Source organism: Hypomesus transpacificus, unplaced genomic scaffold (genome assembly GCF_021917145.1).
Source record: "Hypomesus transpacificus isolate Combined female unplaced genomic scaffold, fHypTra1 scaffold_91, whole genome shotgun sequence".
NCBI classification, from domain to species: Eukaryota; Metazoa; Chordata; class Actinopteri; order Osmeriformes; family Osmeridae; genus Hypomesus; species Hypomesus transpacificus.
In genome coordinates, this window is record NW_025814042.1 from 652,236 (window position 1) to 724,324 (window position 72,089).

At 40.9% G+C, this 72,089-nt stretch overlaps 1 protein-coding gene across 7 annotated transcripts; it reads left to right on the forward strand.

Annotated features, from left to right (window-relative positions):
• Positions 1-3,428: 3,428 nt before the first annotated feature.
• nktr (natural killer cell triggering receptor) lies at positions 3,429-59,122 on the forward strand. 7 transcript variants are annotated; one of them, XM_047018114.1, is made up of 17 exons: positions 3,429-3,564; positions 5,705-5,784; positions 14,447-14,521; positions 29,875-29,982; positions 41,725-41,769; positions 42,638-42,725; positions 48,405-48,434; positions 48,560-48,705; positions 49,667-49,880; positions 50,001-50,174; positions 50,364-50,451; positions 51,262-51,410; positions 51,517-54,216; positions 54,393-54,476; positions 57,826-57,885; positions 58,076-58,186; positions 58,442-59,122. In XM_047018114.1, exons 2-17 carry the CDS (start codon positions 5,727-5,729, stop codon positions 58,509-58,511), a joined length of 4,200 nt encoding a protein of 1,399 aa, XP_046874070.1. In that variant the 5' UTR covers positions 3,429-3,564; positions 5,705-5,726; the 3' UTR covers positions 58,512-59,122. The 7 variants fall into 7 exon arrangements, with proteins under 7 accessions (XP_046874070.1, XP_046874068.1, XP_046874072.1 ...); XM_047018112.1 differs by lacking the exon at positions 3,429-3,564 and adding an exon at positions 3,642-4,199; XM_047018116.1 differs by lacking the exon at positions 3,429-3,564 and adding an exon at positions 3,642-4,199 and having other exon boundaries at positions 48,644-48,705.
• The last annotated feature ends 12,967 nt before the right edge of the window (positions 59,123-72,089 follow it).

Genomic DNA, 72,089 nt, shown 5'->3' on the forward strand with positions numbered 1-72,089 from the left:
TCGAAGTTCCAAAATTAACTTACACAGCTACTGTAGGCTTATCAACATTCGTAAAAAATGTTCTGGAAACCTAAACCCAATGCAAACCTTAAAACTTACTTAATATTAGGCCCTTTTCAATCGCGAAAAGAGCGTGTGGAGCTGTGGAAATATTCTTTATTTTCTGCTGGCTGTTCTTATTCTTCTGTATCTCACAACAAATGTCTCTCATTGATTTGAATAATGCACCCCAACGCAGCAAAATAATTGCTTCTTTCAACAAGAGGTCAAATGAAATGTCAATCAGCATCAAATTTCCAGTAGCGAATTACATTTCGGGGTGGCACCCCTCTGGCTTCGCTACTGTCGACTGGGCTTCAAATATATGGAAAAAAGTATGGAAAAAAGTACAACAGATGGCTAATTCAGGTATTCTCTAAAGAAACATTGCAACATTCCACTTAAATGAGCATATTTGAGATATTATTGCGCTGCTATTAGTCATCAGAGCAAGTTAACAGTTAAGTGACAATTAAATGTGCAGAACATTGTTCAAATAAATGTACAGTATTGTTTTATGTGTGTGTTGCCTAAACATTTAATAACGACATGAATCAATGACATACATAATATAATTAGCCAATAGTAGGTATACCACATCAGTAACACTTATCAATACATATGGACATCTCTGCAAACTTGGAAAACAAACCTCATTAGCATAATACACGCATGTGCACAATTAATTGTATTGCTAGCAGTGTATTCAAGGCCACAACTAGTTGCAATCATGCTGTATGTATGTAGGTAGCAAACCAAAATAGTTACTCTGCTCATTTACTGAAGCTAGTTGGTCCAAGTTTGTTCAGAGTCCATTGCAATTGCAAAATGTTGACAGCAAGGAAAGCATTCTTGCAGAAAAATCAATGGAAAGATTCAACTAAAGTTCAGCACCTCAGAACCATATAGGTATTGCTGGATTTCACAGGGGTGTTACAGTAACTTCACCAACACAACAAATATAGCTAAAGCACGTAAGAGTGAAAATGCAGCTCTGGAGAAGGTTTTCTGTATTTTGTATGGCAAGATGTACAGTGGGGTCAGTGTATACAAACAACCTACAATCAAAGTGCACCACATTTTATTTGAAAATTAGTTGACAGACATTGCATGCTTAAAATTAAAAGATTAAAAACACAGACAGGACTGGCAGAGGAGAGGATGGGCAGGACAAAGAAGACGTATAATCTGATGTGGAATACCATGCCACTCTAGTCTTCCGAGTGTCTGCTCCCATGTTTTTTTTTCATACGATAAGGTAAACTATGCAAGATGCCTTTTATCTTACCGCCTGGAGATGAACAGTCTAGAGGACACACATTTTGCTATACCTACAGGTACAATATGGGGATTTTGTTGCTCAGAAACAACAGGAGTATGGTTTTGCAAACACTGCCTGCCTGTGATCAAGTCATAGAGCAAACAGCCAACAGACACTCCAAAACAAAAATTGGATGGACTGGATTCTCCCGAAACAAAGATGCAGTGCATAGATGCACCACATCACTCCAACACAGTGAACTGCATGAATCATGAAAAGATAAAAAGGATATTCAAAACAATCAAATGTATGATCAACCCATTTGACCAGACATTCGAGGGAGAAAGTATCATGAAAACTAGCTTCAGATGCTGTTGTCAGTGACCTTTTTGAGGCTGAAGAGAGGAGACAATGCCTTTGTAGAGTTTGTACAATAAAGGCTATAGAGTGAAGAGATTAAGTAAGTAAGACTTTATTTATATAGCACATTTCATACAAGAATTGTAGCTCAAGGTGCTTTACATAAAATCAATAAAAACAATAATACAAGTGACAAAAGTAATAATTAAAATAGCAAATCTATAAGAACAAATATAACTAATGAAAGTAGTAAAACCCCAAATATAACTAATGAAAGTAGTAAAACCCTTTTGAGATAAAAATTACTTGAATGCTTCGGTAAAAAGGTAGGTTTTAAGCTGTATTTTAAAAATTTCTAGCGTGTTTGCTTCCCTAATATTTATGGGTAATTTGTTCCATAGTTTTGGGGCGTAATTGGCAAAGGCCGAATCACTAATCTTCTTATGACTGGTTCTGGTGACCTCTAATAGAGCTGCATGTGATGATTGCGGTGTTCTAGCAGGTGTGTAGTTTATAAGGGAATTAGCAATGCAGCTAGGTCCTTGTCCGTGTAGAGCTTTGTATGTGAGGAACAGGACCTTAAAGTCAATTCTGAAGGTAACAGGGAGCCAGTGTAAAGTGGCTAGGACAGGACTAATGTGTTTTCTCCTTGTAGTTTTTGTTAATAATCTAGCTGCAGAATTTTTAATGAGCTGTAGTCTTTCAGTGGTTTTCTTGGGAAGACCAGTGAAAAGTGGGTTACAGTAGTCCAGCCGGCTGGATATAAAAGCATGAATGAACTTCTCTGCATAATTTTGGTTTATGAATGGTCGTACCTTTTCTATATTCCTCAGGTGAAAGAAAGCTGTTTTGGTCACTTTATTAAAGTGAGAGTTGAAATTCAAATCTGAGTCCAGGATTACACCGAGACTCGTCACCTCTGGGTTAAAACAGGGGGTTAAGCCTCCTAGATTCTTAGTAAGCATCTCTCTTTTGGATTTGGGGCCATATAGTAGGACTTTTTTTTCTTCTTCATTTAATTTAAAAAAATTATCATTCATCCATTTGTTTATTGCCAACAGGCAGTTGGTAATGGAATTGATGGCCGTTCCATCGTTGGGTTCAGTGGATATATATATAGTTGTGTGTCATCCGCATAGCTATGTAAATCTATGTTATGTTCTCTGATTATGTCGCCGAGTGGTAACATATAAAGAGAAAAAAGTAATGGACCCTGAGCAGCTTCCTTGAGCAACCCCATAGCTGTTTAATGTTTCTTGGACCTATGATCCCCTAAACTAACATAAAACTTCCTCCCTGTGACATATAATTTCATCCAGTTCAAACAAATTAAAAAACTATATTTAGATGTTTAAGGACAGAGCAAGAAAGACAATGACGAAGGTTAAAGGTCGGGAAATAACTTTTAGAGCAGACCAAGACCTATTGCTCGTTTGATTATGTTGACACAGCTCAGTCTCCCATCTTCAGCCAGCTCAGTCTACCATCTCCAGTCAGCTCAGGGTCCCATCACCAGCCAGCTCAGTCTACCATCTCCAGTCTGCTCAGTTTCCCATCTTCAGCCAGCTCAGTCTACCATCTCCAGTCAGCTCAGGGTCCCATCACCAGCCAGCTCAGTCTACCATCTCAAGTCAGTTCAGGGTCCCTTCACCAGCCAGCTCAGTTTACAGTACACTCAACAAGAGGTAGACACAAGACAGCTTACACCCTCTACCTGGAACACATAGCATCAGATGTTTAAAAACTGTCCAACTCGGATGTTGTGTATTACTTTTAACAGGGTTTTTGGGGATCACTTGCAAGGGCTACCTCATTCAGGGTCAGCCAGTGTCAATTTTAAGTCACCATTAAACACAAAAGGAAGAGCCAAGACTACATAATCACTTTCAACATGCTACATAATGGTATGTATAAAAACGTCTCAATAATGTTCTTATATTTATTTGTGTTTTTCTCCAAGTCAGTGAGTGCCCAACTGTTTTAATCACCGCCACTGATTTAAAAAATGAAGAAAATAAGGTAAATTAAAGACACACAGAAATGTAAGTATTTAATTAAAACTCAACCAGCTAGCTACCATTGTGGTGCCGACACTTAACTACTCGGCTGGCTACTTGACGCATGGTCACCTAGGTTGTTTTTACTATCAGCTGATACTGTTACGAACCATTCGATTAGCTAACAAGATGATACACGAGTTCTGGTTGGTTGGAGAGTTAGGTAGTTGAGCCGATTGCCTGATAAAGTTGCTAACTTTGAACTAAGCTACAGAAAAAATGGGCAAGAATTGGATGTGCCAACAAACGAAAATGTTTCAAGAAAAAAACGACGTTGATAATATCAAAAATCCAGCTCATCCATCGACGGGGACAGGTCATTTCAAAAACTAAAGCAGATACGCGAGATCGGCCCACCACCTATAAGGCGAGACGGACACAAAATATGTAAACATTCTCCAGATTGATTGTGCTAAAGGTGACTACCATCACTTGAAAGGCAATATAGGACACTAGCAACGTTGCGGCCTTCGCTGTCTTAGGTGGGTAAAACTAAGATCTATTAACGTCAGTTTAGCTTTAATTGGTTGATCAAACTGCAATATACATGTCAAATGTGTATTTTGACCGTCACATTTCTGTACTGTACTTGACTGTTGAGAGATACTCCTTATTAAAACGTGATTTCAAAGATTTTGCCAACTGAACTAGAGCTAGCTAGGCTAACAAGTCTGATCTAGTTTGCAATCAAGTGTTAATAGCTACAATCTTCGTATTCTATGAGAACAAATGGTCCTGTGGCTTTGCTTAGTTGGCCATCATAAATTATAATAACATGCTCTTATTTCTGTTAAACTCCCACGTAACATGTTCGGTCTATTGGCACGGTATTCTTTTAGAGCTAATTATATCCTCATCATTCATCTCTAGCCTACGTGAAATATGATTGGATGGATTACACCAGACTGAAGTTGGTTTCTTATTCGCAGTTTCTTATTTCAAGTTGAAGCATGGTTAAATAGTTGAAACTGCTTTGACGCGTTGGAAACGCATTTTTGTTGCTTAGTTTGTAGACCAGAGTAGTAGAGCTAGCTAGCCTAAATAATTTTGGATCACTGAACACTTGACATACGGAAGTTTACGGGCAATTTTTTTCCAGGCCAAGATTAAATTCCATGTTAAAATACAGTCCAAAAACGTGATTTACACCTGCGATGTTATGTATCAGTGGCTCAATATTACTGTAGCTAATAAGGGTGCCATTGTTCTGGCTCACTCCGATAAGCTGTGAGTATCTTTAATCTTTAGTGCTAGTATTCTGGCAAGCCACGACAGACATCATCACAATTATTGCAACATACATTTCTGCAACTAGACCGAGCCTACACTTAATAAACACACGTATGTTTTATATTATTAATATTAAAATAAATGAATATAAGTGTATAATGTTAAAGCGATGCTCACTTACTACTTGCATCGCAACACATTTTATAACAATTAAGTTACATCCCTACAGAGCAGCCTTGTTTTTGTACCTTAGACCCAAGTAAGATGTCTCTAAGAAGGCGAAAAAAACTTGTGTTAAAGGAGTCGTCATATTTGCAGCTGGGAACACTTTCACTTTCATTTTAAAACGTAGTCTTTCTGTAAAGCAAAATCTTTCTTTAGTTTTTCTTGCAATGTTGGGAAATTCAGCCTAGTGACATATGTCCAGATTGTGACAGGGTGGACAGATTAGAGAAAAGCCTGTGGTTAGTTGGCTTTGATTAGATTGGCCTATTTTCATTACATTTTAAATTGTTTAGATGCATTTATCCAAGTTGACATACAGAGGTTGCATGTAGAAAGTACAGCTGAAGATCAATGTTCAGAAGTACATAGTTCTAACAGTAGGCTATTTTGGTGGTCTGAGTCAAGGAAGTTTGTATTGACTAGACACAGTGTCACAGTAACCACATTTTAGCTACCAGGTGCATTTCAAGTTATGGACAATAAATGTTTTCAGAGTTTGATGTAAAGGTTTTTTATATTTTTCTTTTTCAAGGTGACCCATACTGTGATAAAGAATGGGAGTGAAAGACTGCCCTCAGTGTTACTTTGATGTGGAGCTCAACAGGGAGCCAGGTAAGACAAACCATGTTTTTAGTTATTGCAGAATACCTAGGATTGATTAAAAATCTGTATATTAGAGACTAGGATGGCACTCTCCATCTCTAGTTTTAAATCCAGGCTAAAGACCCACCTATTTTCTCTAGCTTTTTTTATGATTGCTCTGGGGTTTATGTTTGTTTATATTTTATGGTTTATATTTATATCGCTTTCTTTTTTTAATGAATCTTATTTTAGCTCTTTGAACTCTATTTTATGATGTATGTGTAATTGTCAAAGGCACTGTAAAGCACTTTGGCCAGCCGTGTGGCTGTTTGTAAATGTGCTATATAAATAAAGTTGCACTTGAACTATTATAGAGCAGTGTTTCCCCTAAGATTTTTTTTAGCAGTGGGGGCAGGTCTGTGAGAGTGTTTTAGACATAGAAATATTTTTACTTGGGTCCATAACTTATAAGTGTGGTCTATCAATACCAGGTGGTATTTTGTACAAATGTTGAACAACTTATGTATAATTTCAATTTGAACACACGTTGCACATTGTTACTTTCGACCCCATCAGTCGGGACGAAAGTAACACAGGAATGGGTCAAAAGTAGCTAACACAACGATACAAGCTAGATATTTTGTGTTACTCTGGTTTTTATTAAATATATCTGACTATGACCTTGTTAAAATGTAACTGCAAACATATTTTGTCCATTAGTTTAGCAAAAAAACTATGAATTTTACATTTCAGTTGCATCAAATATTTATTATCATTTTTTACTGAATCAGACCTCTGTCTTTCTGACCCTCACTCTTGGCATATTCTGTTGATATAATTTGACATAAACATGTTTTAATAAATGCTTTCCACAAACAGAAATTCACCACATACTATTGCATTAGCAGCGGGACAAAAGTAACAAGTGTTACTTTCGTCCCGACAGGAACTCCTGACATTTAAACCAGATTTCCTTTCATACTGAAAAACTCTGACAAGGCAACCTTCAGAATGTGTTACAGCACTAAATAACCTGTAGATTGATGAGTGACACATGTGACACATGAAACGGGAAACACAACTTGTAATTAGCAAAAAAGGACCACCTCAGTAATTTACTTTGCACACTCGAAAAGTGCTTTTCGCACCTAACCGCGGCAAACAATGACGACATCACGTGAAATTGGGCAGTTCCATCAATGGTTGCATGCTGAAGGTGCTGTCATAACTTGGAGAGCAAATGAAGTCAGGGCTCTGAGAAAATCGCTTTGTTACTTTCGTCCCGTGTTACTTTCGCCCCCGCTCTCCCCTAGCCTAGCCTATCGATCAAGGTACTCGAAAGCATGTAGCCTACACTGTCGGCTTCATTTGATCTTGATAGGCTAAGCATTCTGTAGCAAATAATAACAATATACCTACTAGGGGTGGGCGATATGGCCGAAATCTTCTATCACGGTATGAGTAATTTTATATCACGGTTACGGTATATATCACGGTTACGGTATATATCACGGTATAGTAATTGTTCTGTAAATTCAATTAAGAAATGGTACAAACAAAACACCGCACATCATCACACTTTATTATTTATTTATTACAAACAAAAACAACTGCCTCACATGAGACAACACTTGAGTTAAAAACAAAAGACTCAAAAAAGTTATGAGTACGAGCGTTCCGATTGGCTGATGCGCAGTCATGCCATCCGCGTGGTGACCTATTCACAGCTCAATACGGATCCGTAATGCCCTCCGACGAAAATTTCAAAATGAGCGAAAGCGATCAGTCTGACTTTTACTATCCATATAACTTCGGTTTCGGCGTACCTCGTTAAAGCTCGGTCGATACGTTTGTTTGATATTTCCCTGCATGACCTCACTCTCAGTAAGTAGTTAGCCTTCAATAGTCATCCTAGATCAAGAATGCTAGCAACGCCACAAGTGTAATTTTACAACAATAATTTTACAGCGCGAGACATAAAACTTGAACAACAAATCGAATTGGTTACCTGCAGAATGGGACATCAAATATATAAGTAATTAGCATCGGCATGAATGTGGTCCGCTAAGACAAAATACACTCCACATCGAAAATTCCGTCAGACCAACGCAAATTTGCTTCAGGTCAAACGAAAATAGCAAATCAAATAGAAGTTAAACTACAATTCTAAATATCGCAAGAATGTGATTTATATGATGGCTTATATACAATACAACAACCAGACATTTAATTGACACGTGTAATACAAAAATATAGTATAAAGTATACCGCGGTTGAAACGATATAGCCAAACCTCTCCCGGTAGACACATTTCTACCGTCGCACGGTATATACCGTCATACCGCCCAGCCCTAATACCTACTATTAATAAAAACTACTTCAGCATAATAATGCACCTAAAATACAAACGTGAGCAAGGGCAGCAATCGCTATCGAATCAACAGACATGCAATTATGCTAGCAGGGGAAGAATAGGCTACAAACAATGAAAATCACCAGTTAACTTAAATTTGCAATAACTGTAGACTAATACAATAACAGGCTTTAATGAACTGAAAACATAAGTTATACGACTTACAGTTCTCAAGGACGCACATGCGCGTTTCCGTGCTATTCTCCGACATGCACTCTAACAATCACTGCTGATAAACGGCCTATAATCTTGTACAGCCCTATTTCTGATACCGTGGTGGCAGAAATTTAACCGTGGCGGGCCGCCACAACAAAATCAACGTAGGTAAAACACTGTAGAGGCATGCACTGAGGGATTTTATAGAACAGTAGCAAACTATCAACCACTAGCTTGGGTGGGCAATTTATTTTCCCGAAGGGACACATGACAAATTGGGACCATTGTGGCGGGCCGAACCAATAAGCTGAACTTAATTCTGCTCAATATGGAACCACTATCAAAGCTCTGTCAATAAATACTGTGTTGGTTAAATGCTGTGCCACACCAACACTGGATGGCTCTCAATACTTTACGTAACATACTTTGGACGAGAAAGAGAGAGGTGCATTGCTGTAAGATAGAAACAGAAAAAAACTAAGTAATTGATTTAGGTAACAGTAAGGCCATAATATACATTTTATTACTTTATAAAAAAACAGTATATTATATTGTTTTGAGCTGCTACTGGTAATACATGTTTCAATAAGGCAATGAAAAATATGTTGTCATTTTTTTTTTTTTACATACCTTTAAACCTTCACTAAAATACATAAGATGCATGTTAAGACCAGTAATTGAATTTTACACAAAAGCAATAAGTGCTTTTTTGTCTTGTTAAAAACCCTACATTCTGTATCGACCATTCGTTTTTCACTGTGAGCAGACATTTTCTAGGGCTAACCAACAGCTAACTCAGGGTCTCCTGTCAGTGAGGCACATACGTAAATCGCCTGATCACTGTAGTCTTTCAGGACTACAGATTTCCTACTGCTTAACACAATTATTTATTTTTTATTTACCTCACACAGGCTGTAAAATTCCCAGGGGCGTGTTCTCTTTTATTCTCATCTGACAATAAAAGACTTGAACTTGTACACCTTCACAAAATCAACCACAAGCAAATAATTTCTGCATATGCAGGTAACAAATAGTTATTTAACTGTTTGGCTCCATGATGCCGGGTAAGTAGTTAGCTCCTGAGACTTCTCACCATAAGAACGAAGGTGAACCTTCGATTAAGACATGTTCGTAGGTACCTAGCGAAAAGTAGCCTGAACTTTCCTAGATATTTAGATACGGCACTAATGCTGAATGCCCTCTGTCTTACTAGAACGGCATATGTATGCATTGTTGCTAACGTGTGCTGACGTTGTGACTGTATGTGAGAAAGACACGTAAGTGACAGAGAGACGGAGGGAGAGCAGGGAAAGGAAATGCATCTGAAAGAATTTGCTGCATGTTTAACCTAAATAGTGTTAAAAACATATTTTTTACGAAACGCAATATGTGGCGGACGGTTTTGATTCTGTGGCGCACCGCCACGAATTAGTCTGTGTGAGAAACACTGAAAAATATACCGCGGTTGAAACGGTATAGCCAAATCTCTCCCTGTAGACACATTTCTACCGTCCAGCCCTACTAACCTTTTAAACCTATGCTAACTTAAGACAAGTGAAGTACAAAGTGCAATATTGCTGATAGTACAACCAATCACTGAAAGTGACAGTGTGTGAAGTGACTAGTAAGACGTTTATCAGTGTCCATTCAGAAGCCTGATGGCCCTTGGAAAGAAACTGTTGTCCAGTCTGTGTGTGCGAGATGGAATGCTACAGTATCGCCTGCCAGAAGGCAACAGGGTAAAAAGACTGAAGGATGGGTGGTAACAGTCTTTTAGAATCCTAACAGCTTTCTTGAGACATTGTGTGTGGTAGGTGTCCTGCAACCAGTCAGTATGCTCTCTATACTGCATCTGTAAAAGTTAGTGAGGATGACTATTAATTGTCCAGTTAGAATGTAGATCTTCACTGTACTATCTTTTGGATTAGTGCATTTCCGGTTCCGGTGCATTTCCGGTTTAGCCAGAATGTCTGTTTCAATTGTCTTCTGACCAACTGTCTCTTCCCCCCCCAGGTGACAATAACTTTTCCAGGTCACCCATACCCCTTTTCCACCAACGCATTTTGGGTGCCGGTTCGGAGCCGGTGCCTAATCGCGAACCAGTTCTTTCTCTTTCGACAGACTGGGAACCGGAAAAGTGGTTTGTACGTGGTTCGTACGAGGTTCGCAACGAGCACCACTTCGGAGCTGGTCTAGTTTACGAACCAATAAAGAACTGCTTGGGGCGGGGTTACCGTGACCAACAAAACGCTTTGGCCGCCATTGCTCTAAGTTTTTACAATTCATATTTCAGCTAAACGGTACTTGTAAATCAAAATGTGAATGAAAATGTATCGAGAAGTGGGCAGTGTAGTTGCTGAAAATGTGCTTATTTTATTGATTGAGTTGAACAAACACCTCGGATGTGCCGTGTTTGGATGCCGATGTAGGTTCGCGAAACCATGAACAGCAACGAAACGTCCGCCTATGTTGATGTTGTGTTTGTGTTTGGCGCTACCGCGCTAGTGTTGCTGGGAAATATGAGACGTATACAGTGACGTAATGACGTGGCTCTGGTGGCTCTCGCCCGTGGAAAAGCAAACCGGTTCTTAGTAAGCTCCGTTCTCGAACCAGCTCCAAACTAGCTCCCGGTTTACTTTGGTGGAAAGGGGGTACCAGACTTCCCGTCTCTAGACTTCACGTCTCCTAGTTAGTTGTTATAAAACTACAGGCGGCATCTCTACCAAATGGAGTTGAATCAACATACATTGTATCAAGCTTCTTAACCAACTGTAAACTTCTTTTAAAACACAGTGTTACCATTGTACCTAGGCCCAAAATGCATTTCACATTCATCATTCAATTCAATAGAGAACTGCCGAGAAGTCCCGCTGCTAAAATGTTAAATATTTAGGTGGATTTGTGCCATTTGTGCTATGTTTAACAATACACCCTTGCACTTGATGGCTTGAAAACAACTTTTAAGTGTTTATATTATTTTTTTGCCGGTCAGATTGCTGCCCAACGCTCTGCCATAAGGCATTACATTAGCCACAAACTTAAGATGTTTTGACAATTTCACTGCAGGGCATATGCATTTGCTATACTTTGTTTGAAAGCGTAGGTCTTCTTGAATTCAGTCAATTAATGTGTGATTAATTTTACAGTCAGTACATGTATTAGAGATTCCCCCACAAAACCGACCAGCTAACATTGTTAGCAGTAGAACGTTAGCTTCTTGTTTATCTACTTGAGGCTCTACTTTTTACATCAGGTCTCTGCTATTATAAACTGCAATGTATTTACATTTACATGTATTCATTTAGCAGACGCTTTTATCCAAAGTGACTTCCAAGAGAGAGCTTACAAAAGAGCATAGGTCACTGATCATAACAACGAGATAGTCCCAAACATTGCAAGTAGCCAAAACATGAAGCATACATTGTGAAAAGCTAAACAAGTGCCAAAGGGAAGACCCATAAGAGCACGCAGTTATACAAGTTACAAATTAAACCACATGAACCACAAAAGTGCAGGACTGTACCTGTAGAAGAACAATCAACAGTAAAATATTTCACAGCGAGTACAAGACTTAAATTCGTTATATCTAACCTAAAAGAGCAACAAGTCACTCAATAAGAGTCATTGTGATCCTGGAGGAAACTAACTAACAAGTCCAGCCAAGCATTCTTAAGTGCCGTTGTACTCCCGGAACAAGTGCGTCTTGAGCCTTTTCTTGAAGGTGGGGAGACAGTCAGTGTCCCTGATAGAGGTGGGGAGCTGGTTCCACCATTGGGGGGCCAGGCAGGAGAAGAGCTTGTGTTGGGACCGGGCAGTCTTGAGCGGTGGGACCACCAGGCGGTTGTCTGAAGAAGACCGTAGGTGACGGGTGGGGGTGTAAGCTTGCAGGAGAGACTTGATGTAGACGGGTGCAGTCCCGTTCACTGCTCGGAAGGTCAGGACCAGGGTCTTGAATCTGATACGGGCGTTGATGGGTAGCCAGTGGAGAGAGATGAGGAGCGGGGTAACGTGGTAGCGTCTGGGTAGATTGTAGACCAGGCGGGCCGCTGCGTTCTGAGTCCTCTGAAGAGGGCGGGTTGCACATGCTGGGAGACCAGCGAGCAGCGAGTTGCAGTAGTCCAACTTGGAGAGGACCAGTGCTTGGACTAGCAGCTGGGTGGAGTGCTCAGACAGGTATCTCCTGATCTTCCGGATGTTGTAGAGGGTGAATCTACAAGACCGGGAGACCGTGACAATGTGGGCCGTGAGGGAGAGCTCGTCATCCATGGTAACCCCAAGGTTCCTGGCAGAGGATGAGGGGGTCACCGTCGCAGATCCCAGGGTGATTGACAGATCGTGGGAGATTGAGGGTTTAGCCGGGATGATAAGTTCTGTTTTGGCGAGGTTCAGCTGGAGATGGTGCTCGGTCATCCAGTCGGAGATGTCTGTGAGGCAGGCCTCAATCCTAGCTGAGATCCCCGGATCAGTCGGGGGGAACGACAGGTACAGCTGCGTGTCGTTAGCGTAGCAGTGGTAGGAGAAGCCATGGGAGGTGACGAGTTATGTGAGAAGAGAAGGATTTAAGGAGGGAGTGATACTTATCAAGGTCCAGACCGTTTTTGACTTGCGCCATCTCCTCTCAGCTGCCCGAAGCGTGTACCGTTCTTCACGAATAACATCCGTAAGCCACGGGCAGGAGGGAAAAGATTGTGCAGGCCTGGTTGACAGAGAACAGAGAGAGTCAAGTGATTCAGTTAAAGTGGTTAACAGGGTGTTGGTGGCAATGTTCGTGGGGTGGGACGAGAACTCGTCAATGGGAGGGAGGGAGGATGTCACAATAGAGGAGAAATGGGAGGGAGATAGGGAGCGGAGGTTGCGCCGTAAAGTTACGAGGGGAGGGGAGGTAGGAGGAGTTGGAGTCAGAGAATTGGATAAAGTAGTGATAAAAAATGTGCCTATGCTGAAGTACTTACACTGCATTAAGGTAATGTAATTAATAGTGGGTTTATTGTTATTATTTGCCACAGAATGCTTAGCCTTTATGTCAAGATCAAATTAAGCAGACAGTTCTGTTTGATACGTAAAACATTTGTTGGCAGGGGGGGTTGTTTGGACAGACCTGCTCCCACTGCTATAAAAAAATCCTAGCGGAAACACTGCTCACAATAGAATAGCAATAGATCTGTAGCACGCAAACTTGGGGTTGATGAAAGGCGAATTTGCTAGTGGTGAAGTCAGCTGCCTTGCTATATTGTAGGCAACATGTCATTGTTTCAATAACATTATTATAATGTATAATTTGTTTTCAAACAATATCATAATTTAGAATTATATGATTGCATTCAATGTTAAGTGACTTTTTTTGGTAAGAGTACAGTGCCTTTATTTTGAAGGCCTTTTGAAACGCTTGTGAGTGAGAGTTGACAGGCTAACAGCAAGCGACGCTTAATTTAATTTAATGCTCCGATAAAAGTCTAAGGTTGTTATCGGATGTTAGCAATTTAAGGAAACCTCTATTCCCTTGCATGCAGCCAACGATGTATGTTGTTTTGTGTCTGTATTTTACTTTGGTGAACGTTATTTACATGCGGCGCATATCATTGTAAATATTAGGCTATTGTGGTCTTTATTTTATCGTTATACTGTGGGTTTAGTTTTCACGGTAGATTTGGAGAAGCTTCAAACCTGTAGCAAGAAAGCCACTTGTCCGCCAGAGCTTCGAGGGAATTATACACTTGTGATTTTCTTGTGTTCTACGGTTTTAATTTAACCAATTAAATAACCGCTTCCTGATATTCTTTTTTCGAGGGCGGCGTTTAATAGAAGAAATACGGTACTTAAAAAACAAGATAAACACGTGTAATGAAACAAAACACCTTAATCAACTTGTGTGTTCATAATGTGTTGAGATCAACATGTAAATGGTCTTAAATAAAACTAATACTAAACATTTCTGTAATTGACATGGAAAATGCAAAATATAAGAAATTCCTGAATATTTTCATCAATACCTAAAAATGACCATAGAAAAGTCCCCACCTTTTGAAAATACCAGTATTCTGTACTGTAATTTTCTAAATGTCCATTCAAAGTAGAATGTCTCAATGATGATCAACTGACTTTTTTTGTTGTTGTCTATTACAGTGGGACGCATAGTCTGTCAGCTTTTCTCTGACGTTTGTCCCAAGACAAGCAAAAACTTCCTCTCTTTGTGCACTGGTGAGTAATGACCAAGGTTATCCAGATTTTGGTTTAAAATCAGTATATTTTTTCAAGTCAAGTAGTAAACTGTTTATTTCTTCATAGCAATTAAAGTATATTTAACTAGAGAGCATACAATTTCAACGGCCCCAGCTGCCCATAGGCTTCTGGTGTTTACATATTTAAAAAAGCATTTTAGTGTATGACTGCAGTTCTGACCATTGTGTTCCCTTGATAATAATTTTTTTTAAATTACATGTATCACTCAGATGGTATCGCTCAGTAGGTAACTTAGTAAATTGTATTCAGATATAAACAACTTGTTGGTTGCCCAACAAGAGGAAGACACAGTATCTGCTTTTTCAACTCCTTAAACCTCTCGAGGCACCTGTTGCACCTGGTTATGAGGTTGTAGGCTATGGGAAGTCTAATATTGCGTTTGTCTAATTATGTGTAGGACAGTGTTTCTCAAGTGGTAGGACATATTGATTCATAAAAGCATCTTAATGTATCAACGTAAATATATTAATATTTTTTGTTATTTTAAAGCAAGCTCGGAGACGTATGAATGTAGAGTTGCTCGCTATATAGAGTAGGACACCGTGAGCTGAGCTCGCAATGTAGCCTACGTGACGCCGGTTTTTACGACACACTTCAAAGATGTAAAGATGGTACCATTTAACCCTGTAAGACCCCATGGTTGTAAAATTACAACGGCACTTTGAACGGTCTACTTGTTGTTTTTTTTACATTTTGGGTGGCTCTTAAGAGTCGTTGTTGTGTGTGCTGTGGCTAGCACAGGAGTCGTCGGAGACTGTCTTGGATGTTTCCCAAGAACACATTGTTTCCAACGTGATCAAGGTGGACACCGTCGGGTCGGTACATCCACACGAAACCGTGTGGTATTTGGGGGTGTTGAATGCTCCCCATCCCACGGTCGGCCAGGAAGCTAGACACCGCTGCGTTGACTCAACGTCTTGCCCTGTCGATACCAGAAGCGCTGGTGCTCCTCTGATACCACCAGACGCAGCGTTCCAGTATATCCGAAAACACCAGCAGTGTTTGGGAACATCTCCATGATGGCCCCCAGGTCTCGCTTCATCCGCATCGTCAGGTCTAGCCCGGTCACTTGGATGAGGTAGTTTACCCCGACGTGGAGCACCATTATGTCCGGGCTGGGAAGCATGCCACGCTTCTCACAGAGCTTAGGCACATGGTCTGCCCACCTCATGCCCCTCACCCCCACCCATTCAATATGGCACTCCAGTACAAGGTCGGGGTACAGTCCGACCTCCTCCGCGTATTGCACAAGCCAGTATACCAACAAGCTGCCAACGATCCAGACATGGGGACGACTTTGGTTTTCCATGGTGTGATATGATCCAACATCTGCCTCTTATATACTAGCTGGCTTCCCGCTTCTTCTTTTTCAAAAATGTAAGGCTAACATCTGCCTGTTTATTTGCCGTCTGTGTTGTTTTTATTCACAATATTCTCATTGGTTGGCCATGAAGACGAATAGCTCTATATTATTTCTGAGACACTCGCGTCCTATTTTGTAATAGCCCTGAACGGCATCATTTGAGTATGAGGGCAAGCGCAGGCTTATTGATTCAGGGCTCCAGACTGCGACCAAATGGTCACATTTTGCAACCAGTTTTTGAGACAATGCAAGCATTTTTTACAAACACTCGCGCATGTGCGACCGACTAATTTTGAATTAATCGAGTGTGCACAATGTCAGCACATGTTAGCAACGACACAGATACGACGTTCTAGTATCACAACGATATCAGTGTTCCTTCTGCATTAGTACCGTAGCTAAAAGTCTAGGAAAGTTTAGGCTATTTTTCACTATGTTCCTACGAACGTCTTAATCTGCCAGACAAATGGGTTCCCCTTCGTTCTTTTGATGAGCAGTTTCACGAGCCCTTCTTACCCGGCGTCATGGAGCCTAGCAGCTAAATACTTATATGGCACTAGCGTTGCTACTCCATCCCTGCCTGTGTTTGAGCTGTTGCGCTGTTATACTCAGCAAGTATTGTGTTGTAGTGTCGGAGGACTAATCGAAAAGTGCATCATACATTAAGTCGTTTAGCTAAGACTTGCATGTACAGTAGGCCTACGTAATGTCACATTAAATAATGTATTTAAACTCAAGCTTATATGGTACGTCGCTGTATATCAGTTGTAAAAATGACAGAAAAAAAACGGACCCATCTGCAACCGACACAGGCACACCCCACAATTTGCCCTGAAATTGTCCCAGGGGCAATTTTAGGATCAGATCTTTAAGGGTGCTCAGCCCCCAATGAGAATGTGACATGAATACAGTGCCTTGCAAAAGTGCTGAACGTAAACCCCCTTGCTAATGTAAATCCCTAATTTCACTGGATAACAATTAATACATTTATGTATTATTATGCAAAATATTGAATGAAAAAACTAAGGATGTCCCGGTCTTCATGAACTACCAGCATCAAATGATAATAAACAATATATTTAAAATATAGTTTTAGGGGTGCTGAGAATAAATTTCGGGGTGCTTGAGCACTCCTAAAAAGGGTCTAAAATTGCCACTGAATTGTACCCTCTCTAGTTACAATGCATTAGGTCAATATAAGATGTGCCCCTAAATGTTCTGCTTGCGCTCCTAAAATGTTCAGTCAAGGGCTACTGTTGTCCTAGTAAAAGAAGTTGGTCTGGAGCCCTGTATTGATTACTAAAAAAACTTGATGTTTCATTATGCAAGATAGAGGAGCCTAGTTAGAGAAGGATTTAGCAGTTTTATTATTACATTAGCCTATGTTATTTATAATTTTCAGAGTAACCTCAAACCTTTCTTTTGTTTCTTTGACCTTACATTTTCTTTGAGGGCTTAGTGGTCTCGGTTTACATCATTATTTATAGCGACATCATTACAGGACACTTAGCTCGCAATGTACAAAGAATGCTCCTGCAACAAAGTTGTTACTTAGTAACCAGTCAGCTAGACCATATTCTAGACGCCCAGCAGAAGTTTGAAGTAACAAAGAATGCTCGTGAAACAAAGTTGTTACTTCCCCTGCAAGAGGGAATGGTGATCAGCAACGTCATAGATGCATCAAAACGAAAACGGTGTAAAAATTGACCTAATTGTCAGTAACAAGGCAAAATGCAATATAGACCTGCTGTGTAGAGAAGCTGCCCCGGTAAATTGTAGGCTACTACTACTAGACTGTCTTGGTAGCGATTGCGTTGGTTGAATTTGATTTAACGTTGCTTCCATTGTACGGTCTAGGCTTAAATTGGGCGGTCTCACGGGCGACCCACACTCGTTCAAATTACTAAGACTTTCACGACCTAAATAAAAAATCCGAGATGGCAGTTCCACTCGAAATCGCTTTCTCAACAAAGTCCCATGGTTGGGAATTTTGTGGGGGGGTATTTTTCACTCATAATCCAAGCTCCAATTTGCGTGCTTGAACGTCTATCACCTAGACTAGGCTACAGCGTTGCAGTGAGCTACACTGGTTTGAAACCTTAGGTAATGATCATTTCACCCACAAATCGTTTACTTGTAATCTAATGTCATAATAAATCCTACAACAAAAATGTATTTGTGAGGACAGGTTATTTTAACGATTGAAAACAGATGCATCATAGACCGCTGTAGTATGTGTTGCCAGGCCAACAGAGGCTAATGTCATGATGTTAATGCTTCAGTGAAATAGTAGATTACTGTTTCCGAAAGTAGATGTACTTCCTTAATATTAGCTTATATTGTACATTACACATTACAATTGTGTGTCATATCACAAAGTAAAATGAGCAAATAGTTATCACCCAGGCCTCTTTGCTTGTGGCGTTTCTGCAGCTGCCTTGTAGTAAAGCAGTTAGCCTAGCCATCTCCCAGAAGTTAACGAGCTGCTAAATTAATGTTCTGCTAGAGATAGTCACGCGAGTTTTCCTGGCGTCAGTGGCGTCAGTGGCGTCAGTGGCGTCAGTGGCGTCAGTGGCGTCAGTGGCGTCAGTGGCGTCAGTGGCGTCAGTGGCGTCAGTGGCGTCAGTGGCGTCAGTGGCGTCAGTGGCGTCAGTGACTGTGGCTAGCAAGTTAGCCACCGTTAGCTTTACTTTTCACCACAAAAACTTAATTTCTACTTAAACCGTGCAACGGAACGTAAATCCCAATATAAGCAACTCAATGGCTACCAAGACGAAACGTTTGACACCTTGGTTGTCTACAGTATGTAGTCCAAATATTAACAAAGTTTTAGGGGGGCAAAAAGAAATATTAATAATATATATGTGAGATAACAATGGTTTGTGCTCGCCGAAGGCAAGCACACCCCAATTAATTCTTAGTACATGTAGGATAATCAGAATCTTAGCATCTGCACTTGAACTAGCGATGCACATGCACTAGTACATGGTTCTTTTCATGGACAAACATTCAGCTTTTGTGAAAATAGACATCTTTAGCTAGTGGTCTTTTAATTACTAGATGTTTGTAGGTACCAAAAATGGAACAGAACGTTTGATTATTTAACACAAGCCTGAGATGGTTCTCCCTACTTATACTTAGCGCAGTTACAATACCCCCAAGTCTTCAGATGTTCTGTTGTTGTCCCCAGTCAAAAGTATAAACACACAGAGGCATCATAAACAGTCAATTAGATCTAATTAGGTCTAATTAGATCCAGTTACTGGCAAAACATGTCAGGTTCCACGGTCCAAGTAAAGTGTAATTACTCTGGAAATTCTTGGCTATAGGCTTACTTCATGTTATATGTCGATGCTCAGCCTATTCAATTTAACAACTTTCGGAATGACGGGCCGTGTATAACAGGCAGTGGATAATATTATACTGGTTGAGAATGTCTTGTGGTTTTAGGTTGGCTATTAGCATTAGGACGTGTTATCCAGGGTGGATGGCGCATTGTGTAAAACAAAGTTGCATTTGATAAATCAAGTAGGTGGCCTCCACTAAAACTAGCCTGACAGCAAATTTAGAATATCCTATGTTTTGTTCCCTTTACATCTACAGATTAAATGGAATAAATAGGCTAATCTCAGGCATTGCATTGTGCACAGGATTCTTTTTTGTTTTGCTGGTAAACCGTGAATGCATCATTCAGGCTGTTTTGAAAGGTGAGAAATCTCACCCCCCCCCCCCCCCCTTTTAATGATTGATCGCGGATTGTATCAATGGATTTGGTGTCAACAGTTCCTTTCAACGCTGTTTACTCAAATCCAGTTACCCAACATGCCAATCATGCCATTCTGATACTCAAAGTTAAATAATAAATTGTATTTAGCTTACCGTCACGTTCATGCACTCTTTGTACAAAATATGGGCATTCATTGCAGCCAGATGTGAGAAGTTCAAGTTCAAGTCTTTTATTTGTCAGGTGCACAGAGCAACACAAGGTTAGACTGGGCACTGAAATTCTTAAGACAAGACAACGCAAGCACTTGGCATAACATAACATATAAGTACACAGAACAAATTTACATCTATGCTGAGCTTAGATAAGTGAACTTCCTAAATATACAGATAGCAATAAATAAACGACTATACTAACCCTAACACTAAAACTTCCTAAATTACAGATAACAATAAATATTACGCTATACTAACCCTAATACACAAAATTTGCAAATTTACAGATCAGTGACTTTGTCAATGACCAAACAGGAGCCTGGTGGCGAGGTACAGTAGTGCAATGTTACTGAAGAGCAACCAGTAGCTGAAAGTGACAGTGTATAAGTGACTAGTGTGCAGTAAAAATGTCCATATCAGTGTCCATTGAGAAGCCTGATGACCCTTGGGTAGAAACTGTTGTCCAGTCTGCGTGTGCGCGACCGGATGCTGCGGTAACGCCTGCCAGAAGGCAACGGGGTAAAGAGACTGAAGGATGGGTGGGAACAGTCTCTTAGAATCCTGCTGGCTTTCCTAAGGCAACGTGTGTGGTAGGTGTCCTGTAGGGCTGGGAGCTTCCTGCCGATGATGAACTCAGCAGAACGGACCACACTTCGTAGGGCCTTGCGGTCCCGGTCTGTGCAGCTCCCATACCACACTGTTATACAACCAGTCAGAATGCTTTCTATAGTGCATCTGTAAAAGTTAGTAAGGATGACTGAGTCCATACCAAACTTCTTCAGTCTCCTCAGGAAGAAGAGGCGCTTACGGGCCGTTTTGACCACCTTGTCCGTGTGAACAGACCAGGTGAGGTCATTGCTGATGTTCACCCCGAGGAACTTGAAGCAGCTGACCTTCTCCACTTCCGATCCATTGATGAATAGGGGTGCATGCTCCTCCTCCTGCCGCCTCCTAAAGTCCACAATCATCTCCTTGGTCTTGCTGATGTTAAGAGAGAGGTTGTTGTCCTGACACCATGATGTCAGGGTGTCAACCTCCTCTCTGTAGGCTGACTCGTCACTGTCAGAGATGAGGCCCACGATGGTTGTGTCGTCAGCAAACTTAACGAGGAGGTTGGAGCTGTGCGTAGCCGCACAGTCGTGGGTGAACAAGGAGAACAGGAGAGGGCTGAGCACACAGCCCTGGGGGGTGCCTGTGTTGGTGATCAGTACAGATGAAGTGCGGTCACCGATTCTCACCACCTGTGGCCTCCCCGTCAGGAAGTGGAAGATCCACTTGCAGAGGGAGGTGCTTAGTCCCAGGTCCACAAGCTTGGAGACCAGTCTGGAGGGGATGATGGTGTTGAATGCAGAGCTGTAGTCAATGAACAGCATCCTCACATATGTATTCCCCTTGTCCAGGTGGGAGAGAGCGGTGTGCATGGTCAGAGCGATGGCATCGTCTGTAGACCTATTGGACCGGTATGCAAACTGCATAGGGTCCAGTGTGGGGGGCAGCGAGGAGCAGATGAATGATTTGACTAGCCGCTCGAAGCACTTCATGATGATAGAGGTCAGTGCTATTGGGCGATAGTCATTCAGACATGTGACCTTGGTGTTCTTGGGCACAGGGATGATGGTGGTCCTCTTGAAGCAGGTGGGGAGTACAGACAGGTTAAGGGAGAGGTTGAAGATGTCACTGAAGACCCCTGCCAGCTGGTCAGCGCAGCCCCTAAGGGCCCTACCTGATATGCCGCCTGGGCCAGGTGCCTTGCGAGGGTTGATCTTCTTAAAGCATAACCTCACCTCAGCTACAGTTAGTGTAGGCACACCACTGGCTTGGCCTTCAGGTAGCTCCACTGCAGGGGGTTCACTGTCCCTCTCAAAGCGAGCGTAGAAGGAGTTCAGCTCGTCTGGCAGTAGGACAGAAGACTGGGTCTCATTGTAGCCTCTCCCTTTGTAGTCTGTAATGGCTTTAAGTCCACTCCACATGCGCCTGGGGTCAGAGCCATGGTAGCTGGACTCCACCTTGGTCCTGTAGGCCCTTTTCGCTGCTTTGATGGCCTTCAGAAGGTCGTATCTGGCCTTCCTGTACTCATCAGGGTCCCCAGAATTAAAGGCGACAGTACGGGCTCTCAGCTTGGCCCGGACCGCGGCATCAACCCAGGGCTTCTGATTTGGGAAAGACCGGACAACCTTCTTGGGGACAACGTCATCAATGCAGTGCTGGATGTAGCTGGAGACAGTGTCTGAGTATTCGTTAATGTCCCCATCTGCTGCGAGAAGTTGTAAAATACTCATTTACCCATTTTATCTCTCTATATTTCAGAAATGTTATTGTAAGCTATTTTATTGAGTGGCCTGTTATGTTAGGCAGGATATAGAAAGGGGGGACTTTGATTGTGAAGGAAGACATGTGCGAAGAGAGGGGAGACAATATACTGTAGCCGGGCGCATCAAGCAGTCACGGAGCCCTGGGGCCAGTTGCATAAAAATATACCTAGTCTTAGACTTAAAGGCAGGGTAGGCAATGTTGTTGAGAAGCACTTTTTGTCATATTTGCTGAAAGTAACTTCACGTCTTGATAGCAACCAATATATCTAAAGGTTTGACGATAATATGAAATCATTCCGACATCGGTGGGTGTCGCAATACTGTAATAAACACAACCAATCATTAAAGGTTAATATATTAAAATATAAAATATATATATATATTAGGGATGGGCATTCGACTAAATTGTCTTAATCGATCGTCGGGAGAATTAACGATCGATTTTCGATTATTCATTAAAAAAATGTATATTAAAATTCACTATTTATAGGCTATATTAAAATGCAGTGAAAATAGAAAACAGCGTGTTTCCGCATTGAGATCTGTAGCTATTACAAGAAAAACAACTATTTCTGTAACTCCTAGAAGCAGCTAGAAGCCTGTGCTCAAACACAACTGACCCTTGTTTTTTTTCCGGCTAATTTAAGGCTTTTTTAAGGCTAACAAAGCTTCATAAAAACCTTCGCCCTCAACAATAGCCTACTTAAGGGTAGCATATCCATCTCGATGGACTTGCAGATCCGTTGGGTAATTTTCTCTGCTCGTTGTGCATCGCAGCTCCTCCGTGCTAGCACCGAGAGCAGGATGCACCGCCACTAACCAGGGTCGGATTTACGTTCTTCAAGTGGTACATCATTTGAGTAGTGGAGGAGTTGTATTTATACTCAGCTTTGCAGTGTTGTCAGTGAACAAAGTCATTTTTTAGTCAATATGGTCTCACGCTACACTTCGCCGTGACCTCTCCATGTTTACTTTTGAAATACATGGAAACTCGCCGGTAACTGAGTAGGCGAAATCCATTGCATTCCTTCAAGACTCACACTACGCAACAGAACACGCATTAGTTTTATCGATGAACAAATAATGTCATCGACTAAATTCTTAATGATCGATAATCGATCGTCGATTAATTATGCCCATCCCTAATATATATATATATATATATATATATAATAAATAGTAATTATACTAAATATTGATTTGACGGGCTACTTGTCTGTTTACCTACCTACCTGCACACACTCTGCCCATCCACTCAATGCTCGTTACTGTAGTTTTGTGGAAGTGGCTTTAAAGGGAGGAGGTGGGATATTTTGGTTTGAATCGTGACAAAAATAAACAAAAATAGCTAGCTTCACGCAACTTGCCTACCCTGCAACTTGCCTACCCTGCCTTTAAATGTAAGTTTAAGTCTGACTTGCCATGTACGCTTCAATTTACCTGTTGCATAAAGCTTCACTGTACTAAATAAGACACTTCACAAAAAAAGAACAGATGGCAGACAAAACAGCGACACTTAACTAACGGCGAAAGATGCATTTAAACCAAGCCCTCGCCCCTCGGCTTGAAGCAACTGCCCCGGTGGATGTAGGTGGTATTGCATGTACGGTTAGGTTTCCGACTCTTCCGGTCGTTTTTATTCTATTAACTCCATTCAACATTTACAAAACTATCTCCCCCAATAATTTTTGTTTGATTCTCGAACCTGGCTCATACTATTAGCTTTTTCATAGACATTTTTTTCCCGATTTTTGCTAAGTTTGAAACCAATCCGAAATGGGTAAACTAGCAACCCATTTATTTGCTTAGTCAATGAAAGTTGCCTGCAAATGTGCTCGCGGATACTTACAGGGCACGAGCACAAAAGTTCACATCGGCCGATAGCTGATTTACATGAGCTCTCGGAGCTAGGGAAAAAAAGAGCCACTGTTTAAAGCTAGACCGGAAGACACGGAAGTGGAAAGATGGCCGCGTCCAGTCTCGCGCTCTCGCTTGCCTCACTGTGCCACTGAGCACTTTTCATAGAAATGAATGGGGACGCCATCTTGGAAAACTAAAGTAGCTTGGTCTAGTTATATTAACTCTATGATTTAAACCTGCTAAAAACCTATATCTGTTGGAGGAATACACTATTGAAAATGTTGTCTTATTAACAAATAGTGTATGTGTTTGCAAGCTTCTTTACATTTACATTTATTCATTTAGCAGACGCTTTTATCCAAAGCGACTTCCAAGAGAGAACTTTACAAAGTGCATAGGTCACTGATAATAACAACAAGATAGCCCCACAGCATTGCGGGTAGTCAAAAACAAGAAGTACATATTGTGAACAACCAAAAAATAGTGCTAAAGGGAAGAAACCATAAGAGCATGTAGTTAAACAAGTTAAAATTACACAACATTAATCTCCAAGTGCAGGTGTACCTGTAGGAAAGCAATAAAAATAGGATTAACTAAAATAGAATACAACAGTTTAAATCAGCTACCACTAACCAACAAGAGCAACAGTCTAAGCAAGAGTCATTGTGATCCTTGAGGAAACTAGCGTTGGGTTCAGCAAACCATTCCTAAGTACCATTGTACTCCCGGAACAAGTGCGTCTTGAGCCTTCTCTTGAAGGTGGAGAGACAGTCCGTGTCTCTGATGGAGGTGGGGAGTTGATTCCACCACTGGGGTGCCAGGCAGGAGAAGAGCTTGTGCTGGGACCGGGCGGTCTTGAGAGGTGGGACCACCAGGCGGTTGTCTGAAGAAGACCGTAGGTGGTGGGTGGGGGTGTAAGGCTGCAGGAGAGACTTGATGTAGTCGGGCGCAGTCCCGTTCACTGCTCGGAAGGTCAGTGTCAGGGTCTTGAATCTGATGCGGGCCGTTATGGGTAGCCAGTGGAGGGAGATGAGGAGCGGGGTAACGTGGGAGCGTCTGGGTAGATTGTAGACCAGGCGGGCCGCTGCGTTCTGAATCCTCTGAAGAGGGCGGGTTGCGCATGATGGGAGACCGGCGAGCAGCGAGTTGCAGTAGTCCAACTTGGAGAGGTCAAGTGCTTGGACAAGCAGCTGGGTGGAGTGCTCAGACAGGTATCTCCTGATCTTCCGGATGTTGTAGAGGGCGAATCTACACGACCGGGAGACCGCAGCAATGTGGGCCGTGAGGGAGAGCTCGTCATCCATGGTAACCCCAAGGTTCCTGGCAGAGGATGAGGGGGTCACCGTCGCAGATCCCAGGGTGATTGAGAGGTCATGGGAGATGGAGGGTTTGTAAATTTAACCCCAATGCTACTTCCATTTATCAACAACTCCAACGCAGATGGCTGGCGCTAGCGTCAATACAGTGAGTTATGTTGTCATCTACTCATTCGTTTAATAAAAAAACATTTTAGCGGAAAAGCAGAACCCAGTTTAAATTTCCTGCAATTAACAAACTTATTTGACCTAGAACGGCCCTCCTCCAATCGTACCTTAGCAACCGCTACCAAGAGAGGATGGTCCGTCAAGCTTTGACTCAGAAGCAACATGGTTAAACGGTGTGCCTATGGGACGTGTCGATCTGACACTAGATATCCCAAAAGTTTAGAAGGAGGTGTAATATGTTTTCTATTTGTAAAGCCGAAGACTCAAGAGGGAAGGTGCCGGCGATGGATAAAACAGTGTTGGAGACCCCACTCCCAACGTAATTTTAGAGAACATCACCAAACACTAGGGCTGTCCCCACTTACTCGACTAGTCGATTTTCTGGTCGATATGCTCTTGGTCGACTAAGATTTATTTAGTCGAGCTGCCATATGGCAGTGTGAGATCTGATTCCCGCTTGTGTCATCATTGCTGAATTAACAAAATGTTCAACAGAAATTGTAGATTATATTATTTAAGAGAAATAAACCAACTCTAAAAATATATAATTTAAAAGAAAAGGTGTTATTGTTTTCCCTTTCGTTAATCTGTGCTTTGTTTTGGTTTGGTATTTTGCACACGGCACAAGCACAATTGGCTGCAGAACTACAAAATCTGCCATAGCCACTTTGTCGGTGTTCTTAGTAAAAATGGCAAATAAATCTGTGGTATGGCAGCATTTCATTGCAAACTCTGGCAACAACGGTTTATTTTTCATAGTTCAACGTCGAATATGATGTAGCCTACCACCTGAAAAACGTAAGTTGGTCTAGCCCTACTTCGCTCATGCTAATGCGCTGGGTTGAAAAATGAATATGCCTATTATAAGAATCACATCCAAATCGAATGACATTATCTTCTCCGGCCAAGACAACAACATCTTTCTCTGTTGCAACGTTCCCCACTCAGCTTCTACGTAAGTTCGCATGCTGCAAGTTTTCAGGCAGTGATAAGCGCGCTCTGATGATTTGCATGTTAAACAAACAATATATTTTATTTGTAGTACATTACATTTACATTTACATTTAGTCATTTAGCAGACGCTCTTATCCAGAGCGACTTACAGTAAGTACAGGGACATTCCCCCGAGGCAAGCAGGGTGAAGTGCCTTGCCCAAGGACACAACGTCATTTGACACGGCCGTGAATCGAACTGGCGACCTTCAGATTACTAGCCCGATTCCCTAACCGCTCAGCCACCTGACTCCCTCAGGTGCATTGTAAGAGATACTAAATACCATCGGCATTAAGTTACAACAGGACTGGTGAAACAAGTCTTATTATTAGCGGCTGATCAAGTCAGATCGCAAAAACGTTTGTACGTTTTTTTTTTTTTTAAGCGTTTCAAAGTTCGATTAGTCGATTTTCAGACGTTTTAGTCGAGTTTTGGTCGACAAAAGAAAATCTTAGTCGGGGACAGCCCTACCAAACACATAGCATATGTCTGCTCCAAGGTAGCTAGCGTTAAGCTGCTAGCGAACAATATCTAAATGTTAATTGAAAGAACATCCCCAAACAGTTATGGTTCATGTAAACTAGTATTATTACCACTACTAGTGCATAACTAGTCACTCCAACAAATTTGTTAATGTTAAAATAGAAATGTTAATGTTAACGTCTGTAAAATTGCAAGCTGAGCTAGCCAACGAACGCCAGCAAGTTGCCAGGAGCTTAAAATACTGTATCAATGTTGAACAAAACGTCCCAACAAGCCATTATAAACATATTTTATTTTAATCTTCGTAGAATTTTGTGAGTGGGCGACCTATTCCTGAGTATCCCAACCCTGTGCTTGCTGTTCAAGTGCCTGGCTCGACAAGGCTACTTGAGAACTGTATGCTTCGTAGGGCTGTCAAAATTACTAAAAAATGACTTTCGAATATTCCCTTAAAAAAAACAGAATATATTTGAATATATTCGAATTTCTATTATTCAGCCTATTCAAATTTTTTTTGGGGTTACAATCACTTTCTCTGCGGTCAAGCTGGGTTCTGCACTTTTTGCCATCTTCCACACAAGTGAAAGATGCAGTGACGCTGAGGCGCGCGCCCACCCGCAAAGCAAGATGCGCTGCCGCTGCGGTTGCGTTTATTTATTTTTTTACATTCGAATATTCATTTTCACATTCGAAATTTGGTTTTTAACCACTATTTGAATATATATTTGAATTTAGAATATTCGTTGACAGCCCTAATGCTTTGGCTTTGATTTTTGTTGTTTCCCCTTCGTTGCTAATTTTTATATTTTGAATATATCCTTCCAATGCATATTGCAGTCCCTTCTGCCTGGATCTGGAAGATATCGCAGAGGTATTACTCCAAAAATCCTCACTCACACTGACATCTATAGCGCTTATCTCCGTACTCGCTATGGCTTTTGGGTTGGCAGTTCCGGGAATTGTGTCGGACGTAGCAACAGTAACTAAGGGGTCGGGGCCCTGGGGAACAGTCAGTTCCTCTCGTAATAAATTATGCTAAAATAATGACGTAGCCTACTAACAGATCGTTGGCATAACAACTAAGCCCTTACCGCAACATTTAGCCAGGGGGAAAGGTGGCTAACTTTCCTACCCCAAATTAAGTCAGTCTTACAATTTATGCAGCAGACAGGCTTAGACAATTTTAAGACTGTCTAAGGCTAGTCTTAAACTAAGTTTATGCAACTGCCCCCTGTAGTTTGTCTGTGTCTCTTTATTTAAAATTATAGGCTTTAAATCGCACTATTGTGAATCCAATGATCATAACAGACCATGCTGTCATCTCCTTTTATTAGGCCTACCTATATTCATAAATGGTTTCTGCCTACCATTACCAAAATTGTCGAACTATCAGTCATGTAATTTGATTTGTTTCGCCCATGTGTATATATACAGAATGCATTTCTTAATTATGTTTATCTTCTTTGCAAAATATATTTGCATTTTACAATTAAAATGCTTGTTCCCCACTATTTCATGACATAAGAATTGCTTTTACCTGTCAACACACAAACAAAATGAAGTTAATGCACTTTGTTGCGCAAACCTCTTGGAGGAGGGAGCTCAACACCCCGCTACTAGTAACCCCCCCCCTGTGGACTCAGAGAAAGGGTATGGGGTCATAGGTGTGAGGAAGGGAGACAGAGGCAGTTGTACAGTTTACAATGGCTATTTATTTGGCCCAAACACGGTAATATGGGGAAAGGAGCTGGATGGAACCAAAGAAAGTTAAAGTAAATGATACCCCTATCCTACCTTATCTGCCTTCCACAAAACTAAGCTAAACTGATACGCCAATCGGCACACTAACCAAAAATACAGGGGGTGGTCCGGCCAGGTCTTAACTAGTGTGCATAGACGAGGCTAAAACTATGGGTAATGTATGCCCTCGGGCCTCTTGCCTAAGCACTCCCAAGGTGCTTTCCCCTTCCCCCATACATAAAAAGTACACGTTAATGGTGTCGAACAGACTAATCGTAAAATTAAACAAGTTACAACAAGTCTTATACCAAAACAAGACTCTTACATACAGCAACACGGAGAGCGCAACACACTAGTACACAATGATATCTACAGACCACAGCAAATAGCATGCCAACAGCCAGCCCCCTGACAGAGAGAAATGTGGAGGCTTTTGTAGGGTGGTGGTTGAACCCAGCTGCAGTCACTGATGAGGAGGGGGGGGGGGAGCTAGAGCTAGAGCTCCAATCAGAGGGTGATCCATGTCCTAAAAGGGAAACACACACAGACAAAGCAACAACACAACACTGGGGAATGTAACAACTTCATAGAATTCAGTTACATTGATGTCATCATTTTGCACATAATTATTACAATATGTAAACTATACATAAGTTGCTAGACATATAAATAATTTTTGGGCTATATAACCTTTGTCTGAATGACAGCCTTGTGCAAGGGAACCCTTGCGACATCTGCTGATATAAAAACGAATTGCAGCCTTGAGGGGCTTGGAAAAATATGGCAGAATGTGCAATTAAACCAAAATATTTGCAAAATAGCCTTAAATGAGCTTAAATAAAAAAATACTGGGTGATAAAACACGCAGAGGAACCAGCATGGACCAATCAGAAAGTATCTGTGTGATTGAGTGGGAGACCAGATGGGGAGAAAATACAAAATGAAACACAAAGCCTGCAAGACGAAGGGGACATAAGTTGCTATCAGGATGTGAAGTTGATTTCAGGAAATATGACAAAAAGTGCTTCTACCCTTATGGTAATTAATCTTCATCAGACTTGTGTAGTTTATTTTAGTACCACCCTTCTGAACTGTGTTCCTTTTTTGCAATTCAATGTGCTCCTTGTCTGTTTCTAGGTGAAAAGGGAACTGGAAAAACCACTGGGAAAAAGCTGTGCTTCAAAGGCTCCACATTTCACAGAGTTGTGAAGAACTTCATGATTCAAGGAGGAGACTTCACTGAAGGTTAATCATTAACCTTACCCTTACTCATGAATGAATAAATAAACATATTAAAGGCTTTAGCCTATCCAGATCAGTTATGAGTATAGCAATATGTATAATTGGCTAGCGGCAGCAAACTAGCTAGCCACATTCAGAAACCTCAGGACGTCACGTCACACGACACGTCACACGACACGTCACACGACACGTCACACAACGCGTGTGTTCGTAACAAGGCCTGTACAATCAATACCAGCTGTGAGTTAGTGGAGTCTGACTCAGTGAACAACAAGTCTCAAGTCATTTTGCTACTTCCATTGCTAGTACAGCCCAGGGTGGTGTTTTCAAAGAAAACATAGCTCGCTACATCTGCGGTGTCGCTCTGTTTGTTTAGCAGATATCTATCAGTTTTTTTTGTTAGCTAGCTACAGGGTTCGTACGGTCATGGAAAACCTGGAAAAGTCATGGAATTTTTTTATGGTTATTTCCAGGCCTGGAAAAGTGCTTGAAAAAAATTAAATCCCAAAAGTTTTGGAAAAGTCATGGAAAGTTGTTATTATATTTTCATGTTGTTCATTTAAGCTGAGTTTTAAATAATTCACATGTGTTTAAAAGAAATACATTCAAAATATAAGCAGGCATACGCTCTCATACTAACTGAAGTTAGATGGCCATAGCAACAGTAACTCAGAGAAGCGCGAGGGATAATTCAAAATGCTAGGAAAGTGTAGCTTTAACGATGCTTGGCTACAAATGGAAAGATACATTAAACAGACAAAGACCCGGGACGAGCAAAATGTCGGTTGTGTGTTGGAAAATCATTCGACATTTTAAACATGGGAGAGGCGGCATTAACTAGCCATTCCAAAGGTAGCAAACATAAGAGCGCTGCTGCTAGCAAAGCTAGTGCTACAGCAGCCCGGTGATGGGTGCTGCTAGCAAAGCTACAGCAGCACCCATCACCGGCGTTCTCACCACAGCGAGGTCCACTGCTACGCCTAGCAGCAGCAGGGGTCGATAACCGATGCTGTGACAAAAAATGAAGTCCTAACTGCGGAGGTAATGTGGGCTGAAGGGGCTTATTTTCCCGACTATGACCGGCGTTCTATACATTATGCCGCTTATTACACGGCTACTTGCCAAAAAAACAACGTAACACAGTGTGTCTTTTCACAATTTATTTGTTACCGTTCGTAGTGTTGATCAGCAGAAAAATAGTTTGACGTTGAACTTCATAGACGTTGAACATTCTTTAGGCTTCAAATCAGCTGACGTCGCTAAGCAACGGAGTACGCTGGGGTTGAAAAGTTACCGGACTGCTTGCGGAGTGCTACAAAAGATGTGAATCTGAGGCAGAAAGGCCACTTCCATTGACAGCGGTCAAATATGCATAGCAAAGTTCAAATGTAAAAAAATTGTTCACCGAAGAACGTTGGGAAGTCCCATTTAGGTGAATGGAGCATTCTACAGTATTACGAACAGCCGTGTAATACGTAAGGGATAATGCCCGACGAGGTGTCCAATATCATCTGATAACGGACGATGCGGAGGCGTGAACCGTCCGACGCGCAGCGGAGTCCGTTATCAGATGATATTGGACACCTCGAAGGGCATTATCCCGCTTATACCATGGTCACTTGCCTACGATTTTTTTTTACAAACATTAATTTGTTTTAAGGCGTTTTGCAATAGAAATCTAACGTTTTTCAACGTTAGCCAACTCTGATATGTATAGTCCGCTCAGCTCATAGAACCAACACCGGCTTTCCTTTGGCTGAGCTATTAGCCCAAAAGCTAACGTGATGCTAGCAGGATTCAAAGCCAATAACATTGTGTATGGTTGACAAACAGTAGATATAATTTTACAGTATGTTTGAAAATAAGATTTGCTAGCTAACCAGCCATGTCACTGTCCCAAAATCAATATCAAGATTTTCACGAACAATATCGGCCATATACTAGTACTAGGGCTACAGTATGGCCGCAGCCTGTGGAGCAAGTTGAATAGCAAATGGATGTGAGATGATCGCATCAAAGTTGACATTTTCTCCAATCAGTGATTATAATTTGACAGTATGTTTAACAACAAGACTAGCCAGCTATCAAGCCATGTTATTGTCCCCAAATAAAATCAAGATTTTTAAGAAGAAAATAATCGGCCATGTGTAGAGTTGCTGCTAGCCGCAGACTGTCTGAAGTAGATTGACTAGCGAGGTGAATAGCGAATGGGATGTGAGATGAGCGGTTACGTGACACTGTTTCTTTTCTGAATGTAGTGTGTCATTTTTCAAATAGGTTAAAATAAATATTGAAGTCACTCATTGTTGTAAATACAAGTTAGCTTGTTAAAGTCTTTCACTTATTGTAAATGGAGGCTTTGACCACGTCACTGTTGTTATGGTTACATATTTAAGATATTTTGTACAGGCGCCTGTGTAGCCAGCGGAATAATTTAGAACGGTGAAAAGACAGTTTTTCTGCAATGACGCAGTAGGTGTCCGTTATCACCCTATAATGTACACCCCTGCAGCCAATCAGAATTGAGTATTCACCCAGACCATGGTATAAAACCTTTTAACGTATACACTAGGGATGGGCATAATTAATCGACGATCGATTATCGATCATTAAGAATTTAGTCGATAACATTATTTGTTCATCGATAAAACTAATGCGTGTTCTGTTGCGTAGTGTGAGTCTTGAAGGATTGCAATGGATTTCGCTATGTGGCAGCAATTAAACATTTTACCAAATGAAGCCAATGTTTGGAAAAAAACGCCACAGGTCTACTCAATTACCGGCGAGTTTCCATGTAGCTATTTCAAAAGTAAATATGAAGAGGTCACGGCAAAGTGTAGCGTGAGACCATATTGACTAAAAAATTACTTTGTTCACTGCCAACACTGCAAAGCTGAGTATAAATACAACTCTTCCACGACTCAAATGATGTACCACTTGAAGAACGTTGATGTACCACTTGAAGAAAATTACCCAACGGATCTGTAAGTCCATCGAGATGGATATGCTACCCTTAAGTATTGTTGAGGGCAAAGGTTTTTATGAAGCTTTGTTAATTAGCCGGAAAAAAACGAGGGTCAGTTGTGTTTGAACACAGGCTTCTAGTTGTCGGCTCCGCTTCTAGGAGTTACAGAAATAGTTGTTTTTCTTGTAATACCTAGTAAGGGGTCCCATTATCGTCCACCTAGTTCTCGACGCTCGTTAGCAATGTTACCAAAATGTCGTTATAATACAAATTAAAAACGTTAGGCCTATGTCACAGCATTATACTTTAATATATAGATACACACATATATTATAACATTCTGGTATTGAAATCCAATCCGGATATGCCTAGAAATGTTACTTTCCTGATTTTAGCAGTTAGCCAGGGGGTCCCATTATCGTCCACCCAACCACTTTCAATGAAGAATTGTCAGTTTGACGCTGCGGAAGGCAGATGCTGCACATACGGTTTGAGAGCGTATTTACATACTCAAATCTCGAATTAAGAAGCTGTAATTTGGTGTGCAGCACTATTAGATGTGTACATATCGATGAGTTACTTTCTTTCGTTGCTGCTGCATATCTTCTTTAAGAAATTAACGGAAGAAACGGTTGTGGACGATAATGGGGCCCCGAACGTTGGAGATTTAGAGTGGACGATAATAGGGCCCTTTATACTAGGCTACAGATCTCAATGCGGAAACACGCTGTGTTTTTTTTCTGTTTTCTGTTTTCACTGCATTTTAATATTGCCTATAAATTGTGAATTTTTATATAAAAATGTTAATGATTAATCGAAAATTGATCGTTAATTCTCCCGACGATCGATTAAGACAATTTAGTCGAATGCCCATCCCTAGTATACACCAAGATTTCACAAAAAGTTTGGTCATGGAAATTTGGTTTAAAGTCATGGAAAAGGCATGGAAAAGTCATGGAAATCCGTTGGTCAAAATGTGTATGAACCCTGTAGCTAGCTTCCGGGAGGTACTGTACTTTGTTGCTGTAGCTGTACAATTAGCTTGAAATTTGGTACAGATGTGTAAGATACATGTCTTTCTATTTAATATTTAGCAATAGGTTAAATAAATAAAATACAATGGCAGAATAATTTACAAAATTAATTAACAAATTAATGAAATTGAAGGGAAATATAGTTTATCGTTAATGCTAAAATAATGTTATACGCATCCGTCAGTCAAAAAACTATATTCCGAATCAATCACCAGTTCGTATAAAGATTTTTAACAACGTTTTGTGAATACATCTGAGAAATGGGTGAATTTCAGATGAAAAATATGAATGAATATTTGAAATATGCATGCTTGGCTAAATGCTAGTGCAATCTGCTCAGTCGTGTCCCTCTCTCCACATCACTTGCGCACTACAAAATCATTCAGTTAAATGTAATTTATTATAAAGGATGTCACACACGTTGGGGGTTAGACTGCAGTTGGTCTATAAATATGTGGCCCAACATAATCAACATTCTATTGTCAGCTGATCGTCACGTAGTTGTCCCGAGTCAAAAGTACAAACAGAGGGACATCATAAACATTCAATGGTCTAATTAGATCAATACAAATATTTATTGTGCATCGTTTATTGTCAGGGCACTGTCCAAGTAGGCTTATTACGCATATGAGAGGCAAGTGTAACTTATTTGGAAATTCTCAAATTTCTTTGAAATTTGTATTTTTATTTATTACTGTAACATTGAGCCGTAGCCTTATTTGTGCAAATGAAATTTGATAAATCAAGTCGGCGGCCTATCTACAACAACTAGAAGTACAGATAATAGACAGTGAACATTGTTATAACAGAAGCAAACTCTACCCCTATTTCCCAACTCCATTCAGCTATCTTTCTAGCGCAGTGCCCTTACCCCTTAGTTTCGAGGGACAAGGGTTAGGGGTAAACTAAGGGGTAGTGGTAAGACAGAGAATTGGGATTCGGCCTTGGTCTCGAGTCAAGTACCCTTAAATATTTGTTTCATAAGTAGCCTAGTTTTGTCAACTTTCAAGAATGCCTTCTGTGTGTTTGGCTCACATTTTTTGTCATACGTTCGTTTTAGCCTACATCCACAGACTGAATCGAATGAATAGGCTAATCTCGGGCATTGCATTGTGCACAAAATAGTTATTTTAGTTTGACCTGGTAAACTGTGAATACATCTTTCCGGCTGTTTGGAAGGTGCGATTTCCCATCCCCCTTTAAGGACCAATTGTGTCAATGGATGTGGTCCCTCAAATTCCCTTCAACAAATAGTCTTAAGTGAAGTTACCGTCAACATTTCAAGCATTCCAATGCTTACACAGCTCTTTCACCACCTCAAGAATAGGCCTACATTTCCTTAAACTTTCTAAGATGTGGTAGAATACTCACCCATGTATTGTAACTCTTGACTGTACCAAACACTATACCTCTTATTTCAGAAATGCATTTATTTGTTGTGTATTAGCTAGGGCTGTCCCCACTCAGTTGACTAGTCGATTTTCTGGTCAATATGCTCTTGGTCGACTAAGATTTTTTTAGTCGACCTGCCGTATGGCAGTGTGAGATCTGATTCCCGCTTGTGTCATCATTGCTGAATTAACGAAATGTTTAACAGAAATGGTAGATTATATTATTTAAAACAAATAAAGCAACAACGGTTTATTTTTCATAGTTCGTCGTCGAATATGATGTAGCCTACCACCTGAAAAACGTAAGTTGGCCTAGCCCAACTTCGCTCATGTTAACGCGCTGGGTTGAAAAATGAATATGCATATTATAAGAATCGTATCCAAATCAAATGACATTATCTTCTCCGGCCAAGACGACAACATCTTTCTCTGTTGCACCATTCCCCACTCAGCTTCTACATAAGTTTGCATGCTGCAAGTTAAGGCAGTGGTAAGCGTGCATCTGATTATATGTTAAACAAACAATATTTTTAATTTGTAGTACATTGTAAGAGATACTAAATACCATCCGCATTCGGTTACAACATGACTGCTGATACGAGTCTTATTGTTAGTAGGCTATTAGCGGCTGAATCTGCAATGTCCAGCAGCCATTGAGTCAGATCGCAAAAATGTTTGTACGTAAAAATAAAAGGCTTTTCAAATTTCGATTAGTCGATTTTCAGACACTTTAGTCGAGTCTTGGTCGACCAAAGAAAATCTTAGTCGGGGACAGCCCTAGTATTAGCTTTAAAAAACACAGGTTACTTCATTTTACCATTGCAATTATTGTTACTGCTAATGACATGACAATTGCGCTTACCTGTCTACACACAAATGGCTATGTAATGAAGCCAATGCACTTCATAGAAGTCCATTAAATTGTGTTATAACTTTGCATAGGCTATACATATGCGTCTTCAGACGTAGGCTCTGAAACTTGGCGGAATAACGTGTAGCCTATTATTATGTGAAATAAAAAGTAAAAAAATACATTGGACGAAATTAAACACATTGGGTAGGCTATCCTTGATAAAAACGAAAGACACTGATGGGAAAAATATATTTCATATTAACTTGGATATTAACTTGGAACCGGAATCCCATAGGATACGGTGCACCACCACACAAATGCAAAAATAAATAGCCGATTACGCTACATGGCTACGGGTAGATTTGGTAACAAGACTCATAGCAGAACGCAGGGTCACGTAGCCTACCTTTTTTGATTATGTTTTCATCATTTCTAACCTCACAACTATTAGAATTCACGACACATGGAAAGCTTATTTAATTTTTTTATTAAAATTTTTTTTTAAATTTAACTACGCTCATAAGTATTCAAAAAAAGTACTTGAATACTAACTTACTTTAAGATATCTGGATATTCGATTAACCACGCCCATCCCTAGTGCGAGTTTGTGTGAATGTGTGTGTATATATCTAAAAGGATCTGTAAGTTTTGCGAACATAGTAGTTTTGGCTTGAGTTAAAAAGGATTCAAACCAAAATATCCCACCCACTCCCTTCAAAGCCACTCCCCCAAAACACAGGAACTATGTGCTGCCTGACTACTGCCGGGAGGTAGACAGACAGACTAACAAGTAGGCTGTCCAGTCATTGCATTTGGTCCAAATGCCATCAGATCATTAAGTTTGGTCCGAACTAAAGGATTGATCATGCTTATTACAGTCCTGCGATGCCCACAGATAACAAATGTATTTCATTTTACTGTCAAAGCTTTACATTTATTGGTTGCAGTCAAGTTGTGAAGTTTATTTAAGCAAATATGACAAACTGCATCTCAACAACATTACCGACTCTGCCTTTTAAACTGTGCCTTATATCAGGGGTTCCCAAACTTTTTTTGCTTGAGACCCAAAAGAGAAATATGGTGTCTCCCTGGGACCCAAACATAAAAATACCACATACATTTCCATAACATCTATATTTTTTATATAACTACTGATACAGAACACAACAAACTATGAATTTAAAATGGATATGAAATGTATTTATTTAATCATAAAAGCACATGACAGCAATAATCAAATGTCTTGAGTGCAATAAAAAAAATTCTCTCCACCTCATATGTACATACAATGTTGTACCACTTTTAAATGAACAAACATTTGTTGCTCTTTCTATTTGTCACCCCTTTCTCAACTCCCCCTCCCAACATCCCTCAACTTTAAACACCAACAATGAGCAATATTCAGATTAGGGATGGGCATAATTAATCGACGATCGATTATCGATCATTAAGAATCTAGTCGATGACATGATTTGTTCATCGATAAAACTAATGCGTGTTCTGTTGCGTAGTGTGAGTCTTGAAGGAATGCATGGAGACCATATTGACTAAAAAATTAATTTGTTCACTGCCAACACTGCAAAGCTGAATATAAATAAATACAACTCCTCCACGACTCAAATGATGTACCACTTGAAGAACGTAAATCCGACCCTGGTTAGTGGCGGTGCATCCTGCTCTCGGTGCTAGCACGGAGGAGCTGTGATGCACAACGAGCAGAGAAAATTACCCAACGGATCTGCAAGTGCTAGCTACTTACTTACATTTCCGCTGTCAAAACTGTTTGCTGAAAGTCTCTTCTTTGCCCAGGAAAAATTCCTTTGACTTGCCCCGATGCTGAGAATGTCTCGTTTGGAGATGTCTGTCCAACTTGTTCATTTTTAAGCTCTCATTACTGAGCACCTCCCCACATAAAACACACTGAGGTCTCTCCTCTGCATTTCGAATGGCTTTGGTGAAGCCAACGTTTATAAACTCTTCTTTATTATTTCGTTTTGACATCTCGCAATGCATGCCAAGGGAACCACAGAAATAACTCTTAATGTTACCTCAGCCCTGACTCCGCGAGAGAACGGGTAAACTGTGGACCAGGATCGTGAGAAGAAAGGGGGAGGGGTAAACCGCCTCGCACGCAGCATCTGTGCTGACTAGTGTAGCAAAAAGAACGCTCATCTTCTATTTTAATTTGGAAAATTATTTCACATATCATAGAATTGATATGCATTTTTTCTTTGCCATTTTTGGGTCGCAACCCTAAGTTTGGGAAACCGTGCCTTATATAATACATTTAAATACATTTCAGACCCCTTCACAAACATTTTGTTGACTTGATTTTAAATGGGATACATTTTTACGACAATTGAAATAATAAATATCTTGAATGCATAACTATACTGGGTTACTTTTCAGGATTGACAGAATGATAAATGGATCCAAATATCCTTGAGGAAAACCTCCTCTATACAGGGATGCAAACGGCGCGCTTTTTGGCGCCTCACGCTTTTTTCACGTCAGTTTGTGTGAATCGTGCAAATCCGAAGAGTTTTTTTTAGGGGGGGGGGTCTGATTATAATTGCACCAACAGTAATTCTGGATTGCCTCCACCAAACAAGTAAATAGGAAATCAGCAGTATGCGCCCAAGCGTGAACTAGCCTACTCGTGTGTCTTCTTGCTGCGTATCTTTTACTGTCTATGGTGAGGTGACTCAATAGGCGGATCCGAACCTAGACGCAATACAAGTAAGTTTTCATTGGTGCGTGATTTTGTGCTATAGCCTATATTTTTTTCCTACTAGATGTGCTTTATATCTTCCTTGTCCAATCAAAAGTTCAGGAAGATCAGGAATCACTCACTCAACGTTGGCCGCAACCTCTGTGGGTCACGCAGGTTGTGTGTGTCATTCGCAACAACGCAGGCTCATCGATTTGCCAACGGTACCTGCATGTTTCTTCTTTAGCGAAAATCATGGCAAGAAAAACCCATAAAGCGAAAAGTTTATTCCAAAAATCGCAAATTTCAGACAGAGTGGGCTGACAAGTATGCATTTGTGCTGCCGGTGGGGATGAATTAGGATAAACATCGAAGGAAATGTGGGAATTAGGTCAACTGAAACAAGGAATGTGGTGTATAATTATATGAAATGTATGATGAAAATTGGCTAGCAATTTCGCGCAAACAAATACCAAGAATAGGTTGCAGCATTTTGTCTTTTGACTACACTTGCAAAATCGGCTAATGGGACTGAGCTCGAATAGCTTCGGCGACTTTTTATAGTACAAAATCGCTATCATTAAAAAGGAGATGCAGTCTTTCGACAGACCCTCCCTCAAGCAAAAACCCGGCGTGCGTGACGCTGAGCGTCCGTGGGAGGGACATAATCACAACATTTATCCAATGACCGTATAGTTTTGAAACACAAAAACTGTTCAAAGCAGCCCTATTCAAGTCCCTGGACGCTGGGCGTCAACAGAGAAATGCACTGTGACGCTACCGGAAAGTATGAGAAGGAAATCGAGTCAGTCGACCTGCTACTATAATGTGTCTGATTCTGAACGAACGTGTCTTCGAGATGAACGTGTTCTAACACATTTAAAATGTTAACACAATAGTAAATATTTGACCATACATTTTTTACATTTTAGGGGAAGCCGAGCTTCCCTTGCAGTCTTAAAGAAATCGCCTACTGTCATGGATTTTATTGGGAAGGTGACCATACACAGCTTGTGGCAAGTAGAACAAACTACCTCTCAAAAGTAGGAACCTACAGGCCTTGTCCTCCATTGATCCTGTGGTGAGGGGCCATTCCCAGGCTGTTACTCAGCTTAAGGAGTTGGCTAGGATCATCAACATTTAGTGCCCTTAGAGGTGGCCAGGAAGAATAGGAAGAACGAATAAAACCAGAAGAAGCGCTAGATAGTTTAATAAGAGTTTGTCTCTGAAAAAAAAAAAAAATGAAATTGAATATTACAAATTAGTTTTGGTGTATTTTGATCTTCAGAATGTCATTTTACTCTGTGCATATAGGGGTGGGCCAGGGATGTCAGGAGGTTGGTGTGGCAATGTAAGGATATGGATATTTGCCGCGGGGTGAGGGCTGAAATTACTTATCTCTTTTTTTACCATACATGTGTTTGCATCCCTGTCTATAGCATATGACTTCAGGCTGGACAAAGGTTCACTTTTCAGTATGTAAATAAGCAGACACACAGCTAAGAAAATGCTGCCAGATGGACTTCAGATAAGTCTGCAAATGTATTTGAGTGATCCTACTAAATACAAGGCTTTAAAGCCTGAATATTGTTCAAAAAAGGCCTTGCTCAATGAACCCATTATTTAATGCTAAATAAAGCTTTAAAACGGATGTTCTTATAAATCCCATCCAGGTAGGACTCAAATTTGAAATATAATTAAAAAAACTATGCACACTTTGGATTTTAATGTTTCTGAGAAGACCAGAGAAGACTGCTTTTAGAAGGCTTGTGTGTTGCAGTTTTCACACAGTACGACCATGAGCAAGACTACGAGCGAAGTTGACCAATAGTTAAGACAAGTGATGGGAAGTCTTACTTTATACACTGACTCAAGCTGTTTTGATTTGTTCACTGAAAAAGAGTGATTCTTAGGCCCCGTTTACACGGAAGAAAAATGCATATATTTTCATGCGGTTTGGCCTTTCATTTAAACGAAAACTGAGGTTTTATCACGGAAAATGATCATTTCTAAAAACACTGGCCAAAGTGGAGATTTCTGAAAACTCCGTTTTTGTGTTTGCACTAGTGTGCACTAGTTTAAACTGAGTTTTAGGTTCTCAAACGTCACAGTATGGGACTAAAACAGCATCACGTCATGTGAGCGTCCTGTTTATAGTAATAGGTGCGTTCGACTTCATGCAGCGCCGGCGTCGCCTGCAGCCGCCTGCAGCCCGGCTGACTTGAAGGAGCCAATGGCTTTCTCAGCTTCAACGCAGCCGGTGCTGCATGAAGCTCAAAACAACTAGCGTAATGGGGTCATTTATTTGTGAATTGCGTTACATTTCTGAAAAATGAAATTCATTTGTAAATCACATTTGTGAATCATTCAAACAAATGAACTTCGCGCCTGAAAGGTGAAGGAAGTCGATCGTGTTATTCGTAGTTGTTGTTGATTTTGAACATTCTGATAGGTTTGCATGGCTTTATCCTTCTCATTACACTGCCGCCTACAGGTTTGGCATAGTTATGATGGCGCTCAGGGGCGTATATGCGGGTTAATGTAAACAGAAACATTTTTGAAAACGTACTTGTGTGTACAATGTTATTTTTGAAAACGGAGGGGCAGAAATATTTGTTTCTGTAAATACCCTGCTATGTGTAAACGTGGCCTTACACATTTCGTTGGAACACAGTTGAAACATAGGAATCTGATATTTTGTATTGTCTTCCGTTAAAACAGATTTGAGATTGTTAGATATGAATTAGTGACTGGGAGAGTTAATTACTACTTTGTAAATCTGCATTCTATAGGAAACGGAAGAGGGGGAGAGTCTATATACGGTGGCTACTTTGAGGGTAAGGTATATAATAATATTTTATATGTAATTGAAACATGCTTCTTTTCACTTCTTCCCTTGATAGCTTTTCATGAGAACATTTGCATCCATTAATCATATTGGTATGCATGAGTTTGTCAGCAAATATAACTGTTGTTGCTGTCATTTTTCACCATGTAATGTAGACCTTTCAAAGCAGTGGGCTTTTTGAATCAGCATGGAGGTTGGCATTTTATTAAAGCTCCAATCTTCTTGCCTAAAATGTTCAACATATTCTTTTATTTATAGAGTGTGGTCTTTTGCAAAAAGTGAAGGTAAGATATGTACACAGCTCAGTAACACAATGTAAACAAAATACCTGTGACCTTAGTTAGTTAAAATTCTCTCAAAGGGCTACACGTGACCAGTATGTTATAAATCCAGGACTTGAGTTCTGTCTTTTTATTTCTCTTATCGCATTAAGTATAAACACTTACATTGCTTGGATTTTGTAATTATGGTATTCATTTGAATGTTGTGTGTAGGATTTTAAAACATGGTTGGTGAGCTGAGAGAGTCGTTACTGTATGAGCACAATGTTATTTAAGAAATGGAAAGACACACTATGGATTCTCTTCATTAGTTACATTGTTTAGGCTTATTTACTTACTCTGGCACTTACTACACATTTAGTTTCACGTTTTAGAAAAGTATGTACCTTAGTAAAAGAGAATTCCCTGTACAATGTTATTATGAGGTTGCTTATCACACGCTAAGAACCAAGTGCACTTGGCCAGATTGTAATAATGGGACATTGTTGGTCCTCTCTCCTTCACCCATCTCTTCCACTATCTTTCCCTAGAAGACAAAGCTCACAATCTTTCCTCTTCTGTCTCTGCTCCCAACAGATGAGAACTTCATTCTTAAACATGACAGAGCCTTCCTACTGTCGATGGCCAACCGGGGGAAAGATACTAATGGTTCCCAATTCTTCATGTAAGTAGTGTTCTACAAGGTGACTCGCAATATAAGTTCTTTTCTATTCCTTAAAAGCATCCTAAATGTATCTTGTAACTGCCACTTGGATTGATTGTAATGTATTTTGAAAGGCCACTGAGAAACAGGGCTAAAGTCATTTATATTAGAATGTATTAACATTTGATAAGTTGTAGTATGCTGTGCAGTGTTTCTTAACAGAAATAACGCAGAGCCATTTTTCCCTACTTATAGCGCCGTTAGGAGTCAAATTGCGCAGTTTTGACAAAGAATGCAAATAATTATTTGGTTTGTTAACAGGGCCGGATGCATGTAGCCTGCTGTGACTTGGGGTGCAGTGAACATTTCTGGGGGGTATTATGATTACGGAAAGGGATCGTATAAGTTTTTATATTGATACCATTTTTGAGAATGCTTATCAATCTGAGGGTTAACATTCGGGGCTTAGCCCAAACCTAGGACGTATTCTGGGTTTGATATGATGCTAGATAGGGACGTCCACACTTAATGTGAGCGTGCATAGCGCGCAAGCGGCATTTTTGGCCTTATTTCAGCGCAAAATTGTTTATTGAGCTTTATGTAAAATACACATTGCCGTTTTCCAATTGATAAAACCTTGTCCAGTGAAGGTGATGTCTTTACCATTTCTGGCTCCAAATTGTCGACAGGAGAAGCAGAAACATGCATCTAGCTTGGCTGAGTACTCTAATCAAGTTCGAGAGCGTTACCTAAGTTGGTTGGATGTAGGTTGAATGCTCGAGCACCTTGGCTGAAAATGCGCATGGGGTATGTTTGCAGAACCGCCTGCATTGGAGAGCTGTCATTAAAACCATGCTCGCCTTCACCCACAGCAGCGGTTACATTAGTACCGAGAGACAGGGAAGTGCTTCCACTAGGACAAGATAAAGGGTTTTTGTACAAACACACACGCAAAGAACAATCGGTGACTAACCAAGCTAAAAGACTACTGTACTGTTAAAGAGGTCAATGACTGATTTTATAGGGTATTTCGCACTGTTCCTTAAGGTCCCCGAATAGGGTATGTAACATTGTTAGGGCTGAAAATTGTCTGGGTGCTGTTCTCTGGCCCTAATGCAACCCTTGTTGTAGGGCTTATTACAAAGACTTTCACGACCCAAATCAAAATTCTGAGCTGACAGGTCTGTGGGGAATCGCTTGTTCTCTTATAAGCTGCCCTCCTCTACCTTTTTGATGAATTCGCCGAGATGCTACATGATTTACTAATTACACAGAAGGGAAAAGCTAGCTACTTTTCGAGTTCAGTTTTCAGTCACTTAAAACTCACGATCTAAAAGTCTTAAAGTGCTAAAACCTTCACCATAATTCAAGAGTACTGTACTTTCACGAACCCAATCATTGATTTTAAAACTAAAATGTGTAAAAATAGGACTTAACGAACGTGGCTGACACCAACACGGCTATAAGGCGATTCCAGTTGAAAACATCAATGGCCGCCGAAAAATACTTTATATTCGTAACGGCGAGCTGCGATTGGAAGCGAAATGAAACAGGAGCTAAAAACCGAGGTTGGGGGCTGTCAAGTAGGGACCACCTGTCCTGCTTTGCGCTGATTCGCAAAGCATTTTCAATATGCAACGTGTGGGAAAAGCTATAATGCTGTTCGACACAACACAAAGCGCGACAGGTGGTCACCCAAGTGTCAAGGGGCAGGATAAGTCTGAGAATTTGAAGTGGGCTGTGGAGCAATTGACCATTCCTGAAACTCCTCCTTAAACGAGCCTCGTCCAATGGTACCTTAGCAACCGCTACTAAGAGAAGAAGGTCTGTCAAGCTTTGACATCTGAAGCACTGTGTGCCTACAGGACGTGTTGATCTGACACAAGGTATCCTGACAGATTAGAGGGAGGCTTGGTTTTCTTTCCATTTCCAAAGCCCAAGATACAAGAGGAAAAGTGCAGGCGGTGCATTAAACAGTGTGGGAGACCCACCTCCCAACTTAATTTAGCTAATATCATCAAACACAGATACAGTATGTCTGCTCCAAGGTAGAGCTAGCTAGCTTCAATTGACCCTTCCCAAAACTCCTCCCTAGAACGGCCCTCGTCCAATCGTACCTTAGCAACCGCTACTAAGAGAAGAAGGTCCGTCAAGCTTTGATTCAGAAGCAATATGGTTAAACGGTGTGCCTATGGGACATGTCGATCTGACACTAGATATCCCAAAAGTTTAGAGGGAGGTGTGGTATTTTTTCCATTTGCAAAGCCAAGGACTCTAGAGGGAAGGTGCCGGCGGTGGATAAAACCGTGTGGGAGAGCCCACTCCCAATGTAATTTTAGAGAACATCACCAAACACATAGCATATGTCCGCTCAAAGGTAGCAAGCGTTAAGCTGCTAGCGAACGATAACACGAACGATATTGAGAGAACATCCCCAAACAGTTACGGTTCATGTCAACTAATATCATTATCACTACTAGTGCATAACTAGTCACTCCAAGAAATTTGTTCATGTTGAAATCAAAATATTAATGTTAATGTCTGTAAAATTGCAAGCTGAGCTAGCCAGCGTACGCCAGCAAGTTGCCAGGAGCTTAAAATACTTTATCAATGTTGAACAAAACGTCCTAACAGGTCATTATAAACATATTTGATTTTAATCTTTGTAGAATTTTGTGATTAGGCAACCTTTTCCTGAGTATCCCAACCTTGTGCTTGCTGTTCAATCATTAACATTTGATAAGTTGTAGTATGCTGTGCAGTGTTTCTTAACAGAAATAACGCAGAGCCATTTTTCCCTACTTATAGCGCCGTTAGGAGTCAAATTGCGCAGTTTTGACAAAGAATGCAAATAATTATTTGGTTTGTTAACAGGGCCGGATGCATGTAGCCTGCTGTGACTTGGGGTGCAGTGAACATTTCTGGGGGGTATTATGATTACGGAAAGGGATCGTATAAGTTTTTATATTGATACCATTTTTGAGAATGCTTATCAATCTGAGGGTTAACATTCGGGGCTTAGCCCAAACCTAGGACGTATTCTGGGTTTGATATGATGCTAGATAGGGACGTCCACACTTAATGTGAGCGTGCATAGCGCGCAAGCGGCATTTTTGGCCTTATTTCAGCGCAAAATTGTTTATTGAGCTTTATGTAAAATACACATTGCCGTTTTCCAATTGATAAAACCTTGTCCAGTGAAGGTGATGTCTTTACCATTTCTGGCTCCAAATTGTCGACAGGAGAAGCAGAAACATGCATCTAGCTTGGCTGAGTACTCTAATCAAGTTCGAGAGCGTTACCTAAGTTGGTTGGATGTAGGTTGAATGCTCGAGCACCTTGGCTGAAAATGCGCATGGGGTATGTTTGCAGAACCGCCTGCATTGGAGAGCTGTCATTAAAACCATGCTCGCCTTCACCCACAGCAGCGGTTACATTAGTACCGAGAGACAGGGAAGTGCTTCCACTAGGACAAGATAAAGGGTTTTTGTACAAACACACACGCAAAGAACAATCGGTGACTAACCAAGCTAAAAGACTACTGTACTGTTAAAGAGGTCAATGACTGATTTTATAGGGTATTTCGCACTGTTCCTTAAGGTCCCCGAATAGGGTATGTAACATTGTTAGGGCTGAAAATTGTCTGGGTGCTGTTCTCTGGCCCTAATGCAACCCTTGTTGTAGGGCAGACAACAAGGCTACTTGAGACCTGTATGCTTTGGCTTCGATTTTTGTTGTTTCCCCTTCGTTGCTAATTTTAATATTTTGAATATATCCTTCCTTTGCATTTTGCAGAACCTTCTGCCTTGATCTGGAATATATCGCGGAGGCATTACTCCAAAAATCCTCACTCACACTGACAGCTATAGAGCTTATCCCCGTACTCGCCATGGCTTTTGGGTTGACAGTTCCGGGAATTGTGTCAGACGTAGCAACAGTAACTAAGGGGGCGGGGTCCTGGGGAACGGTCAATTCAATCATATATTGACATACCAAGGTGAAATTGTTTATGGTACTTCAGAGTGATGTTGTCTTGAACCCTATTAGGTTTGAAAAACCATAAAGTCAAAATTATATTTCATTTATTGACACTAAGATATTGAGGCAATGTGTACATTTGCATAAATACACACCTTTAAGCCATTTTGTGTTGCATTTTTTATTCAATTTGACCCTTTATAAAAATATGTATTCTACACATCTGTAACAAATTTCAAGTCGCTTGGATCTATGGTTCATAAGGAGAAGGGTTCTTAAGGTTGAACCAAATTTGACAGTACAAGAAAAAAGTCTGACAATATGGGTCCTTGTCCCACATTTGGGCGTGTTTTATAGCGCCATCTATGGGCGCACATTGGCCACTAGCCGTGTGGGAGTAGTGAGGGACCTGTTGTATCATTGGGCCGAATTGGAAAAAATCGGGTCCCGGACTTTGAGCTATTACGCCATTTAGCGGAAAAAGAAGAATAAGAATACTAACAAAAACAATAGGTTTCCTCCAACAGGAGGAACCCTAATTAAAATTGAAACAGAAGTATGAAATTGCAGGGTTTAATATTAAACACCAATGCTACACTTTACTATCCGTCTCTTTTTCATACCTTCAACATGTAAAATATTTGGCTGAAGTCAGAAGGAGCTGGGGGGGCACGGCAGAAAAAGTCAGAAGGCGCTGGGGCTGGCAGAAATCTGGGGGAGGGCGTAGCCCCCCCCCTGCACCCCCCTGGATCCGGCCCTGTTTGTTACATTACCATTTATTTTTGTGTACAGTTTGTCTTCGTCATCAAACACCATCAGTTCATGAGAAAGGCAGCAATAAAAAAAAATATTGGGTCTTTACTTTTTCTGCTTTTACTTTTGGATGAGCCCTGTTTCTCTTTTGAATAGAATGTGTGGTATCATTTTGGATTGAGCATCCTCTTCCCCCTTTCAGCGGGCAATTAGAACGACAATCGTGCAGAGATACATGGATTCGTTCGTTGTGCCTACAAATCAGTTACAATTTCTCTTTTGCCGTTTTTGTGTAAAATTTGCAGAAACTCTAGCATCCTGCTCTTCAAAGGTAATGTCTCTCCAAGGCTGTGTTTCTCATTCTCGTGTATCATGAGTATTTGAGTTCACTTTTGTAAAAAAAAAAAAATCAATCTCATTACGTTCTATGATAGTTGGTTGTTTTACAATGATGCCAAAAGCAGAACATGGCAAAGAAGATGGACCGTACGACTCAGTAATCCTATGAAAAAATCCAGAACTGATGGATCTACTGTACATAATGTGTTATTGGGCCTGGAAGAACCAGTTTTTATCAAAACACAATTACAAAATTGAATGATGTCGATATATATTTCTGAAATGGTCTTATACATTTTCATACTGTTTTCAAAATGGTAGTTTATGTTAACTGTTACAGTACATAGTACAGTGTACTCCAATATACAAACTTGTTTATCTGTCCAATTATTTTGCCGATACTGCATCTGTCCTAAATAGTTTATTTACTGAGAGAGTAATGATTTTACATATCTGCAGAGGAGTGAAAATCACCCACATTATGCCAGTTTTATTAGAAGTTATCTTGTTTGGTTTATTATCATTCTGTCCCTCTTTTCTCTCTCTACATGTCACAACGACCATATTTTGTTGATGGCCTGACCTGTGTCAATGTATGACTTGCATCTCCTGATTCTGATTCTCCTGCAGCACAACTAAATCAGCACCGCATCTAGATGGGTGCGTTTGGCTTTTTCTGAACTACATTATTTTGTCTGATTTGTAATATTAATTGTACTTTAGTCAAATTATAGTGACATTTCAATCAATGTAATACAGCCCAAACTGTCTTAATGTCCCTGCAGAGTCCATGTGGTATTTGGATTAGTCATCTCAGGTTTTGAGGTGATAAAGAAAATAGAGGGGCTAAAAACAGATTCTGCCAGCAGGCCCTATGCTGATGTCAGAGTGATTGACTGTGGACAGCTGATCACAAAGTCTGCTAATGATGGTAAGTGAATGTCTCTCTCTGATCCTATATTTCTTTAGGGCTAATGTTTGACCGAACGCAATTAAATAGTAATTTTTGCCCCCATAGTCAAGCACACAGGGCTGTATTTGTTGATCAAGCTGTGAATGGCTCTGCTCAACAATAGATTTCAGAGTCTTTATAAATAACCTTGTGGCTGATGTTGCCCACAGCATCAATGTAACTCATTTTAAGAGAGAGATCTTCTGTAAGAGGATAACATTTTGATACAGGTATGTAACCTGAGTATTAGTGATGCAGTCTGCATGGAGTGAAGTTGAACTATGTTCTCAGACTACTGTTAACTAGGGGTGTAACAATACACTCAGCTCAGGATTCAATATGTATCACGATATCGTGTGTACAATACAATACATATCGCAATATTTTGAAAAATATTTTAAATTAAACTGAAATTCACTTCACAGATGTATTTCCAAAACATTAAACAGTTTCAATAATTGTATTTGTTGTATATACAATTTAGCGATTTCTGTGAATGCAATGAATGCACGGATTACGCGGGTGCAGAGTAAGTTGCGTGTTGGTAACTCAACCAATAGGATCAAACAGATGTCGTATTGTAAAAATATTGCCATAACTCTACGATACATATTGTAAAGATGTTGTATTGGGATATATTGTTTCACAATATATTGTTACACCACTACTGTTAACGCTTTTATGGACCTCCAAAATGACAAGCCGTTTTAGCAATGCTCCAAGCAACGGAGAAGCCGATAGTATGGCTTCATAATGCCAGCCTAGAAATAACTGCTGGCGTTTGAACTTGTCATCACCTTTCAATCATTAATATTGTGATTTTAAATGAATCTGGTCGAGGTGCTTACAGTATACCCTTAAATCTCAATCTATTCTCTGTATTGCCTGTAAATAAAGAATGTAGAAGCATCTAATAGGACTCACTGTACATTTTTCACAGTTCTTGAGACCAAGAGAAAAAGAACATCCTACTCTGCAGACTCCTCCCTTAGTTTTCAGGACACTTCTAAATCCTCCTCTCCCATGGAGTCTGATAGTGGATCAGACCAAAAACAAAGACACCGCAAGAGCAGCACCAAGAGCAAGCGGTCAAAGAGAAGGGGCATGTCGAAACGGGGGACCCCTAATGATGGAGCACCACCTACCATAAGAAGGTGCATTTTCATAGTTGATCCTCAAACATTCACTCCACAACAATGCAAGGTGACGTCCCACCTGAAATGAGGAATTCGTATAATATTTTGTTTAACCAGTTTCTTTGCTGTCTTACAAAGGCCTGTGGATGGACACATGGTGGGGGCAGAAGAAAAGGAAGGAGAGTATGGAGAGAAGGAGCAGGGTGTGAGGAGAGAAAAACCTGTAGTTCGACCAGAAGAGATCCCACCAGTGCCAGAGAACCGTTTTTTACTTAGAAGGGACATGCCCACACAGGAACAGAAGCCATACATGTATGTGTTCATGCTGTTAGCAATATGTTTACCACAGGGACAGGGCAAGTTACATTTTTGGGAATTACTATTAAATGAGTGATAAATGAAGAAAGTAGTTTTGTCAAACAAAATATAAATATTAACTTTTATCAATTATAAAAAATAACATTCTAACCATTGAATGAACATGACATTGATTTTTTTCAGTATGGTTCAAGAAGCATCTACCCTTCCAAATGACGTAAAACCGACAATCACAAAATCTGGACGTAAGATCAAAGGCAGAGGGACAATGGTAATCTCTCATTCCTGTCTAAATGCTGCAGCTTTTATATTGCTCAGTTTAACTCATTTTGATTGTTAGATAAATATTTGAGAATATTTGTTCACTGCTTCCATGGAAAAGGTTCAAATAAAAATATCCCCTCCCAGTGTTTCCCCACACATACACAAATTTGTGGCGATGCGCCACAGATTCAACACCGGCAGCCACATATTGCATTTCGTTATAATTCTTTTTTTTAATGCTATCTAAAACATGCAGTGTATTAGTTCAGCTGCATTTCCTTTCCCTGCTCTCCCTCCATCTCTCTGTCACTCACGCGTCTCTCACATACACACACACACACACACAACGTCAGCACACGTTAGCAACGATGCTATGCGATATCAGCGAGCCTTCAGCATTAATACCGTAGTTAAGTCTAGGAAAGTTTAGGTTACTTTTCGCTAGGTACTTACGAACATGTCTTAGTCTGCTAGACAAGTGGGTTCCCCATCGTTCTTTTGGTGAGCAGTCTCACAAGCCCTACTTACCTATTGTCATGGAGCTGACCAGCTAAATGGTTATTTAGCACTAGTGTTGCTACCTGCATATATGCAGAAATTGTTTACAATATTTTCAGGCTTCCACCAGTGCTGTTCAAGCATAAAGACAGGGTTAGGGAGAGAGAGATTCGTTAGGCATTGAAGAAAGAGTAGGAGAGGAGGACAGCGTTCAACATAGCTAATACATATATATTTAATAGAGAAACAGTTCTGTGTAACTAATGACCCCCCCCCCCCCATTTTCTGCTGTTCTATTGGTGGTTGATTCTCTCTGCAGAGGTATCATACGCCACCAGGGTCGAAGTCCCACTCTGCGTCTGAGGAAGAGAGGGGACACAGTGAAACTCCACCACACTGGAAAGAGGAGATGCAGAGAACTAAGAATTATCAGCCTCCCAGTGTTGAGAAATGGAGCAAAGGAAAAAAGTATTCAAAAGTTTTAAAATATATCCAGATTGTGAAAATACATATTTAATATTATAGGGATCCATAGTCAGACCTTTTACTGATAGTATATGTTTTATTTTAACAGATTTAATGACCGTTCTTCGAGCAGATGGGATGAAAGTGACTCTGCATGGTCTCTGTCAACCAGATGCTCATTGGACGACAGCTCTGAGAGGTCCAGCCAGAACCACAGACGCAAGAAAGTAAAAAAAAAGGCTAAACGCAAGAAGGCTAAAAAGCACAAACATGCCAAGAGACGCAAAAGCTTCAAACGCAAACCTGTTGTCTCTGAGGCTGAGAAGTCCCTGTCCTCGGGTAGACACTCAAAGGTTTCCAGTCACCCTGAAAGTGTATCCCAATCGCCATCCCACTTTCAATACACACAAAGATGGTCCCCTAGGAAGAAGAGAGGCAAGAGATATCGGTCTTCCTTGTGTAGGGAATCGCAGTCCAATTCTCGGTTGTCCTCTCTCAGTCGTTCCAGATCTCGTGGGAAGATTAGCTCCTATTCAAAGTCTAGTTCCAGAAGTAGATCGACGTCTCGGTCTCGAGCCATATCCCGGTCACTCTCTAGATCAAGATCTAGGTCCAAGTACAGTTCATCAATATCTCCAAAATCCCCCAGAATGGCCAAGCTTGCCAACATTGGCAAACCAAAGCCAGAGAACCTGGTCCAGGAATCAGTCAAGTGTGGAGAGATCAAGACTACATTTGTCACTTCCACCCCAACCCCTGAAATTACCCCTGTCATCCCCATGAGTGACAGTCCCCCACCTTCACGCTGGAAACCTGACCAGAAGCCCTGGAAGCCTTCCTATGTGCGCATCCAGGAGATCAAGGGCCCAAAGATGGACACAACTTCTCTAGGCATTTTTGAGCAGGCCGCCAATAGTTCGAAAGAGGTCAAACCCTTGATTACTCAAAAACAATACCCAGAAAATTCCCACAGTGAAAGGAGCCAAAAAAACAAGAGGCACAGATGCAAGAGATGGTCACGCAGTGGGTCGTCCAGAAGCAGTACATACAGTCGATCGTATCGTCAATCCAAAAGTAGGCGGAGATCCAGGTCTAGGTTGCGATCTCCTGGTCATTATGACATCCTGTCATCCTCTCACAGTAGGTCTGACTCCAATGACTCTCGAAAGAGAAGCAGTTATAAAAGAAAGTCTCTAGACAAAGGATGGAAGTGGTATTACAGTGCTCTGAAAAGAATCTATAATTTAGATAAGTATATTACCATCCCCAATACTTCAAATCCTATTTCAGAGTCTGTTGATGAATCAAGGAGGGAATGCAGTCCTGATCTCAGACGCACCACCTCAACGGGATGCAGTCCTTTGAAACCGTCAATGGATGGCCATTCCCAGGAAGAGGAGGCAAAACATATGTCATTGCCATTGGAGAAGCACAATAGTTTATCTGAAATGGATGGTGACGGGGAAAAACTTGGCAAAAACATCAATCACAGACCACGAGGGAAAGCTGACAAAATTATTGATAAGAAGTTGACAGCTCATGTAGGGTGGGATTCTGAGAGTGAATCTGTGAAAATGCAGAACAAGATGGTAGCCGCTGAGCATAAGCATGTCCCACAGAAAGAGGAGGGTGAGGCCAGTTCAGAGTCAGAGAAAGACAACATTGTGCCTTTACACATCAAATTGATAAAAAAGCCTGAGAGGGAAGCAGAAACGGAGAAGTACAAGATCCGTAAGAAGGCTAAACGGAAGCATAAACACAAGAGGAGAAGCGTCACAAAACTAAGCTCTCACAGATTGAAGGAAAAGAAATCCAAGAGGAAATTTCAGAATCTGAGAGAAACATTCCACTGGCAGCCACCACTGGAGTTTGGGGAGGAAGAGGAGGAAGACGATTCTCAGAAAGAGAAATGTCCAAACCAGAAACTTGTCTTTGTTAAGGGTGACTTAGCAAGAGATGTAAAAAGAAAACCAGGCAAGTCTCCTGGCCTTGAATATGTCTGCCAGGGCAATAATGTTTCAAAACAGCCAAAGCCTTCTTGTACGGAATACCAGCAAGAGATGACCAAAGAACTGAAAGCAAAACAAAGTGTTCAAGCTAACTCAAAACAATGTGCATGCAAAGATATCTCTGATAACAAAATGGGAATTTGCAGTTCACATTTGCCAAAGATGCTTGATAACACTGAGTCCTTAGATGATATGGAGCTCTGCAGCCCAGAACGCAGCACCCCTGAGCCTCCTGTTCTTTCAAACAAACTACATGAAAATACTTTCACAACCTCCTCGCACAAACGAACACATGATTGTGATACTCTGCCTCGACCTCTTCTCAATCAACAACAGTCTTTAACCTCGGGGTCCACAGATATGGTAGCTAGCGGAAAACATGGAGAAATTGTCCAAGGAAAAACTACCAGAGCTGTATTTGACCTCAAATGGAAGCCTCTAAAAGGAATGGCAGCTGTCCCAGCAGAAAACCCAACCCCAGTGGCTGTAAAGAACACAAGAACACAGGAAAACATGGCATCCCAAGGGTTCAGGATAGAAATTAAAAGTAAAAGCCGGGTCCGGCCGGGATCCTTATTTGACGAGGTCCGAAAGACTGCCAGACTAAACCAGAGGCCCAGGAACCAAGACAGCTCCAGTGAGGAGAGATCCCTATCTGAGACTAGAAACAGGGGAGGGTCATGGAGCCGGTCCCCCAGAAAGTCCGGCTCAGTCTCCAGCCAAAGGTCCTTTTCCAGAGGCCGGTCAAAGTTCTACAGCAGATCCAGGAGCCGGTCATGGAGCTCCAGCTCTTCTTCAAGGTTGGAGAAACATTTATGTGGTGGAGTCTACTGAAAGGATGATTAGCTTTATTGATTTTGGTCATTTTCGCACAACTTGGCTACAGTCTGTGCTTGATTTTGTTTTATTATTGAACTTCATATTATGGCCTTAAAATATCTCTGTAATTGTTGTAAAACGATTTTCTTCACCCTAGGAGTCACACCAGTAGTCGAAGGAGACACAGTCGAGTGCGGTCTCAGTCTCGCAACAGTACATATGGCAGTTACAGGAGCTGCAGGTACAGTGCTGTCTTAATCCATAAGTAGACTACAGAACTCTTTTACCAAAAAATATGACATCCCTCCTCATCATTGAGAACATAATATACACGCCTGTAGTACGAATCAAGATCAACATGCTCTGGATTACTTTAAGTTACCCGGCTACACAAAGCCAAACAATCGCAATCACGATAAGCTTATCACAATGGCAGTTATCAACTCTCTAACTCAACCCAGATTTTTCCAATCTAGAGACGTGCGCGTTCACATAAAGGGGTGGCAGGGTGGCCGTGGGTCCTTAAAAAGTCTTAAATTCTGATTGGATGGGTCTTAATTTCTTTTGTGTCATGTCGCTGCGAAAATGCAGGCAATCTGTTCTGCCAGGTCAAAAAAAAAAATTGTAGGCAGCATTGTCTATGGTTAGGTCAGAGCGTAGCCTACTGCGCAGATTTTTATGACGTAAAGCATCGGCAATACAGGTAATACAGCAATGGTTGATAACCACTCAACTTAGAAACATGGGGAAATGAAAGTTCAATTACAAATGGCTTGAAAAGAACAAGTATTCTTGGTTAAGATTGGTGCCTCGAAATGCTTATGACGCGAACTGCGTGTCGGAAGAATTTCAAACTTGGGACAATGGGGATCAGAGCGATGGAATCGCACGTGAAGAGCATAAAACACAGAGACTACGTGAAGGCACGCCAGCAGCCTGCAATTGCTAGTTTATACTCCACCTTTTCCACCACTAGCAACACTACAACGCTGGATGTTCCGATAGGAAATCCAGAGCCAACAATGCCATCTGACCTCTGAGCAATAATTACACACATTTAGTCAATGTTCTTAAACGCAACTGATTGGTGTCATTTTACACTGTTCATTTTGAACAGACATCAGTGTGTTTATTTGGAAAGATTACTGTATATTTCCACTTTTGATTTGTGTTTCCATTGGAAGTTTGGTCTTAAATTTCATTTAGAAGTGGTATTAAAAGGTCTTAAAAAGTCTTAAATGTAACTTGTTTGTACCTGTAGACACCCTGGGTGGTGTTTGCACTGCATGTCCAATCGCAAACATGGACAAAACAACAGACGCATATTTCACGCAAGAGGACACAACAATAATCTGAAACTAATAGTCATACGTCAGTATGTGTGCCATATGTGGTTGCTGAATATTGATCAAAAATGCCATTTACTTTCTCAAGTGGAGGTCCTAGATGATCAGGAAACTGTGTCTGCCTGCTCAGAGAGCATTTTGGGGGTACACCTTTGAGGTTTTTTTTACCACTTGCAACACAAAGTTTGAGAGTGTGTGAACGTGTGGCTGTGATTGGAGTGTCTGTAATGACTTGCAAATGGTGGTGGTCTGAACATGAGACACAAGTCCTTAAAGTGCTCTTTTCAAATATGACTCAATTGATAAAATTGCCATGGTGTTAAACTCAGTAGGAAGAGGAACTTCTTCCTCCCCCTGAGCCTAGGGCCTCCTAGCCTGGTTGCCAGCCCAAATTTAGCCCCGCCCAACAAAAACATTTGGTTGGGAAGTTGGGTCTGGGATAGCTCGGTTGGGGAAAAAAGAATGTCCGAACAGGAGCTGTTCGGACCAATCAAATTGTCAGGGCGGGCTTTATACGATGATGGACAGATGATCAACAGTAACGTAATCAACCACGTCACCAAAGAGCGCTTGGGTTGAATTTGTTTTCAGCAAACAACATACTACGTTGCTCTGATTGGTTGTTGGTATATCCAATTGAGCGAAGAGGCATTTTTTTAACGAGTTTGGTTGAAACACGCCCCATACTCACAGCCCAACGGAGCGGTTTCAGACTCATATTCTGACTAGAATTATGAGTATGACAACGTCTGGCTAAGGGCCTCCACTTCAAGGCCAAGACAAAGACACGAGGGAGTCAGATGGCTGAGCGGTTAGGGAACGGGGCTAGTAATCTGAAGGTGGCTAGATTGATTCCCGGCTGTGCCAAATGACGTTGTGTCCTTGGGGAAGGCACTTCACCCTACTTGCCTCGGGGGGAATGTCCTTGTACTTACTGTAAGTCGCTCTGGATAAGAGCGTCTGCTAAAATGACTAAATGTATAAGCGATAAACCGTGAAACACAGTAGTCAAATGGACACCTTCAACTTTCTCCAAGTGTGCCTTGCAAAGAGACAATGATCTTTATTTGTTTCAGGTTGGAGCAGACAATGTGAGGGCCCTGTATAAAAGAACCCTGGAGCTCGATATAGAGTATAATAGGCTCGATATAGAGTATAAGAGGCTTTTAATAAAAAAAACAAGGCTGGAGGTGGAAAAACTGGAATATGAGAAGAGAAAGTTCATGACTGAATGAATGACACTAAACTTAGTTACACTGACATTCTTTTTCTGTGTTCCTAGGAAAGGGAGAACACATGAGAATGTATTTGTTAAACTTTTTTTTACGTTTTGGTCTTTTATACCTTTTTGTGGCTTGTCCCTAATAATTTTTTGTTGTGCCTTTGAGTCTTTTGTGGGGGTTCTCACCATTTCTTTTTTTCAATGTCCTATTTATTGTTTTTGAAAAATGCTATAAAAGTGAATGAAACATCCAAATTCAATGAAAGTAGTGAAATGATTGAAATGTTTTGGTTGAAGGAAACCCACATTTCTGATATGGAAATACCGAAAATGGGTCAAAGCAACCCAAGGACAACAGAAGGGGTTAAGGGGAGACACCCCAGTGAATAGGGATAACATATCAACATGACACTACATAAAAGTACCCGTAGCGAAATAACGCAACGCTATGCATACAGTCTGTGGGACTGTGAGCGCATGGCTTCGATGTGTCGCATTGGCAACATACGGCTCAAGAAGTTGGCAAGGATAAGTAATTCCCTCTGTTGAGAATCTATATCTTTCATAAAAATTATCATCAGGGAATGCCAGGTTTCATCAGGTTTTGTCGGTCTCTAAATGTTCTGGCTCTTCTGAGCGCCCCTCTCACTATCCAAGCTCCACTGAGACTCACAAGAATGAGTTAATGGGCGGGGTTTTATACTGGTTGATCTCTGATCTATTACTTAACCTGCTCCCGACCAGGTTAGGCGTTCAGCATGTGTTACCATGGCAATCTACCCCAGTAACAAGTGATCCACCATCGTGATATAGAAAACCCTGGGTTGAACCTGAAGTTACCTCGTTAACACCAAATCTTGATTTGTAGTACAGGCCCCAGGTAAAACTGTCTGTCACACGTACAATAAGTTTATGTTGCATGTCTGCAACCTATAACTGCCTGTCAAATTCAAATGGTGGTTTTCTGTATGATTTACAGTACAGTAGAGTGGCTGGTAAATTCTTCTCATTTGTTCCTTCAGTCGGACATACAGTAGAAGCCATTCTAGGAGTCGCTCGTACGGGCGGCATAGGAGGTCCAGGTATAAACAATACATTTACAGTCACCAAATAAAACATAATAAAATATGAAAACAATGTTGTCTGTCCAATCAACACTGCACATACTCATAAACAGTCTTACCATACTGGTTGGAATAAATAGCTACTTAGTGTGATAAAATTCTGTAGTGCCAACATCACTGGTGATTTTTTACTTGTGTGGTTATGCAGGTCAGACTCCAACTACAGCTACTCCAGTCGCAGCCGGAGCCGGAGCACAGGCAGGAGATATGGAGGTCATAGACGGAGTACCAGCTACAGAAGCTCAAACCGCCACTCCAGGTAAGAGGACAGTCCTCATAAAGACAACCCCCCCCCCCCCCCCCCCCAAAAAAAAAAAAAAAACTAAACAAAAAAACAACATCTTGGCAGGTGACAGTCAACAGCTTAGCCCTCTAGTTAAGTGTAAGCCACAGTATATATAAAATAACATTTTGTTCTCGTAAAATCTTTAGCCTCGAACTCCGGTGAATCCTTTCTTCTAAACGGAATGATACACTGAGCACTTTTTCTCTTCTATTAATTTCCTTCCCATAGGTCTTCTTGCTCCTCCAGTCACAGCTCATCCAGAGATGGACGTCATAGTCACAGTAGTAGGTACAGCTGATTTGTCTGTCCCCCCAGACTGTGCAGAGTTTTTCTGTTTGTTTTCATGTAATCATTTAACCTGTATTGCTTTGTACAGGTTCTCCTTTGTAAATTAAAACAAACTATATTAAATGTCTTATGTTGTACTATATTATACTTACTTCATATAGGGGGCAAAGTTATAACAAATAAAATAATAATAATTGTGAGTTATTCCAAACTGTAATTTGACTGGATTTTAAGGAATTCATCTTGGTTTTATACACTGAACAAACTAAATGTAACATTACAAACTACTATGATGTCGAGCAAGTTCTTGTAAGTGTTTGATTTACCAGTGGGTTTTGAACTATTGGTTATCACAGCATGTGTGATATGCATGCATGTATAATGTGGATGAATACCTTACACTGCACCGTTCGAAAGGTCTTTCTACAAAAGGGAAATTACTTTTTGTAAATTTGATGTCATGCTCCCATTTCTTTAAAGCTATGGTTATTTTGTCAGTACTGCATTGTTTGAGACTAATATATCTGATTGTATTATGAATGTAATAATGACGTATGCTGTCAATGAAATTGTTGAATTGTTTTCAACATCTTAAGGGAATAAAAAGCCTTTGTATTTTGAGTCTTTGTTGAGTACTTTTTCATGTAGACATCTTTAACTAATGATGGCATTAATAAACAATTGTTTATTAACATAGAAGCAAAATCGGCAACTCCAGAATAGCCTACGCCTTTTGCGCCATCTGCTTTCCCCCCTAGAATTGCGTATGTAGCCTACCTTAAAATGGTTCATTTTTATCTTTAGACATTAAAGAGACAGTCTCTTAATATGTCATGAGGGAAATATTGTCAATATTTTTGAAGACAGTCATTGTGTAAACTTACAGTAATTATGCAATTAATGAACACGCAGCCGGCAGACAGTCTAGTGAAAGGGAGGGAGTTCTTTATTAAGTGGACTTTTTTTTGCAGTTTTCCCCCTCATGTTGTATTTAATTATGACGTGAAAAAAAACTTGCTTAATTCGAGACATTTAGCAGGCGGGGCCCTATCTACAGGCCTGCGTTATCAGAGGCAACAATCATTTTATCAACATCTCATGCAGTTCGATGTAAGACGTTTGTTGTCTTACGTTTGTACAACCCATAATTTAAGTCCTCTAAGCCACTCTATCAAAAAGATGGGGTCAAACAAATGCTTTCAATTATTAACCAAGGCCAGAATTAACTGATGTCTGTTGGAAACCCGGAATGTTCACCTAGCTATAATACCACTATTTGCATCAAGTCGTTCTGGTGCGTGAACTGCTAGTTAATCCTGAATTGTAAAGGGGCCTCCTCTTAAACTATTTACCGACTCACCTTATCGCTGCTAGCAGTTTGAAATGCAAGAACAATCAGGGCAAAGTATGTTAGGCGGAATACTCGATAATAGTTACTTGTGTGGTGGTGTGTTATGTAAAAGTGGGGTTCGTGATGATCCAATATTGGCCACAGGAGAATGAATTCTCCCACGAACACCAAGAAGAAACAGTTGATGAAATTGTTTTGGAAATTTGGGTGACAATTATTTGCGAGACTTCTGTTAATCAGAATATTTAAGATTATTGATGTGTTATTCAATAGTGCTTGAGACCTAGGCCACACAAATGTCCTCGTCCAGAACCGCAGTCAGCGCACAGCTGGAAGGCGCGCATTCTGAGATTTGTGCCGATTCTCTTCGCTTCCCCAACATCTTTTAATTTCCCATCCAGATACAAAGATCTGCAAACATACCGTTTGTGATTTTACAAACTCCACTTATTACAGTACCATGTCCCTTTAAAACGTCTGACAAAAAACCCATATGATCCCAGAGCTCCAATCACCAATTCCTTCTGCAAAAGCAGCCTCTGCATTTTTGTGTATCTGAATGCTTAGCACGGCTAAAAAAGACAGACTGTAAGAAAATCCCCGAAAATATGTGAAAATCCACCGAACATTTTCATGGCGAACGGAAGTCAGATGCAAAAGGAGTTATCTTGGTACTCCTTTGTGCCCTGTAACATCGGATCAAAATGGTACAGTAGGTCACAACATTAAGCTTATTTTTGTCCCTTCTTGGTCTCTTGCAAATTCTAGCTACTTAGCCTGGCCGATAAAACTTGCCTTACTTGTGGCCCACACCGTTTATATACCATCAATCGTCATCAATGACTGTCATGCATTGAGTGATTTTGTAGTGAACTTTCCAACTTGCATAGAACACAAATCGAAAATTTGAGCTACCATAAGAATGCAATGCAACAATAGCTACATTGTTGCAGAGAAATAGTTAAATGCTTTCATATCAGAGTGATTCAGTATAAGATGAGGCCATGACAGGGATTATAGATATGATGAGCAAGTGAAAGTTATGGGACTGTTGGTGTAAATAATATATTTAGCTTTGAAAAATTGTAAAATATTTGACTTATTGCAATGTAACAAGCGGTTATGGCACAGGGGTCTGTGTAGATTTGCACAGGTAGTCTGCCTAATTTGAACTTCAATAATATGACCTTCCGTAATTATCTTGTTACTTTCTAGTAGCCCATCTTAACAACTTTACTTGTTTTTCAGAAATGTCACTTGAAAATTGTTTGCATGATTATTCACCTTGCAAGCTCTAAAGCTGCTACTCCATTAGGGATGATAGGGTTGAGGTGAAATATAAATACCAACATTGTCTCAACCTATGACCAGGATATTACATGTCAAATACATTTCATCTATGTGTGTAATAACTAGTATATATATATATGAGAGAGAGAGATTTATATTTGTTGAGACAAAATCTCTGCGAAAACTGTAAAAAAAACTTTTGTATTCACAAAGTGGCCAAAGTGGCTAGCCTTTGCAATTTGTATTGCAGTGGAAGAAAAACAGACAGACATGTCAGACTCCAGGGTCATTTTGGGATGCCTCATTAGAAAAACGTGGAGCTGGATGCAGTGGTGGAGTAATCTCATCGTGCTTTCACATCTGGAGGCCTAGGTTAATATCTGGGTCAGGTCATGGGGGTTAGCCCTGGTGAAGTAGTGTGGCTTCGGGTAGGCTGGGCAAAGGTTTGTTTTGTTGTTTTTCAATTTGCTTTTACGGTGTGGTAGCGTAAGCTGTGATGAGCACCACAGTGCAAAATGTATCGGGTTTTTCAGTTGCAAAAGCAGTTGAGAAAAAAGCAGCATTTGATTGATTTTGCTGGAACACTGTCACAAAGGCAGGCCCTTGATGATAAGTTTACTAATTTTAATTGTATACTAAAGGCACAGAACCTATATATTTTAATGTTTGTGTAAAAAACAATTTTGTTCAAAGAACATATTTTAAGTATTTTTAGTGAAACATAACATTGTTAGAAGAGAGATGTTCCTTAACAGGAACCGTTTTTTATTATTTATTGTAAAACAATTCTAGAAGTTTTAATACTTCTAATCATATTATTCACAGAAGAACCTTTCTTGTCATTGACTTAATGAAAGTCTGACATGTTTGACCTTTGGATAGTCTTTCCACATCTGTCAGATGGCCAGCAGGTCCTTGGTTGCTCCTTCTTTCTTTGGTCCATCAGGGTGCTGAGGGTTTTATGTAACTGCCTATTCAGGGCATTCCTGCCCACCCTTGACTTTGAGACTTTGTCGTCTCTTGCTGAGTGAGGGGCTGGCTTTAGTCCTTGTGACAAGTGTAGCCATTCCATCGCCAAGCACCCAAGTCTGGCAGACATGTCTCTTTTCCCCAGTAGGAGGCCTCTTTCCTAGAAAACAAGTACTGTAGGCATTACTCATTTATCACCTTCAGATTAAAAGCCATGAAAAAACGTTGCAAGACTACAAGGTCAAACCATCTGGGTCATAGCATTATTATTTTTTGTGAGTTTATATGTTACATTTTTTGAAAATGCATGCAAGTTATATTCAATGTTGTTAATACTGGATGTATTCCTATAGGCTACAATGTATTCCTAGGCATTGCCTAACATTAATTTGTAGTGTGACTTTATTGTAAGTTTTGTTAGTTTTTCTTTGTGTTTTGAAGAATTTGGACCAGTAGGAGAGACTTAGACAGATGGACACTATTCGAACTCAGACTTTATAAAGAACAGTTAATTCTGAGAAAAGAGAATCTGTTTAGTAAGATGTTTGTGTTGCAACATGGTTGAACGGTTGTGCTTTGGAAATGTTTTTGTGTATTGCACTTTCGTGCTACACTAACCAATTTAGGACAACGGAGCACAGTGACAAGGAGTGATTGACGGCTCATATTAACCAATCTAAAATCTGCATTAAAGCTAATAACCTAAAGATGAAGTTTAATTTGTTATGTAGCATTGGACAGAATGGTGGACCGATCACTGTATCAGCTCAAAGTAGGCACATTGTGATGGATGCCTAACAGTGGCCCACATAGGGATTTGACTTTACATTTACATTTATTCATTTAGCAGACGCTTTTATCCAAAGCGACTTCCAAGAGAGAGCTTTACAAAATGCATAGGTCACTGATAATAACAACAAGTTAGCCCCAAAAACATTGCGAGTAGCCAAAACATGAAGCACATATTGTGAACAACCAAAATAAGTGACAAAGGGAAGAACCATAAGAGCATGTAGTTAAGCAAGTTTTAATTAAACAACATGAACATGAATAAGTGCTAGAGTACCTGTAGAAAAACAAGCAACAATAAAACAATATATCACAGCGAGTACAACAGTTTAAGGCCGGGTTTCCCAGATTCGTTAAGAAGCTCTTAACGCTAAGATCTTCTTAAGAACGTTCTAAGAGCGTTCTAGAGCGCCCTTAGGATGTTCTTAAGACGCTCTCCCAACAAGTGCTCAAAACTAGCCCAAAATGCCTGAAAACCAGCCCAACATTTTTTGGGTGTACAACAGAGGAGTTAACATATTTATCCAATAGCAGCCTCCATAGTTAAAATGTAAAAATGATTTAAATTTTTTTCCTTTGTTTTCTGCAATTCGTCGTTAGTTTATAGTTTCATTGGTTCATTTCAACAAATTATTTAATCTGACGGCTTCCTATCACCACCGAACAGAGACACGGAGCAACAATAACTTTATGAAAGTGAGGATACACTTTACTAAAAGAAGTGTGTTTAGGTTATGAACTACTACTGCTCACTTTCCCCATCCATGCTGCTTCCCTCTCTCCCCGCGCAGGTCGCGCCAGGCAGAAATGCGGCCGCATGAGGTTTAAAAGTAGTAAAAAAATGAGATCAAGAAAACCACAGATTTTGCAACTATTCCTAAGTTGATCTCTTTCCAAAGTCTCAGTCAATGCACAAGTGACCACACAAGTGACACTCACCACAAGTGAGTCATGAGAACAATTGGGCTAGGACAGAGACACAACATGCACAATCAGGGTGACCAACAGGATTATCTTAACTAACAAACAATAACATTGCACACATTTAACCATTAACTTAGCCTATTATTGCCATCAGCTAGTACCATGCAGGAGGACTCAGTAGTAATAATTACTTGATCCTTTATTACACAAAATACAATACATGTTTTGGCATAATGGCTCTACTCCCAGCGGCTCCCTGCCACACCCAACGGAGACACTGTCTCGACATCCAAGCGGAGAGTAGCAAACGCATTTCCCCTACGAAAGGAACACAGAACCAAGGGTGGAGGCCGGGGAGGCGGATACAGCAGATTGAAACAGTCACCGTGGTTACATGGATTTGTATTACTGGTTTTTTTGGACTGAAATATAATTATCCCTTTCTTGTAAACACCTTTGTTCTAATAATTGCGGTCCGACTACGATCCGATTGACACCCCGAGATAACTCGGTCTGAGTCGGTTGATAATTCGGACATCGCATGCTTGTAAACGGTGAATTGGGCTATGAACTGGACTCGGCGTCTTTGCGCATGCTTGAGATCCCGCCGCCCTGCCCCCTCTCTCCCTCCCAGGTCGTGACCTGGAAGTCAAAAGAGACAATAAGTTGTCGCTGCCGGGAGCCGGCCCGGCAGAAACAAACAAACAATGCGAGCCAATAGCGCCAATAGCGCCGTTTGTATTCACAGTACTCCTACTGCCATCATGCACGAAATGTAGAGGGACGTAGCTTCACCTTGCTCTCTGTTCGCCGTCTTTCTCAACATTTTTATGTTGTTGTTGTTAGTAGTGGTGAAGAGGTCAAGCGGAAAGGGCCGTATCACCACTAGTTGTAATGAAATCAGCGCCATGTATTGTACTGGGATATGACATGCTTTCGGCCAATGATTCGGTTTATTCACTGCCATATATATTAGGATAATAGCAGTTGCCCCCAAAAATAGTATTGTCCGAATAAAGCTAGATTCGAGTTGATACCATCATGAAAACGTAGTGAGTGAGCATCCTGTGTCTCACTAAGCATGCAGAGTGCAGTGATATCCTGTTTAAATAGTCCGCCCTGCTAATAAGGTGTGCCCCGACTGCGTGATATGACGAGAAGCTAGTGACGCGCTAAGGTCTCGGAGTCTCCTGCATGAACCAGTTCTAACCAATTAGCAAGCTGGTTGGACAACAAACTCTGATTCTAGCTGTAATTGAATCATTGGTGAACATAAGGTTTAATGCATGTTAAAGCACAACTCCGTTTGAGTGAAATTGGGTAATAACCCGCGCTGCTAAGAAGGTGTGCCCCTACTGCTAGATATTACAAGATGCTAGTGATGCGCTAAAGTCTCGGATTCTCCTGCATGAACCAGTTCTGCCTGATTAGCATTGTCGATTATTCCTCCGCTTCAATAATACCAATTGGTATTGTGTTTTATATCGTTGGAAAGCCTGATTAGTCACCTTTACAATGAGGTACAACTTGTAAGGATTGTGCATTTGTGGAATGAGCAACACAGCTAACCGTGTGGGTAGCGGCCCAATTTCTTTTGCCCAAATCCCCTGCAATATTTTTCTGTTGGTATTCATTTTTTTGAGGGGTTTATTTGAGCTCTCTAATAAATCCAGAATCTGTCTTGTGCAACATCTCCTTAATCACACCTCATATTAGTAATTTGTCTTTTAAATGTCATAGCAGTCTTGGTTCTTCCTAAAACATGGTATTTGAGATGTTTTTGTAGGAGTGCGTCATGTGTGTGTCAAAAAAAGATGCCAACTTCACAGGCCCCTTTTTCCTGTACTGTCCACCTGACTCAGCACTGCCTTTCCCAGCTCATTGTCCCAGACACAAATTTCCTGGCAGTGTGGACACTCTAACCTCCATGGCCAGTAGGCAAATTTGATTATTTGATCTTAGTCCAACCCTTCCAAGTTCAGTCAGTATATTGTCTTCTTTCAAAATATCTTATTGTCAACCCTGTCATCCATTCTTTGCCTTATCACTTTGATAAAATATATAAGGACCAAATGGTAAAATAGACAAACCAAATCTTGCTGTCAGGGCAATTGTCCTTCAGATTGTTAAGGTTTGGTTGCTTTCAACTGGTGCTAATTGTTTTTTATGGAATGCAATTTCATACTCCTGTAAACACATATAAATTGTGGATTGGCTCGTCACCTGTGGTTGCATTAACATATAGATGGAAATGTGTTAAGGTCGCACTACACTTACAGCAATGCAGCTAAACTCTTTAAGGGACCACTTAGCACAAATCTACTGATTTATCCTTCTATACTAATTCTATCAGGTCTTGTAGTACAAAATCCAACAAAATGTAGAACAGAACTTCTCATCATCCCGGCTAAACCCTCCATCTCCCATGATCTGTCAATCACCCTGGGATCGGCGACGGTGACCCCTTCATCCTCTGCCAGGAACCTTGGGGTTACCATGGATGACGAGCTCTCCCTCACGGCCTCACGGCCCACATAGTCTCCCGGTCTTGTAGATTCACCCTCTACAACATCCGGAAGATCAGGAGATACCTGTCTGAGCACTCCACCCAGCTGCTAGTCCAAGCAATGGTCCTCTCCAAGTTGGACTACTGCAACTCGCTGGTCGCTGGTCTCCCAGCATGTGCAACCCGCCCTCTTCAGAGGACTCAGAACGCAGCGGCCCGCCTGGTCTACAATCTACCCAGACGCTCCCATGTTACCTTGCTCCTCATCTCTCTCCACTGGCTACCCATCAACGCCCATATCAGATTCAAGACCCTGGTACTGACCTTCCGAGCAGTGAATGGGACTGCACCCGACTACATAAGACTCTCCTGCAACCTTACACCCCCACCCGTCACCTACGGTCTTCCTCAGACAACCGTGGTCCCACCGCTCAAGCCTGCCAGGTCCCAACACAAGCTCTTCTCCTGCCTGGCCCCCCAATGGTGGAACCAGCTCCCCACCTCCATCAGGGACACCGACTGTCTCCCCACCTTCAAGAAAAGGCTCAAGACGCACTTGTTCCGGGAGTACAACGGCACTTAGGAATGCTTGGCTAGACCTGTTGTTAGTTTCCTCCAGGATCACAATGACTCTTATTGAGTGACTTGTTGCTCTTGTAGGTTAGTTATAACGAGCGGGGAGGGAGTCAGGGAGTGCAGGGAGTCAGATGGCTGAGCGGTGAGGGAGTCGGGCTAGTAATCAGAAGGTTGCCGGATCGATTCCCCGCCCTGCCAAATGACGTTGTGTCCTTGGGCAAGGCACTTCACCCTACTTGCCTCGGGGGGAATGTCCCTGTACTTACTGTAAGTCGCTCTGGATAAGAGCGTCTGCTAAATGTCTAAATGTAAATGTAACGAAGTTAAGTCTTGTACTCGCTGTGAAATATTTTTACTATTGATTGTTCTTCCACAGGTACAGTCCTGCACTTTTTGTGGTTCATGTTGTTTTAATTTGTAAACTTGTATAACTGCATGCTCTTATGGGTCTTCCCTTTTGGCACTTGTTTAGTTTTTTCACAATGTATGCTTCATGTTTTGGCTGCTTGCAATGTTTGGGACTACCTCGTTGTTATGATCAGTGACCTATGATCTTTTGTAAAGCTCTCTCTTGGAAGTCGCTTTGGATAAAAGCGTCTGCAAAATGCATACATGTAAATGTAGTACAAAATCCAAATAATATTTCTTCTAAATGTAATTTAGATGGGGAGCTGTGCTGTTCTCGGTTAACATTTTAAATAACTGTAACCAATTTTGATCTATCACAATAGCTTTGTGAACTACACACATGTAGGAGAGCCAAGTGCTGCAAGCAGCGAGTCTATGATTCGCGTATGAGTAGTGTAGTAATGAATGTGACCTCGGCCCTAAAATAGTCAACATTAACTAGAGAGGGTACAATTTCTGGGGAAATTGTAGGGTGTGCTTGCTTGCGTTGGTTGCAGGGGTCCGTATTTAAATTACATTGTACAACTGATATTTCTGTATATTTTATATAAAAATCCATAGCCTACTTATTATTTATAAAGATTACATAGATTTAAAAGCATTTCTTTCCGCTCATTTACAACTCAAAATACTAAGAGTGAAGAGTAGAATTAAATAGTGGTCTTCTCATTTCCCCTGCAAGAGGGAATGGTGATCAGCAACCTCATAGTTGAATCAAAACAAATACATTTGGCAGACCGGTGTAAAAATGTACCTAATCTCTTTGACTTCAACGTCATTGTAAGTTTTTCCCTTCTCGTGATATTTTCAGGCATTTAGCCTACTCATTGCATTCATTCATTAATAAAGAACCCCCTTTGAAACTTATTTTAACAACGACGTTACCAGCAGTAGCTATTTCAGAAGGAATCGCGATTCAAATAGTACCATCTGTTAACTGAAAATATGCCCCCAAAAACGTAAATAAGCTTGACATTTATTTAGGGGAAAATCACTCATTCATAAAAATGTCAGTGGTAGCGATCATTGTCAGTAATAAGGCAAAATGCGATATAGCCCTGCTGTGTGGAGAAGCTGCCCCGGTAAATTGTAGGCTACAACGACAACTAGACTAGGTGCTTCCGACATGGACTGCTGCTGCGTGAAACGACCGGCGAGAGTGGCCGCTTGCAGTCGGGGAGGTGTTGAAAACGGCTCTGTGAAGTCGGACATTTCAGCTTCGCGTGGTTTGCTGCGTTGACGTCAGTCACGGCCGATTAAGCGTTGTTTGCTGACTTTACTCTATTTATAATTAAAAGTAGTCTTTCCGTTAGTGAAGAGGCGGAGTAAAGCCCTTTCTTCCATACATTTTTTATTCAATTCAACTGTTTGGTCTGGATTTGAGCATTGGCGAAACTGAAGGTTTCCAAATATTACAAAACACGCGTCAAAGTTATCGTGTGTGAGTCTGGCCAATCATGAAATAGCTGTGTCGTCATTTTACCCGTGCAGTTACTCTTGACAAAATGCGCTCGGCTACACAGCGGCAGTTCTCGAATCGATCTCACGGTACTTTGATGTCAACGTTACAGTGACGTGTCCTCGGCGCTGTCTCAAGTCGGACAAAAAGTCTAACCAGAATTCACTGTTTCAAGTCAGCCGCCTGCAGCCGGCGGCAGCGCCGTATTAATTCGGGTCATGTCGAACGCACCTACTGTCTTGGTAGCGATTGAGTTGGTTGAATTCAATTTAACGATACTTCCGTTGTACGGTCTAGGCTGAATTGAATTATTTTCATGAACAGATTGACAAAGTGTAGGCTGTGGCAATGGAGTTCAGGTTAGTAGTCACTAGTCAGATAGTTTCACCTAATGAAAGACTTTTGATTTAAATAAGGGTAGTGCCGAACATGTGCCGACGTTTGACTTCCTACCTCTGTACACAGCTGTGGAGATGACGTGTTTTTTAGCTACTAGACTAGGCTACAGTGTTGCAGTGAGCTACACTGGTTTGAAACCACAGGTTATGATAATTTCACCAACAAATTGTTTACTTGTAATCTAATGTCATAATAAATCCTACAACGAAAATGTATTTGTGAGGAGTGTTTATTTTAACGATTGAAAACAGATGCATCTTAGACCGCTGTAGTATGTGTTGCCTGGTCATCAGAGGCTAATGTCATGATGCTAATGCTTTAGTGAAATAGTAGACTACTGTTTCCGAAAGTAGATGTAACTACTTCCTTATATCAGCTTATATTGTACATTACACTTCACAAATGTGTTTCATTTCACAAAGTAAATGAGTAAATAGTTATCACCCTGGCCTCTTTGCTTGTGGCGTTTCTGCAGCTGCTTTGCAGTAAAGCAGTTAGCCTAGCTATCTCCCAGAAGTTAACAAGATGCTAAACTAATGTTCTGCTAGAAGAAGTCACACGATATTTTGTGACGTTAGTGACGTCAGTAGCGTCAGTGACTGTGGCTAGCAAGTTAGCCACCGTTAGCTTCTCCTTTGCCACAAAAACTTAACTAAAACCTAAACCGTGCAACGGAACATAAATCCCAATAGAACCAATGCAATCATGACCAAGACGAACCTTTTGACATCGACAATGTCTATGTAGTCCAAATATTGACTGAGCCTTAGGGGCGCAAAAATAAACAATAAAAATAACTAGAGAGGATACAATTTCTGGGGATATTGTGAGGTTGTGCTTGCGGCTGCCCCAGCTGCCCATAGTCTCCTGGTGTTTACTGATATCAACCATTCAGTGTGTTTTTACATTGGTGTTAGACAGTAAAGAATGTTTGTGTAGGTTGTTGGTCAACTCGTCCCCTTATCTGGTTACTAATTCCTGGAAAGCAACCATTAGTTGACGTGTAATTTTGTAATTACACGTCAAACTCAGTTTCAGTTGATAGGCTAAGCAACATATATATACAAATTACTCATCCAAAGCGACAGAAAGATAGCCTTGAGTAACCAAAAAGAAATGGGAATGTTGTTTTATAAACATGTTTTACCTTATTGCATGACATTTGTATGAAATTAAAAAAAATGGGCAATTCCATGCAAAGGTCACCCTTAACATAGAAAAAAAGTTGTGCCCACTCAAATATAACTGTTGTTAAATGTTCACTTAGGTCTATATTTTGACGCATGTAACCACTCTGATCTAAATTGATAAACAATTGCTCTCTTTTACATAATAGGGTGAATTTGGGTAATCTGGGACATTTTGTGCATTTTTGATTTCTGCGACAAAATTCAAAATCGATCCAACAAATTAAACACTCATGTTATACCTTTCTGAAATCCATGAGATGTTTTCTAACTACACCAGAAAACAAAACGTTGATATCATATTAAGAGAAGACATGTCATACCTTTCCTGTTCTTATCGCCTCCCCCCCAAGAAAGTACCCAAATTTGATCATCTGTGACAGGTCACTTGGTAATCTGGGACACTCTATTTGTGTTAGTTATAGACTAAATCACCTTACATTATGCATAACAATCACAAAGTCACACATTTTTCTAAAAGCATTATGAAAATATGACACAGACAAAAAGCTGTTTAAGAAAATGTATTAATTCATAAATGTAGTCATATTTATTTAATGTAGAACTAAACAAAGAACATATAAAGAAGGATTGACGGATCTACCTTGTTAATTACTGTATTTTTAAACTGATATATATAAATGATTGGCTACAACATTCATACACATTTACAAAAAATCAAGCAACAAGTAACAATTATTTACTGATTATTATTAATTTAGTTATTACTTTAAATTTTAGATACAACTATTGAGTAGGGGGCGGGGACTGTTGGGGAAACACTGGGGGCTACTCTGGAAACAAACAGTCCCTGCAGGTGAGAGACCCATCGTCGATTACACCGTTATCCTCTGCACAGGATTGATGGTGCCACAGGCTGCAGACCGCACAGAACAGCCACTCTTCTGTGCTCTTTGGGTCATCTCTGTCCCCATATGCATGGTGGCAGATGGTGCATGGCTCCTCTGTCTTCTTCTTGCGGTTTGGCTTTTGCTTTGGCCCTTTGCCCTTCCCCTGAACATAAACAAAATGGTCATTGCTGGTAAAATTCATCGAAGGCGGCTTGGATCGCTTCCGGGAGGTTGTTGGTCTTTCTCTGACCGGAAACTGTACCAGGTCCTCAAATGAGACTGCTGCTTCCTTCGCCTGTACCACTGCTGTTTACACCTCAATTTCACACACCAGAGATGGTACAGCCTCTTGGGGCACTGCCAGTTGGCAGCAACAATGATGCTGCTGGAGAATGGCATGTTGGGCATCAGGACGGAGTTGAGAAGGGTTGCTGGCTTCCTGCACAGGACCATGCAGTGGATGGGCTTCAAGACGGAGGGGAAGATGGTTGCTAGCTTCCTGCAGAATATGCTGTGGAGGTTGTTGGTATGGTGAAGCACTCAACGGTCTTGCTTGTTGCTCTCTCTCGGTTGCTTCACTTGGTGGATAGAGGGCATCATTAATGTGGTCTGGGTTTAGTGGATATATACCACTGCCCCGGATGCCAGCTCTTGCATTTGAAGAGGTTGCTGCCTTGCTCCAGGCTTTTGAAAAGAGTGGCAAAAACAAGGCTCTGTCTAGTCGTTTCCCCCCACTCTCCCTGGTGATGGCCCTACCCTCCAGCCTCCAGTAGTGCTTTAGGCTATTGAAGAAAGCCCTGTCTGCTGGCTGTAGATAATGTGTGGTGTGTGGTGGTAAGCCAAGGACATGCACATTGTTAGCCTTCATCAAATGTAGAA

What these genes read in the sequence shown, in the direction of transcription:
- nktr (XM_047018114.1), top strand. Translation starts at nt 5,727, where the DNA reads ATGGGAGTGAAAGACTGCCCTCAGTGTTACTTTGATGTGGAGCTCAAC. An exon ending in TCAGCACCGCATCTAGATGG is followed by an intron (nt 48,435 to 48,559) that starts GTGCGTTTGGCT and finishes ATGTCCCTGCAG; the next exon opens with AGTCCATGTGGTATTTGGAT. An exon ending in AGCTCAAACCGCCACTCCAG is followed by an intron (nt 58,187 to 58,441) that starts GTAAGAGGACAG and finishes TCCTTCCCATAG; the next exon opens with GTCTTCTTGCTCCTCCAGTC.